The sequence below is a fragment of the Rhinopithecus roxellana genome, chromosome 10 (assembly GCF_007565055.1).
Source record: "Rhinopithecus roxellana isolate Shanxi Qingling chromosome 10, ASM756505v1, whole genome shotgun sequence".
In the NCBI taxonomy this organism is placed as follows: domain Eukaryota; kingdom Metazoa; phylum Chordata; class Mammalia; order Primates; family Cercopithecidae; genus Rhinopithecus; species Rhinopithecus roxellana.
The window spans coordinates 11340364-11412452 of record NC_044558.1 but is presented as its reverse complement, the minus strand read 5'-3'; the positions used below and the strand labels follow the sequence as shown (position 1 = coordinate 11412452).

At 42.3% G+C, this 72089-nt stretch overlaps 1 protein-coding gene and 1 pseudogene across 2 annotated transcripts; one reads left to right on the top strand and one right to left on the bottom strand.

The window, feature by feature from the left end:
• Positions 1-28357: 28357 nt before the first annotated feature.
• Positions 28358-38399, bottom strand: AICDA (activation induced cytidine deaminase). Of its 2 annotated transcripts, none has more exons than XM_010376717.1 (5): positions 38269-38399; positions 32109-32256; positions 30459-30729; positions 30041-30156; positions 28358-29552 (listed from the first exon to the last, which is right to left on the bottom strand). In XM_010376717.1, exons 1-5 carry the CDS (start codon positions 38274-38276, stop codon positions 29499-29501), a joined length of 597 nt encoding a protein of 198 aa, XP_010375019.1. In that variant the 5' UTR covers positions 38277-38399; the 3' UTR covers positions 28358-29498. The 2 variants fall into 2 exon arrangements, with proteins under 2 accessions (XP_010375019.1, XP_010375020.1); XM_010376718.1 differs by having other exon boundaries at positions 30041-30126.
• A 20617-nt stretch (positions 38400-59016) lies between these two features.
• Positions 59017-62277, top strand: LOC104672872 (annotated as a pseudogene).
• The last annotated feature ends 9812 nt before the right edge of the window (positions 62278-72089 follow it).

Below are 72089 nucleotides of genomic sequence, written 5' to 3'. Positions count from 1 at the left end.
GAACCCAGGAGTTCGAGACCAGCCTAGGCAACAAAGCAAGACCCCACCTCTAAGAAAAACAAAAAGTATATTTGAAAAAAAAATAATAAAACTATGTAAGAAGTAAAAGTTATGAAGCAATATAGGAAGGACCTAAAAATTGAAATAGATAACATATTAAGTAATTCCATGCGTCCAATCATAATAATACTAGCAGGATAAATTTGGGTTGACTTGACTGATCCCTGAGGTAGATATAAATTTTCTCAATCTTTTTAACTTTTTTCTTGCCGAAACACACCTATTCTGATGCCCTTGCTCCCCATGGTTTTGTTATCTGACTCTTCTGATGTTCACTCTTCTCCTTCTTCTGCTTTTTTTTTTTTTTTTTTTTTTTTGAGACAGGGTCTCACTCTGTTGCCCAGGCTGGAGTGCAGTGGCATGATCTCAACTCACTGCAACCTCTGCCTGCTGGGTTCAAGCAGTTCTTGTGCTTCAGCCTACCTAGTAGCTAGGATTACAGGAGTGTGCCATGGCTAATTTTTGGTTTTTTGGTAGAGATGGTGTTTCACCATGTTGGTCAGGCTGGCCTGGAACTCCTGGCCTCAAGTGATTCTCCCGCCTTGGCCTCCCAAAGTGCTGGGATTACAGGCGTGAGCCACCTCATCTGGCCTCCTGTCCATTATTCTTATCAAGCTGATTTCTCCAGTATTCCATCATCCCATAGCTCTATTTTTTACTAATCCACTAGACTCACTTTCTTCACCTTTATATTGCCAGCACCTATGTTAATGGCTAATGTAAGACCTACCTGTCTATGGCAATCACTTAACAAATGATGAAAAGAGATTTAGAATTATTAAAAGCAATGTGAGAAGGTACAAGGAGCACTGTGTGTATGTCAGAGAGCCTAAAAATTTTCATACCTCTGTCACTTCAACACTGTAACCCAGACATTAACTTGTCTGAGCTCTAAAATTAAGAAGATAGGCCGGGTGTGGTGGCTCACGCTTGTAATCCCAGCTCTTTGGGAGGCTGAGGCGGGTGGATCACAAGGTCAGGAGATCGAGACTATCCTGGCTAACACGGTGAAACGCCGTCTCTACTAAAAATACAAAACATTAGCCGGGCGTGGTAGCGGGCACCTGTAGTCCCAGCTACTCGGGAGGCTGAGGCAGGAGAATGGCGTGAACCCGGGGGATGGAGCTTGCAGTGAGCCGAGATTGTGCCACTGCACTCCAGCCTAGGAGACAAAGCAAGACTCCGTCTCAAAAAAAAAAAAAAAAAAATTAAGATGATATGTGGCTTAAGAAGAAAGAAACTTGAATGCCAGAAACTTTTATTTCTCTCTGTCATATTGATTATCTGTTGCAGTGGAACAAATTGTACCAACACTTAGTGGCTTATGCAAGACACATTTAATTATCTCACAGTTTCTGTGGATCAGGAGTTTGGGAGTGGGTTACCTTGGTGCTCAGGTCTCACATTTGGTTGCAGTCAGGCTGTCTGCAGGGGTTTGCTCTTCTGAAGGCTGGGCTCATGTTAGAGGATCTGCTTCCAAGACGGCACACTCACGTGGCTGTGGGCAGGACTCAGTTTGTTGTGTGTCATCATAACGTGGCAGCTAATTGAACTATGGATATCAAGTATTTGCTTAAATATTCATGCAACCTCCTTAGAAGAAGATAGCCATTAAAAAAAAAAGAAAGAAAGAAAGAAAAGAAACAGTAACAATAACACCTAAGGTTGGTTTCCTGTGGGAAGGGCCACTCACTGGTTGTCTAGAGAGTGGAAACAACTTAACCCTGACTATTCTTCCTCAATTTCTTTACATTTTCTTTTCCTCTACTTGTCTTTAAATGATGGTGTTCTCTAGAGTGTATCTGTGGCTTTTTCTCATAATACACGCTTGCAATAGGAATTCTCATATATACCTCTATATTCCAACCACCTTTATGTTGACATCGTCTAAATCTGCATATTTAATTAGGCCTCTCTCCTAAGAAAATTATATTGAATTCCCTACACACACAACGTCTGCAATCATGAAGGCAGAAGCAATTCAAACTGAATTTTTAAAAAGTAGATATTCTTTCTTTTTTTTTTTTTTCGAGGCAGAATCTTGTTCTGTCTCCCAGGCTGGAATGCAGCAGTGTGATCTCGGCTCACTGCAACCTCCACCTCCAGGGTTCAGGTGATTCTCATGCCTTAGCCTCCTACTAGCTGAGGACTACCGGCATGCACCACGACACCTGGATAGTTTTTGCATTTTTAGTAGAGACAGGGTTTTCCATATTGGCCAAGCTGGTCTTGAATTCCTGGCCTCAAATGATCTACCCGCCTCGGCCTCCCAAACTGCTGTGATTACAGGTGAGAGCCACCGAGCCCAGCCTAAAAGTAGATATTCTGGATTTTGTAAAATGACTCCAGTATTTACCCAGTCACTCAAACCAAAGAACAGATGCCTCTTCTTTTCACATCCTGCCTTTCCTCCACTGTAGGACAGGCATGAGATGATATCAGGATAAGATAGTAGATATACAGAGAAGGGAATGGAATCAAGAGAGTTATTAGGATGTAAAAGTAGGGAAGATAATGAATTGAACATGGGGACTGCAGGAGAAGAACGGGATTACAAGTGGCTCACTCCTGTAATTCCAGCACTTTGGGCAGCTGAGGCAAGTGGATCACTTGAGGTCAGGAGTTTGAGACTAGCCTGGCCAACATGGTGAAACTCCATCTCTATTAAAAATACAAAAAAAAAAAATAGCCGGGTGTGGTGGTACATGCCTGTAATCCCAGCTACTCAGGAGGCTGAGGCAAGAGAATCGCTTGAGCCCAGGAGGCTGAGGTTGCAGTGAGCCGAGATCGTGCCACTGCACTCCAATCTGGGTGACAAAGCTAGACTCCATCTCAAAAAAAAAAAAAAAGAAAAAGAAACTTTAATAAGTAATAAGTTGTGGACCAGGCTCAATGGCTCACTCCTGTAATCCCAGCATTATGTGAGAACGAGGGGGGAGGATTGCCTGAATCTAGGAGTTCCAGACCAGCCTTGGAAGGATCACTTGAGCCTGGGAGTTTGAGACCACTAGCCTGGACAACATAGTGAGACTCTGTCTCTACAAAAAAAAATTTTTTTAATTAGCCAAGTGTGGTGGCATATGCCTGTAGTCTCAGCTACTTGATTGAGATCCTGAGGTGAGAGGAACACCTGAGTCCCCGAGTTTGAAGCTGCAGTGATCTGTTATCATGCCACTGTACTCCAGCCTGGGTGACAGAGCAAACTCTGTCTCTAAATAAATAAGTAAATAAATAATAAATAAATACACTTACTCATCTCCATCTCCAGCCACTTGGGGCTGGGAGAGTGAGTTGACAAGATAAATAGAGCAGATTTTTTTGTTTGTTTGTTTGAGACAGAGCCTTGCTCTGTTGTCCAGGCTGGAGTGCAGTGGTGCAATCTCAGCTCACTGCAACCTCCACCTGCTGGGTTCAAGCGATTCTTCTGCTTCAGCCTCCCGAGTAGCTGGGATTATAGGCATGCACCCAGCTAATTTTTGCATTTTTAGTGAAGACGGAGTTTCACCATGTTGACCAGGCTAGTCTCAAACCCCTGACCTCAAGTGACCCACCTGCGTTGGCCTCCCAATATACTCTAGAGTTATGAGTCCATTTGGGATGTTGCTTATAAGTTTATAGTGGTCTTAATTTTGTTTTAAGAGACAGATCTCACTCTGTTGCCCAGGGTGGAGTGCAGTGGTACAATTATAGCTCACTACAGCCTTATCCTCCTGGGCTCAAGGGATCCTCTTGCCTCAGCTCCCAAGTAGATGGGGCCACAGGCATGCACCTGGCTCATTTGTTGTTGTTGTTGTTGTTGTTGTTGTTGTTGTTGTTGTTGTTGTTGTCCAGGCTGGTCTCAAACTCCTGTCCTCAAGCAATCCTCCTGCCTTGGCTTCCCAAAGTGTTAGAATTACAGGAGTGAGCCCATAGCAGTTACAATGTTATAGTCTCTGATCTATTGTGTGACTGTCTCTAGCGCTCAGCTGCTCAGGTGCAGGCATGGAGAATGCTGATGGTTAGGGCTAACCCTAAGCAGGTGTAGAATTTTGGCAGGTGGAATCAATGAAAAGATTGACAGGAAAGCAGCTTCGGGTAGGAAGGAGTCTCTGAGCTGGATAAGAAGGAAAATGGAGAAAGGAGAGGGCTGGTATGTTGGGAAAAGCCAGAAAGGTAATGAACCCAGCCATCTTGATAAGGTCATCAAATAAGTGGAGTGTGTGTGCTTAAACGAACAAGCTAAAGAATTTAGAGGCCAGGCGCGGTGGCTCAAGCCTGTAATCCCAGCACTTTGGGAGGCTGAGGCGGGTGGGAGGTCAGGAGTTTGAGACCATCCTGGCTAACATGGTGAAACCTCGTCTCTACTAAAAATACAAAAAATTAGCCAGGTATAGTGGCACGTGCCTGTAATCCCGGCTACTTGGGAGGCTGTGGCAGGAGAATCACTTGAACCCAGGAAGTGGAAGTTGCAGTAAGCCAAGATCACACCACTGCACTCCAGCCTGGGCAACAAAGCGAGACTCCATCTTAAAAAAAATAAAATTACAAAAAGTATGTTATTGTCAGACACAGGATGGATTAACTATTTTGAAAGCAAAGTAGTTACAATCAATAACAAATGCAAGTGTGTGACCAAGGGAGTCCCAGCTGAGGCAGAGGAGAAACACGGAAATGAGGAGGCCAAGTAACTAAAAGGTAAGCTCCATCACTGCTCTTCTGTTACAGAATTTTTTTTGGTGTTGGCTACATGTTTCTTCTATCAGGTGAACTTTAGAATAGTTTTGTGGAGTTCCTAAGATCTATTAGAATTTTCAGACTGTCACTAATGGAACTTTAAAAACCAGATAAAAAAGATCATCTTCCCTCTATTCTCCAGGTACGTGTTACTCACATGTATCCTCTTCTATTGTTTTGTTTTTTTGAGACAGAGTCTCGCTGTCATCCAGGCTGGAGTGCAGTGGTGCAATCACAGTTCACTGTGGCCTCGACCTCCTGGGCTCAAGTGATCCTCCCACCTCAGCCTCCTGAGTAGCTAGGACCACAGAAGTGCACCACCACACCCAGCTAATTAAAAATATATATATATTTTTTTAGGGACAGGGTCTCCCCCATGTTATCCAGAATGATCTTGAACTCCTGGGCTCAAGCAATCCGCCTGCCTCAGCCTCCCAACGTGCTGGGATTACAGGGATGAGCCACTGTGCTCGGCACATGTGTTCTTTTCTTCTCTGCCAAGTTTCTCAACAATAAGAGTGTATACTCTTTAGTCTATGTCCTTATCTTCTGCTCCTCACTCCTTTGGAAATCCTTTGCTAAAGACACTCATGGGTTCTGTTCTATCGTTATCTTCCTTTACCTATTTGTAGCATCCATGTGTTTGACGACACTATTCTTCTTTATTTTATTTTATTTTATTCTATTTTTTGAGATGGAATTGCACTCTTGTCGCCCAGGTTGGAGTGCAATGGCATGATCTCAGCTCACTGCAACCTCCTCCCAGGTTCAAAAGATTCTCCTGCCTCAGCCTCCCAAGTAGCTGGGATTACAGGCATGCACTACTGTGCCCTGCTAATTTTGTATTTTTAGTAGAGACAGGGTTTCACTCTGTCGGCCAGGCTGGTCTTGAATTCCTAACCTCAGGTGATTCGCTCGCCTTGACCTCCCAAGGTGCTGGGATTACAGACATGAACCACCGCGCCTGGCCGACATTATTCTTAAAACTCCTTGACATGCATAACATATATTGTCCTCTATCTTGTCTTCTTATTTTTCTTCTCTAGGTTTCTTTTACTCTGTCCAGCCCTAAATAGAGATGTTTTACAAGGTTATCATCTGTTAATCATTCATTCATTCAATAGATTGAGTAAAAACAGTCTTTTCTAGGAACTGAGAATATGGAAGGGGAAAAAACAAACATTATCTTTGCTTTCTTGGTGCTTAAATATTAGTTTACTCATAAATACACTTCCCAGGAGACTTCATTTATTGTCACAGCTTCAACCTATAATCAGGAGTAACAGTCATAATCTATTTAACAACTGATATCATCCAAGCACCAACTAAATCAGAACAGGGCATCAACCAAATAGACAACCAGTCTGATCACACTCTGTTGTACTGGCTGAATTTCAGCCCACTCTATAAAACATCAATATTACGATAATATAATGACAATTGTGATTGCAGATCGGAGCCACAGGGCTGCTCAAATTCTAGCACTGTGGCATCCTGCTTGTGTGACCTTGGGCAGTTACTTCACCTGTCTGTGCGCCAGTTTTCCTCTACAAAACGAGCATAATAAAGTGACTCATCATCAGGGTCGTTATGAAAATCAAATGAGATAATATATGTGAAGCGTTTAGAACTGTTTGGCATATTATAAGTATTCAATAAATGATAGCTATTATTATTTATTATTCCAAAGCTATGTCTCTAATCCTGACTACCTTTTTCTTCCTGAGCAGCAAAGTTATAGATTGTTTATTCCTCCAAATATACCATCAGTGCTTATTCCTACAAGGAACTCTCAGTATAATTAGTGGAGGTAGACTTCTAAACAAACAGGAACAATAAATTTTACATACACTTGATTATATGTACTGATTCAGATGGTAGAAATAATAAAAACAGAAAACACATATAGGGTACTTATCATGTACCAGGTACTAAGTGTTCATATGTGTGAACTCGTATGATCTTAACAGCTGCCCCACCAAGCAAGTACTGTTATTACCCTCACTTTATAAATCAGAAAACCAAGGCACAGAAGGTTTGAGTGATTTACCAAGGGAACATAGCCACTAAGTTTTAAGCCACTCTATCTCCAGAGTTTACATTTCTTGTCACACCACTGTACCGTCTCACCAAAGAGGAAGCAGTCTTTTGTGACGAAAGAAGCATTTCTTACAACTTTCTTTACATATCACATCTATTTTTTTTTCAGATTTTACAATTCAAAATATCCCCTGGAGGAAACAAGCTGTGGACTCCTATTCTGCCAGTTAATGTAAAGCAATGCATCCTTTCTATACTTGGAATCGACACCCTAATGGTGACTTGTTTTCTGATTTACTATTTTTAAACATCTGATCCTCCATCATGAAAGATATATTTCTTACTTTAAATGATAAAACGAATTTTCTGGAACAAAATAATCTCTCTGAGCTTTAACAGTCCTCCTTCCTTGCCTAATTACTACAGAACAAACAAATATATATAATAGGAGCCAGAGACAGATGAACTGGAGTCATTTCCTGAATACCTACCTCGTCCCCAGGACTCAGGGCAAGCGAACTCACAGATGTGCACATCTGTGTACAGACTTGGATGCTGGACTTTGATCTGCCTGTAGAAAGTCTATACTTCCTACAGCCTATAATAAGAAGGGTGCTACTTCTGTGTCTAGTGTCAAGGATAATCACTTCGCTTTACTGAGACCCCATACTGGCTGAGAACTGGCATCTTCTGAAACTGGCCAAGGCAGTGTTTCTCAAATTTAGGTTCTTAAATTCTCAGAGTACACTACAACCTTTCATACACTGGTTCATCTGGAATAACTGTTTCATAGCTGATAGTTGCCAATGTTCAGGGAAGCCTGAATGAAAACACTGGCACAGTGTCAAAGAAAGATTCATGGTAGCTTGCATAAAATTAAAACTATGGGACAACTGAGCCATCCTGGGATGGAAGATGGAATTTTAAGCTCAAGTTTCTATTGCTGTATAAGTGACTGCCATATTTATTTTGTGGTACATATTTATGAAATCTCATCTTTGTGTGAATCAATATGACACATCTTACTAGAAATAGTCACTGAAACCTTCTTAGGAAAAAATAAGTGTGGGGGTTTGTAATACAAGTAGATGATCACCACAGGTTCCTTCTAATTTTATTATTTGATCATTGATTTTTTTCCCCTAAGACTAGTTCAAATTCATAGATATGTGTTAATATCTTTGCAAACTTCTGTAATTCACAGATTTCAATGTACTCTATCTCTTTTGGCTTAATTTCGTATCCAGATCTCATCTATGGTAAAGGATACATGAAGCCCCTGCAGGATTTAAATTAGAAGGAAAAAGAAACCAAATTTCATGGACCATGACAACTTTAAAACCCTAGGGGCAGATTTGATTTTATTAGCACTCAAAGGTGGTTACTTCTGCTGTGCAGATTTCATGCTCCAAAGATTACAACAGCTTGCTATGCATCAAGCTAGCCAGTCTTTGTGCCTATCTCCCTGATGACATGTGACTTCAGGCAAGTTCCCAAGGTGGCCCCCTCGCTACAGTCAACACCTCCTGATCCTGGTAATCACACCTTCCCCAGGCTTCTCAAGCAAAGGGATGGGACAGCTCCTGAGCTGTTGCTAGCCCCAGGACACTTTACTTTTTCTTTTTGGCTCCTTTAAGCTTCGCTTTTGCAAACATTGTTTTATTAAACACCTCTCAAGTTTCCTAGGTAAAGTGTGCCATCTGTTCCTGCCAGGATTCTGACTGTTTTTATGAAATCAATAGGAGAGACATTCTTACTTTCCCCAGATTTTGTAGGCATTGGTAATATTTGGTGATTGTCTTTATGGCCCAGGATGTGGATGCATGAGTTATTTCAGCTTACAGAACTAGTAATAAAGCCGACATGAATGCCCAAACGGACTGAAATGTAGGAACATCTCTTGTACACTCAACTACAGAATGCAAGTACCCAGAACCTGTCTTTGGGACACATGCCCTTCCCACTGCATCAAGTATTAGAAACGGCCAAGAACTCAGAGGAAGGCCAGTACTTCAAGTATCTACTCTTTTTTTCATCTTTACTGGGGCTGGATGCCAGTTTGTGGACTCGAAGAGCCACGAAGGGCATATCTGAATGGAGAGGGATTGTTGGAGAGGAAATCCAAGGAGTTCATTACTTCCTTCACTTTAGGTAGCTTTAAAAAAGAGAAAAAATTAGCCAGATGCAGTGACTCACACCTGTAATCCCAGCACTTTGGGAGACTGAGGCGGGCAGGTCACCTGAGGTCAGGAGTTCGAGACCAGCCTAGCCAACATGGTGAAACCCCACCTCTACTAAAAATACAAAAATTAGCCGGGCATAGTGGCACGCGCCTGTAAGCCCAGCTACTCGGGAGGCTGAGGCAGGAGAACCGCTTGAACCTGGGAAGCAGAGGTTGCAGTGAGCTGAGATCACGCCACTGCACTCCAGCCTCGATGACAGAGCAAGACTCCATCTCGGAAAAAAAAAAAAGAGAGAGAGAGAGAAAATAATAGGTTGTTAATTTGTCCATTCTTATATCTAGACATATATGCATAAAATAGCTATTTTGTAATATTAAACTTTTAAAATAATTTTGATCATCATACAATCTATCTTTCTGCTTAAGTTTCTTTCTACCTAACAGCCTTTAACCAGACAATAGTTACTAACCTTTTAACCAGGTAAAATGTATTAATAAATACTTTTGCATTGGTCATTTTGTAGAAAAAAAAAAGAAAAAAGAAAAGAAAGAACAGAGACAGTCTTCTACTCTGCTTATTTAAGTTTTTTCTACCTAACAGCCTTTAACCAAACAATAGCTATTAACCTTTTAACCAGGTAAAAGGTATTAATAAATACTTTTGCACTGGTCATTTTGTAGAAGAAAAAAGAAGAAAGAAAGAAGGAAAGAAAGAAAAGGGGCAGTCTTCTAACTTTTGTGACTATAATAGGTCTTTCACCAATGCTCATGGCAAGTCAATGCACCAAGATACCAAGTTGCAACAAAGAAAGAGGTTTAATCGTAGGGCTGCCTAACAAGGAAACAGGAGGAAACCTCAAGCCTGTCTCCCCAGGTAGTTTGGGGCTAAGGATTTTAAAGGTTTTGGAGTGAGCCACAGTGCGGAGATCATTGATAGGTCAGAGTTCAGGGTGAAGTCATGGGACACAGGAAGAAACTGCATTCTCAAGCTGATTTGGCTTCTCTGGGTGTAGCAGGGTGGTCTTCAAACTGGTTAACTTAGCTGTTTCGCTGGAATTTGGGGTCTGAAAAACATCTTAAGTAATTCTTGAACGAAAGCCTTATGATTCTAATGTCAGGGACCCTATCTATAGGAACAATGGGAATGCAAATGGTCAGTGTCTAATGCTACTGACTATCGATTACAAGAAAGGGGGCCAAAAAGCAGCCTGATTAATGATTAATTATCATTATATTTCTGTCCAGAATTCCCCTTAACTCTGTGAGGACAGCTTCATTTGGACTGAAATAGGTAGGAAAGACATAAGAAGAAGCAAACTGGCTGGGCGTGGTGGCTCAAGCCTGTAATCCCAGCACTTTGGGAGGCCAAGGCAGGCAGATCACTTGAGGCCAGGAGTTTGGGAACAGCCTGGCCAACATGATGAAACCCCATCTCTACTAAAAATACAAAAATTAGTCGGGCCTGGTGGCAGTTGCTTGTAGTCTCGGCTACTTGGGAGGCTGAAGCACGAGAATCGGTTGAACCCTGGAGACGGAGGTTGCAGTGAGCCGAGATTGCACCACTGCTCTCCAGCCTGGACAACAGAGTAAGACTGTCTCGAAAAAAAAAAAAAGAAAGAAAAAAGAAGCAAACCAGTCAACATATTTGGCTTGGATTGCCTCTTGGTGCTTGATGCTTTCACTTTATGCTACAATTTATCAAGTACACTGAGTATCCTATACAATTTGTTGGATGACCAGGCGTGGTGGCTCACGCCCGTAATCCCAGCACTTTGGGAGGCCAAGGTGGGTAGATCACCTGAGGTCAGGAGTTCGAGACCAGCCTGACCAACATGATGAAACTTTGTCTCTACTAAAAATACAAAAAATAGCCTGGGGTGGTGGCAAGCGCCTGTAATCACAGCTACTCTGGAGGCTGAGGTAGGAGAATTGCTTGAACCCGGAGGGCAGAGGTTGCAGTGAGCCAAGACTGCACCACTGCACTCTATCCTGGGCAACAAGAGCAAAACTCCATCTCAAAAAAAAAAAAAAAAAAATAGTGGATAGTTTGCAACTCTTGCTGTGCATGTGACAGAAGTATAAGCCGGTTGCTTAGGATAAAGCCAGAGCTTCCACCCCATGGCATACTCTTGGTAGATAAGTGAATTACTCTACGGGATCTCTCAAGGCAAGATTGGTGGACCAATCATATTCTCTGACAGATTAATTATATATATTTTCTTCCAGGTTCTGATTGGCCATTAAGTAGAGGATTTGAACAGTGATTTTTGTAATGAAGATATAAAATGAAAGCTTGGGTCCGGGCACAGAGGTTCATGCTTGTAATCTCAGCATTTTGGGAGGCCAAGGTGAAAGGATTGCTTGAGGCACAGAGTTCAAGACCAGCCTGGGCAACATAGCAAAACCCTGTCTCTAAAAGATAATAATAATAATAATAGCTATGCTGGGTGCAGTGGCTCATGCCTGTAATCCCAGCACTTTGGGAGGCCGAGGCAGGCAGATCACTTGAGATCAAGAGTTCAAGACCAACCCAGCCAATATGGTGAAACCCCGTCTCTACTAAAAATACAAAAATTAGCCAGGCATGGTGGCAGGCACCTGTAATTCTAGCTACTGGGAAGGCTGAGGCATGAGAATCACCTGAGCCCAGGAGGCAGATGTTTCAGTGAGCAGAGATCGTGCCACTGCACTTCAGCCTGGGCAACAGAGCAAGACTCCGTCTCAAATAATAATAATAAAGAGCCATAGGAGAGATTATACAACCAAGTGATATAGTTTGGATATAAGCCCTCCACCCAAATCTCATGTTGAATTGTAATCCCCACTATTGGAGGTGGGGTCTGGTAGGAGGTGATTGGATCATGGGGGTGGATTTCTCGTGATGGTTTAACACAATCCCCTTGATGTTGTCCTCACAATAGGGAGTGACTTCTCATGAGATCTGGCCATTTAAAACTGTGGCACCTCACTCTCTTTCTCTTGCTCCTGCTCCCACGGTGTGAGACACCTGTTCCCCCTTCACCTTTCACCATGATTGTAAACTTCCTGAGGCCTCCCCAGAAGCAGAGGCCTGTGTCATGCTTCCTGTACAGTCTGCAGAACCATAAGCCAATTAAACCTTTTTTTTAATTATGCAGGCTCAGATATTTCTTTTCTTCTTTTCTTTTCTTTCTTTCCTTCTTTCCCTCCTTCCTTCCTCTTTCTTTCTTTCTTTCTTTCTTTTCTTTTCTTTCCTTCCTTCCTTTCCTTCCTTCCTTCCTTCCTTCTTTCTTTCTTTCTTTCCTTTCTTTCCTTCTTTCCTTCTTTCTTTCTTCCTTCCTTTCTTTTTCTTTTTTTTTTTTTTAAGACAGGATCTCACTCTGTCACCCAGGCTGGAGTACAGGGGTGCCATCATGGCTCATTGCAACCTCGACCTGCTGGGCTCAGGTGATCCTCCCACCTTAGTCTCTCCAGTAGCTGGAACTACAGGTATGTACCACCACACCCAGCTAACTTTTTGTTTTTTTTATTGAGACATGGTCTCACTACATTGCCCAGGCTGGTCTTGAACTCCTGGGCTCCAGCAATCTGCCTGCCTCGGCCTCCCAAAGTGCTGGGATTACAGGTGTGAGCCACCATGTTTGGCAGGTATTTCTTTATAGCAATGTAAGACCAGCCTAACTTATCAGGTAAACGGTAGGGGTAAAATAATCTAGAGTCTTAAAGAAATAAGAAACATTATACCTTATTGAATATCCAAATCCCTAAGTGTTTAAATGTTTGTACAATTTCTTAGTCATATCCCCAGTTACATTTTGATGGAATCATATGCTTCCTATTAATATCCTCATCCCACAGAGTAATCATTTTTCCAACTTCAGTGAACTTTTACACAGTATATCACTTCAAGGCAGTTTTTTTTTCCTTTATATAAAGAAACAGAAGTTACTTCCTACATGAAAAAATAGGTAACAATAGAGCCATGCTGAAATATAGATTCTGGACGGTCAGCTGGGCTTACTCACTAGCTAAGTAATGTTTTCCTTTACACCAGTCTTCAAATAAAGTTCAAGCAGTCCTCTAGGGAAATAATAAAACCAGAAAATGTGGCCAAGCGTGGTGGCTCGCGCCTGTAATCCCAGCACTTGGGGAGGCCGAGGCAGGAGGATTGCTTGAGCCCAGGAGTCTGAGATCTGTCTGGGCAACATGGTGAAACCCGGTCTGTGCAAAAAATACAAAAAATGAGATGGGTGTGGTGGCACACATCTCTAGTCCCACTTACTCAGGAGGCTGAGCTGGGAGAATCACCTGAGCCTAGGAGATCAAGGTTGCAGTGAGCTATAATTGTACTACTGCGCTCCAGCCTGTGCAACAGAGGGAGACCCTATCTCAAATAAAACAAACAAACACCAAAACCCCAGAAAATGTTAAACCTTAGAATGATTAAGAATCTGCTATAGGGATGGGGATGGTGGTTCATATCTGTAGTCCCTATTACTGAGGAGGCTAAGGCAGGAAGATTACTCAAGACCAGGAGTTTAAGACCAGTCTGGGCAACATAATGATATCCCCATCTCTAAAAAACAACAACAAAAAAAAATTAGCCAAGCACAGTGGCTCCCACCTTGAGTCCCAACTACTCAGGAGGCTGAGGCAGTAGGATTGCTTAAGCCCAGGAATTCGAGGTGGCAGTGAGGTATGATCACACCTGTGCACTCCAGCCTGGGAAATGGGCAATGGAGCAAGACCATGTCGCTTAAAAAAAAAAAATGGTAGGGCGCGGTGGCTCACACCTGTAATCCCAGCACTTTGGGAAACTGAGACAGGCGATAACGGGGTCAGGAGATCGAGACCATCCTGGCTAACACGGTGAAACCCCGTCTCTACTAAAAATACAAAAAATTAGCCAGGCGTGGTGGCAGGTGCCTGTAGTCCCAGCTACTTGGGAGGCTGAGGCAGGAGAATGCTTGAATCCGGGAGGTGGAGCCTGCGGTGAGCCAAGATAGCACCACTGCTCTCCAGCCTGGGCAACAGAGCCAGATTCTGTCTCAAAAAAAAAAAAGAAAGAAAGAAAAAGAAAGAAAGAAAAGAAAAGAAAAAGTCTGCTATATGTACTTGAGAAAACAAGGACTGTAATCAGGGGTTAAAGGGAATACCCAGTGTAGTGTATAGCCTAGGTGATGGGTGAAGGTATCTTGCACCAACCAGACATGCTCATGTCCTTGGGAAAGAGGCAACTTTAAGATAAATTCACTCGTGATGGATCAAGGTGATTGTAAAACCATTTTAAGACCTATAGGTCTTCGATGGTCCTTCTCTTGGGAGTGTTTTGTATTGTTTTCTGGGATGATTAGTCTGGTGAGTTCACAAGAGAAGTCAGAGGAGAGGTTTAAGAAAAGTTTATTGGCTGGGCGTGGTGGCTCAAGCCAGTAATCCCAGCACTTTGGGAGGCCAAGACGGGCAGATCACAAGGTCAGGAGATCGAGACCATCCTGGCTAACACGGTGAAACCCTGTTTCTACTAAAAAAATACAAAAAAACTAGCCGGGTGAGGTGGCTGGTGCCTGTAGTCCCAGCTACTCTGGAGGCTGAGGCAGGAGAATAGCGTGAACCCGGGAGGCCGAGCTTGCAGTGAGCTGAGATCTGGCCAGTGCACTCCAGCTTGGGTGACAGAGCGAGACTCTGTCTCAAAAAAAAAAAAAAAAAAAAAGAAAAGAAAGTGTATTTCGCCATGTTGGTCAGGCTGGTTTCGAACTCCTGACCTCAGGTGATCCATCTCTAAGAATTGGCTGGCCCTAGGAGAGACAGTCTCCTTTTAGCCAGAAAGATTTTTTAACATGTTAAAACATCACAATTTTTTTTTGAGACAGAGTGTCGCTCTGTTGCCCAGGCTGGAGTGCAGTGGCACGATCCTGGCTCACTGCAACCTCCACCTCCTGGGTTCAAGCAATTCTCCTGCCTCCACCTCCTGAGTAGCTGGAATTACAGGCGCCTGCCATCACACCTGGCTAATTTTTGTGTTTTTAGTAGAGACAGGGTTTCACCATGTTGGCCAGGCTGGTCTTGAACTCCTGACCTCAGGGGGTCTTCCCACCTCAGCCTCCCAGTGCTGGGATTATAGGCATGAGCCACCTCGCCTGGCTGATATACATAAAATTTTATATGTGTATAAACACACATACACACACACACACACACACACTACAGAAGGCTCTCCTATGCATCATATCAATTGCCCATATTCATATGCAACAGTATTCTTTGTTTTTATTTATTTATTTATTTTGAGATGGAATCTCACTCTATCACCCAGGCTGGAGTGCAGTGGCACGATCTTAGCTCACTGCAACCTCCGCCTCTGTTCAAGAGATTCTCCTGCTTCAGGCTCCTGAGCAGCTGGGACTGCAGGCTTACGTCACCACTCCCAGCTACTTTTTCTATTTTTAGTGGAGACAGGGTTTCACTATGTTGGCCAGGCTGGTCTTGAACTCCTGAGGTCAAGTGTTCCAGCCACCTCGGCCTCCCAAAGTGCGGGGATTACAGGCATGAGACACCATGCCCACCCTGCAAAATAAATTTTTATATATGGCCAGACCCTGTGGCTGACACTTGTAATTCTAGCACCTTGGGAGACTGAGGCAGGAGGATCACTTAACGCCAGGAGTTTGAGACCAACCTGGGCAACATAGTGAGACCTCATCTCTAAAAAAAAAAATTAAAAACAAAAAATTAATATATGAATTGAATTACAGTTGGCTAATTAGTATGTTGTGTTTTGTTGACATTTAATCCAACATTTATTCATTTTGATTTTGCAGGAATTTGACACTGGGGAGATGGGTATTTTGGAGGCATTTGTTGGGTTTTAGGTCTCAAATAGTTTTTAGACCTTTGTAAAACTCGTAGTCCCTAGTGTATCTTGGACTCCGGGCCATAACCTCATCTAAAAATTGCCTGATGTCCTGAATCTACCTTCACATTGTTTAGGAATGATGGCTTAGGTAACCCCAAACTTTTGATGAGTATCTTAGCATCTGTCAACTTGGTAAGACCAGACTAATTTACTGTTGACAAATGGGCTGTGTAATTCCCTGGCCTGCTCTGATACCAGGTACCAATTCACCTCACCCACTATGGACTGGGTAAAACTGTCCTGCCCTCCGTGGAGCAAGTAGGTATTTACCGTGGATGGCCTGGTCCCAAGCAATGTTGAGAGAATTAAGAATTTATTGATGGGCTTGATTGGTAGCCCAGTCTAAGATGCTCAATCAGTCCATCAGAACAACACACATCAAGGGCCTATTATGTTTCAGACAGTCTTCTAAGACGATAATGGACAAAATAAACAATACAAATCCTATCATTCTCTCTCACACAGAACTTTCACAAAAGAACAATATCTGATTGTTGTTCATCATCCCCAATTTTTTACTGCTCCTTCAGTCTTCCATCCAATATGTTTACCGCTCTACTAAATGCCTTATTTACTTCTATACTGCTAAATTCAATCAGTATTTTTTATCTTATCTCTCTGTAAGCACTCCCTCTTTCTGAAAACTCGCTAATTTTTTGTCTCTGTATAAACCACTCCGTTGGTTTCCCTTTTCTCTTTGGGTATCTCTTCCAAGACTAACTGTGGATCATTCTTTCCCCTCCCACAATTCACGTATCTGTGCTTCTCCATACTCTATCATTTTCATTTCTACAGACTTTCCATGTTGGGGGCCTCATATGCATGCATGGATTCATTGAATTAATATGAGGTTGGTAACCACCAAATTTATTGTTTCCAACTCATACCTCTGTATACAATTATTTACCTGTCAGTATGTCCCAAATTAAACTCATTGTTTTTATCACCCTATTTTCTTTTCTCCTCTATTTTCTTTCTTGGTGCCTGGGATTAAACTCTTCCTCACCTGTGCCAACTGATCAGCCAAAGGTAGATGCTACCTCCCACCCACCGGGTTCACTAGCTCCTTTTATCATGAAGGCTTTATCCAGGCCTAACTGCAGTAGCATTTAGGAAATCTTTTAGTCTCCAGTTCACCCTTTCTAACTCATCCTCTACATTGCTGCCAGAACATTTCTAAATAACAGGTTTGTTCTGTCACATTAGAATCTTCACATAAACAATAAAATAAATAAATTGCAAGTTTGATGAAGTTACTCCCACTTTTTTGTTAGAGACAAGGTCTCGCTATGTTGCCCAGGCTGGAGTGTAGTGGCTGTTCACAGGCACAATTATAGCACACTACAGCCTTAAACTCAAGTGATCCTCTTGCCTCAGCCTCTCGAGTAGCTGGGACTAGAGTAACACAAAACCATCCTCAACTTAAGCTATTAGGTTGGTGCAAAAGTAATTGTGGTTTTGCAGCACAATATAATACTTCCCTTTTAAAAAATTATTTTAGATTAGCCAGGCATGGGGGCATGGAGTTGTAGTCCCAGCTACTCAGGAGATTAAGTCAAGAGGATTACTTGAGCCCAGGAGTTTAAGGCCGTAGAGTGCTATAAGCTCCAGGAAGCCGCCTTTGAACCTGTAAGCTGATTTAAGATGATATCCTCCATGTGCTTTCTGTGCATGATGGTGTCAGATTTTGTGTTTGAAATTGGGTATCATTGGTCTCTCCTTCCTCTAGGAGCATTTTTGAAGGGAAAGGCTGTTTTTCCACTAACTTCGTAGCACCAGCACCTACAATGGGGTTCAACAAACAACAGGCACTCGAAAGGTATGTGATACAGAAAAAAATGATCTCCCTCTGCTTGAGGAAGATGTGGCCAACCTAGCCAGTCACACTCACCAGAAAGTGAGATTAAATTCTGTAGCCTTTGTGCTGTAGAGTTCCGTTCCTACCCAAAACAACAGCTTCATCAGGAACTGCAGGGCTGAGCTAAGCCTGAGTAGAGGAAAACCAACATGCACATTTCAGGAATAAACATGAAAATTCAAAGTCTAGAACAAGAGCTGGGCGTGGTGGCTTGTGCCTGTAATCCCAGCACTTTGGCAGGCCAAGGTTGGCAGATCATTTGAGTTCAGGAGTTCAAGACCAGCCTAGGCAACATGGTGAAATCTTGTGTCTACAAAAAAAAAAGCGCAAAAATTAGCTTGGCATGGTGGCTCGCGCCTGTAGTCTCGGCTACTTGAGGTGGGAAGCCTTGAGCCCAGGAGGTGGAGATTGCAGTAAGCTGAGATCATGCCATGACAATCCAGCCTGGGTAGGCCAGGACCTGTCTCAAAAACAAAAGTCTAGAACAACAGAGACTAGAATTGAGGTATTTCCATGAGACTAGAGTTTAGAATACTGACCTAGCAGAGCTCATCAGAGCATAGATACGACAGAAATAAGGCGAAAGTGTCCTGGGATGATGGTGAGAAACATAAGCTGGGCTTTAAGTGCTGTTAGGTACATGTTTGTGAGTCATACTGGTTTATAGGATCAGGGACAGGAGAGACAGCCAGTTAGGCAAGGAATTACAGCCACTGGGTAAGACCCAGGTTCAGATGCAATATGTTCTTCAAGTATTACTGTTAACAAGGAGCAAAACTCCAGTCAGTGTAGAAAATGGTGGTTTGCTTTTAATTCAGTTTCCTTTTGCAACTTTCATACCTAGTCATTCACTTTCTTCAAGTTAATTCTTCATAAACTGTTTTATAGCTGTCATGCTAATTCTCACTAGTACCACCTTATTATCAACATTCTTCATGGTGAAAAGATGAGTAGGGACAATGATATTGACCCTCTTTGGGGAATTTGAGGGGAAAAAATGCCCGTTAGCCATAGGATTAAGAACATAAAATAGAAAGTGAAGAAAGGGGTGGGTATGATGGGCTGCATGCAAGTTAAATTCTTATAGAACAGAAACTGAGTAAGCCAGGAATTCAGCTGACAAGGGAGGCGAGCAGGAGGGAACCCTTAGAGAGAAAAGGAGATATTCAGAGAGACAGAGGCCGTGTAGTCCCTGAAAACCAGACAGAAGAAGTAGCCAATCACTACAGCCATCTCAGTTATTCAGTCCAACACGAATGTAGGTGTTGCTCTAAGGTATTTTGTAGATATGTCTGAAGCCCATCATCCATTGCTTTTAGATATGGAGGATGATTCTAGATCACTGGGTGGGCCTGATTGAATTAGTTGAAAGAAGTTAAGAACAGAACTGAGGCTTTCCCTGAAGAAGAGATTCCACCTATGGAATAGAGCATTGTTCACGTCCTAGAGTTCCAGCCTACCCTTCTTGACAGCCTGCCCTGCAGATCTGGGACTTCCCTTGCCATCCCCCATAACCACCTATGCCATTATAGCTCCACCTACAGTCATCTTTCTCCAGTTTAACCCTGACTGTTAAACTCTCTCCTATCGGTTGCTCAACCCTCAAAAACTGTTTTGTAAGTCACTATTGGAACAATGACTTGAGTGCTTGAGGCCACCCTATCCAGGTGGATCCCATTGCTGTGGAATGTTACAGCACAGGGGTCCTTCAGACATAGCTTTAGGATCACTGTCTCAGGCTATTACATGTGGAAGGACGGTTTTTAGACACTCAGAAAACCATGCCATCTCCTCTGCTAATTTCAATTTTACTGAAATTTTCTTAACTCCTTAAAGCTGTGAAATATTCTGTAGAGTAATAAGAAAATGCTGGAGAATATAGAATAATGAAGTTTATATTGCTTCCTAAGTTTAAAATAGTATTTCTTTTATTTAATTTTAATTATTAAAGATATTCAGTGCTTCTTTCTCTCGTCTATTCTGTCTTCCTGGAGATAACCACAGCTAATAGGTTGGAGTTTCTCTTTAGCCCTTTGGCTAAGCATATATATATATATATATGTATGTATATATATATGTTTGAAAGGAAGGCTATATGTGTCTGTATGTGTTATCTATCTACATACACACATACACATGTTAAAACATAAATGAGATCAAGGTATGCAAATTATTTTTGCAGGTTTTTTTTTTTTTTTTTTTTGAGACAGTGTCACTGTGTCACCCAGGGTGAGTACAGTGGCATAATCACAGCTCATTGCAGCCTCAATTTCTCAGGCTCAGGTAATCCTCCTACATCAGCCTGAGTAGCTAGGACTACAAGCACATGTCAGCACACCTAGCTAATTTTTTTTTTTTTTAAGACAGAGTCTCACTCTGTTGCCCAGGCTGGAGGTCTGTGGTAAGATCTTGGCTCACTGCAACCTCTGCCTCTTGGGTTCAAGCAATTCTCATGCCTCAGCCTCCTGAGTAGCTGGGATTATAGGCACCCACCACCACGCCTGGCTAATTTTTGTATTTTTAGCAGAGAAAGAGTTTCACCATGTTGGCCAGACTGTTCTTAAACTCCAGACCTCAAGTGATCCTCCCGCCTCAGCCTCCCAAAAGGCTGGAATTACAGGCATGAGTCAGTGCACCTGGCTGAATCTGATCTTTTAGATGTTGGCATTTTAAGATGAAAAGTTTGGCTGATCCAAAGGTAACAAGTTATCTCAATTGACTGTTCACAGTTACAGATTAAACTCTTTGTTCTATTCTTTCCCTACCTTCCCACTACTGCATTTGACTAGTCTTTAAAAAGAAGTCCTTAAAATGGGCCAGGCACGGTAGCTCATGCCTGCAATCCCAGCACTTTGGGAGGCCGAAGCAGGCAGATCACTTAAGGTCAGGAATTCGAGACCAGCCTGGCCAACATGGTGAAACCCTGTCTCTACTAATAATACAAAAATTAGTCGGGTGTGCAGGCAGGTGCCTGTAATCCCAGCTACTTGGGAGGCTGAGGCAGGAGAATCGCTTGAACCCGGGAGGCGGAGGTTGCAGTGAACCTAGATTGTGCCATTGCCCTCCAGCCTGGGTGATGAGCAAAACTCTATCTAAAAAAATAAAATAAAATGAACAAAAATAATGAAAGATCTGAGAAAATTTGATTAAATCTGTTAACATCATTGATATATTTAGGATATTTAAGAAAACTTGTTTTGCCATTGTGTAGCTTTAATTTATTAGATTTACTTGCAAATCTGCCCTGTAAAGCATTTAAACTGGTTAAAAGCAGTTATGTTAATATGCATGATGTAATTTGAAACGTTAAAAGTAGTGTAAGCTGGGTGCTGTTGTGCATGCCTGTAGTTCCTGCTACTGGGGAGGCTGTGGCAGGAAGATCGTTTGAGCCTAGTGGTTAAAGTCCAGCCTGGGCAACATAGCAAGACTCCGGAAGGGGAGGGAAAGGGAGGGAAGGGGAAGGGAGGGAAGGGGAGGGGAGGGAAGGGGATGGAAAAGGGAAGGGAAGGGAAGGGAAGGGAAGGGAGAAGAAAGGAGGGAGGGAAGGAAGGAAGGAAGGAAGAAAGGAAGGAAGGAAGGAAGGAAGGAAGGAAGGAAGGAAGGAAGGAAGGAAGGAAGGAAGGAAGGAAGGAAGGAAGGAAATGAAGGAAGGAAGGAACGAACGAACGAAGGAAGGAAGGAAGGAAGGAAATAGTGTAATCAAATTTGCCAATAGGATTTTTTAGCCAGATGTGGCAGCTCAGGTCTGTAATCCCAGTGTTCTGGGAGACTGAGGCAAGAGGATCCTTTGAGGCCAGGAGTTTGAGACCAGCTTGGTCAACATAGCAAGAGTCCATCTCTACAAATAATATTTTATTTATGTTATTTTTTTAATTAATTTTTTTTCTTTATGGAGATGAGGTCTCACTGTGTTGCCCAGGTTGGTCTCAAACTTCTGGGCTCAAGTGATCCTCCTGCCTCGGCCTCTCAAAGTGCTGGGATTATAGGCATGCACCACGGCACCTGGCCCTCTCCAAATTATTTATATATTTATTTATGTATTTTGAGACGGGCTCACTCTGTTGCTGGGGCAGGAGTGCAGTGGTGCGACCTTGGCTCACTGCAACCTCTGCCTCCCAGACTCAAGGGCTCCTCCCACCTCAGCCTCCCCAGTATTTCGGCACTACAGATGCATGCCACCACACTTGGCTAATTTTTTGTATTTTTAGTAGAGATGGGGTTTTACCATGTTGCCCAGGCTGGTCTCAAACTCCTGAGCTCAAGCCATCCTCCCACTTCAGCCTCCCAAAGTACTGGGATTACAGGCATGAGCCACTACACCCAGCCTCTACAAATAATATTTTTTTAAAAGTAGTCAGGCATGGTGGTATATGCTCTTAGTCCCAGCTACTTGAAAGACTGAGGTAGGAGGATTGCTTGACCCTAGGAGTTTGGGACTGCACAGTGAGCTATGATCATTCCACTGCATTCTAGCCTCAGTAACAGAATGCCAGATCTGTCCCGCAAACCCTGGCCAAGCGATGGATGAAAGGAGTACTCAGACACAGGTATACAGTGTAGGAGCCGCTAGGGGACTGCCAGCAGGGTGAGCAGTGTTGAGCAGCTGGAGCTGCTTGCATTTATTTAGTACAAACATAATGTGAAAGCCTGGTGCAAACACAATCTGCAGGTAATTAACTTTATTGTTTCCCCTTACTGGGAGCAGTCATGCTTGGATGACCAAAGGTGGTTTCTGGGCAACATAGGTAAGCAAGACTATTTAGATAAATTCCCCTATACTTCCTCGTACCTATTTCTCGCCCTCTGCCTCAGGATAAGTGAACAGCTGCCTCCAGTTTATTATCCCCAGAAGCTTTGCAGAGCCTTCTGACCTTTCAAAAGGCCTGCTTCTTTCCTTATAGCTTCTTTCACCACTCTGACCTATCCCATGCAACAGAGCAAGATTCAGACTCAAAAAAATAATACTTTTGTTTTTAAAAGTATAATCTCTATCTTGGGTTGCTCCAATATTAAAGAAGAAGTGAAAGTGGTTGTCATTTAATGCAAAAAATTAGATTTGTAAGTCATATAACACAATTTTAAAGTTTGAAATAGGACCGGGCATGGTGGCTCACACCTGTAATCCCAGCACTTTGGGAGGCCAAGGCGGGTGGATCACTTGAGGTCAGGAGTTCAAGACCAGCCTAGCCAACATGGCGAAACCTTGTGTCTACCAAAAATACAAAAATTAGCCAGGCATGGTGGTGCATGCCTGTAATCCCAGCTACTCAGGAGGCTAAGGCAAGAGAATTGCTTGACCAGCCTGGGAGTCAGAGGTTGCAGTGAGCCAAGATCATGCTACTGCACTCTAGCCTGAGCAACAGAGCAAGCCTCCATCTCAAAAAAGAAAAAAAAAAGTTTGAAATAAAGGCTTAACATTCCAAAATACTATGAATAATGCTTTCTGTGATGAAAAGTTCCCCAGCTTTCTTTTTTCTTTTTTCTTTTTTTTTTTTTTTTTGAGCTGGAGTTTTGCTCTTGTTGCCCAGGCTGGAGTATAGTGGCACGATCTCGGCTCACTACAACCTCCACCTCCTGGGTTCAAGCGATTCTCCTGCCTCAACCTCCCAAGTAGCTGGGACTACAGGCGCCCACCACCAAGCCCAGCTAATCTTTGTATTTTTAGTAGGGACAGGGTTTCACCGTATTGGCCAGGCCAGTCTCGAACTCCTGACCTCAGGTGATCCACCCACCTCAGCCTGTCAAAGTGCTGGGATTACAGGTGTGAGCCACTGTGCTTGGCTGCCAACTTTCATTTTAAAACTTCATATAATATTTTATCCATGTATATGGATTGCCAAAGCTTATTGAAGGCAGAGACTTTTTTTAATTAAAAGCTTTCTTCATATAGCTTCATGATGTCACAATGTTATGCACATAGTACAGTTAATCAACAAACATTTGGAAGAATAAGTAAATAAATAAACTCTATTTCTCATGAAATCTTAAAAATAATTATTGTCGGCTGAGCACGGTGGCTCATGCCTATAATCCCAGCACTTTGGGAGGCCAAGGTGGGTGAATCACTTGAGGTCAGGAGTTCGAAACCAGTCTGGCCAACATGGCTAAACCCCGTCTCTATGAAAAATACAAAAAATTAGCAGGGTGTTGTGGTATACGCCTGTAGTTCCAGCTACTCAGGAGGCTGAGGCAGGAGAATCACTTGAACCCAGGAAGCAGAGGTTGCAGTGAGCTAAGATCATGCCACTGCACTCCAGCCTAGGCGACAGAGTAAGACTCTATCTCAAAAAAAAAAAAAGAAAAGAAAAGAAAGAAAAGAAAAGTCATACTGATTTTTAAAAAATGTATATAATTCTACTATCTAACTCCAGGCTATTTTCATCACCCTTAAAAGAAAAATCTCATACCCATTAAGTAGACACTCCTCATTTCCCCTCCCTCCAGTCCATGACAACCACAAATCTTTCTGTCTCTACGGATTTTCCTATTCTGGACATTTTATATGAACTGAATCATACAATGAGTGACTTTTTGTGTCTAAATTCTTTCACACAGCACAATGTTTGCAAGGTTTATCCATGTTGTAGCATGTATCAGCACTTCATTCATTTTTATGGCTGAATAAAATTACATTGTATAGATATACCACCTTTTGTTTATCTATTCATTAGTTGATGGTATGTCTACTTTTTGGCCATTATGAATATGTTTTTTTGAACATTCCTGTACAAGTTTTAGTTTAAACACATGTCTCTAATTCTCTTAGATATATACCCAGGAGTTGAATTGCTGGGTCATATGGTAATTCTATGTTTAACTTTAGAGGAACTGCCAAACTGTTTTCCACAACTGCTGCACCATTTTATATTTTCACCAGCCAATATATGAGGGTTCCAATTTCTAAAACTACTCCTTATTGGGTTTGTTTGTTTGTTTGTTTATCGCCACCCTCGTGGGTATAAAATAGTATTTCTTTGTGGTTTTAATTTGCATGTCCCTAGTGACTAATGATATTGAGTATCTTTTCATGTGCTTATGGACTATTTGTAAATATTTGAAGAAATGTCTACTTAAGTCTTTTAAGTGGCAATTTGGCCATTTTTAATGAGGTTGTTTGTCTTTTTTTGTTGAATTATAAGAGTTTTCTTCTCTCTCTCTTTTCTTTTTTTTTGAGGCAGAATATTGCTCTGTCACCCAGGATAGAGTGCAGTGGTGTGAACATGGCTCACTGTAGCCTCGGCTTGTTGGGCTCAAGAGATCATCTGCCTCTGCTCTGCCTTCCATGTATCTGAGACCACAGGCTCACAGCACCTGTCCACCTAATTTTTTAAAATTTTTTGTAGAGATTGGGTCTCACCATGTTTCCCAGGCTAGTCTTGAACTCCTGGGCTCAAGCAATCCTCCCTCCTCAGCCTCCCAAAGTGCTGGGATTACAGACGTTAGCCACCATGTCCAACCTAAGAGTTCTTTAGATGTTCTGGATACTAGACTCTTGAGTAGAAAAAATATACAAACTGTTTTTCCCTCCGTTCTCATACCACAGCAACAATCAACACAGAAGACTTCTGTAATCAATGCAAGCAATCTATTCTGCAGCAGACACAAGCCGGTTATCCTCCAGTTCAATTCAGACACTATCTACCTGGACAGTTTCAGATCCCACAGTTGAGGGTTCAGTCCCACAAGATTATCCCCACCCTCCCACCAGTCACAAGTCCAGACCTCTGGAACTTCTGACCGGTTACTTCAAGTTGGGATTCCCATGACCTTCGTTGGGTTTGATTAATTCATTAGGACTGCCCACAGAACTCAGGGAAATACTTATGTTTACTGGTTTATTACAAAGGATAATGACACAAATAAACAGCCAGATGAAGAGATACATAGGGCAAGGTCTAGAAGGGTCCTGAGCACAGAAGCTTCTGTACCCGCCGAGTTGTGGTACACCACTCTCCCACAACACAGATGAGTTTGGATTTTTTTGTTTTTGTTTTTGTATTTTTCTGTAGACCTGCACTGTAGACATGGATGAGTTTTTGTTTACCTTCTTGTGTTTAGCTCTCTGAAAGCTCCCTAAACCCTGTCCTCTTGGGCTTTATGGAGACTTTGTTGGATAGGCATAACTGAAGCATGGACAACCATGTAAAATTGTGATTAGAAAAAAGGGTATGATCAAGGCGGGCCACAGTGGCTCAAGTCTGTAATCCCAGCACCTTGGGAGGCCAAGGCAGGCAAATCACCCAAGGTCAGGAGTTCAAGACCAGCTTGACCAATATGGTGAAACCCCATCGCTACTAAAAATACAAAAATTAGCCAGGCATGGTGGCAGGCGCCTGTAGTCCCAACTACTTGGGAGGCTGAGGCAGTAGAATTGCTTGAGCCCAGAAGGCGGAGGTTGCAGTGAGCTGAGATTGCGCCACTGCGCACCAGCCTGGGTGACAGAGCTAGACTCTGTCTCAAAAAAGAAAAAGAATAAAAGGTATGATCTAATGCTAATAGACTGGGGAAACCCAGCAAGGCCTGTCTGTTCAGATTCTTCTTGGCCTCTCTGTGCAGCATTCCTTCACCCAAGATATGGGCAGGACCCTATCTGGAATGAGGGTCTCATGATCTACAATCCAACAAGATAGGTCAGTTTTTTGTTTGTTTGTTTTTTGTTTTTGAGACAGCCTCCTGAGTAGCTGGGACTACAGATGTTTGCTACCATGCCTGGCCATGTTTTGTAGAGATGGGGTCTCACTGTGTTGCCCAGGCTGGTCTTGAACTCCAAGGCTCAGGCCACCCGCCCACCTCGGCCTCCCATAATGCTGGGATTACAGGCATGAGCCATCATGCCCAGTCAGATTATTTCTTTATAGCCAGTGTTTATATGGAAAAGAGGGAGAATTAGTGTAGTATTTTTAGGTTTTATGACTGGTTTGGGGGAAAGGAGGTGCTGGTTTCTTTGACTGCCTTGTGGAAGAGAGATTCTAGTTTTTATGGATGGCCTCAGGGAAGAATGAGGGGCCAGAGACAGGACGGCAGGAAAAGGTCGGAGAGAGAGTTTTGCTTCTGAGGTCTAAACCATCCAACCTTATAACATGACTGTAACAAGGGTGAGGGGGGTTATAAGCCAGGAACTATGGACAAAAACCAACATATATCATCATATCACAGCCCTTATTAGATATATGATTTGCAAGTGTTTTCTAGTACTTCTGTGGGTTGTCTTTTCACTTTCTTACTAAGTATCCTTTGATTCACAAAGATTTTTAATTTTGATGAAGTCCAACTTATTTATTTTTGTCTTTGGTTACTTGTGCTTTTGGTGTCATAGTTAAGGAACTGTTGCCTAATCTAAAGTCATACAAATTTTTACCTATATTTCTCTCTAAGGGTTTATAATTTAGGCTCTAATATTTAGGTATTTGATAAGTCTTTAGTTAATTTTTATATATGGTGTGTAGTAGAGACTCAAATTCATTCCTTTGCATGTAATATCCAATTAGCTCAGCACCATTTGTTGAGATCATTTTTTCTCTAATGAATGGTACTTACACCCTTGTGAGAAATTAGTTGACTACAGATGTATGGGATAACTTCTGGACTCTCAAGTTTATCCCATCATACTGATTTTTTATTTTAACTTAATATAAATCACTTTTGTATTATTGCACTTGGTATTTTATCTTCAAAACTTCCAAAGTTATTTATCATTTATTTAATTGATTGAAAGTGAGCCAGAAGCAAATTTGCTGTCATAAAAGTTTACTAAAAATCAAGAGAAGCGGCTTCATAGCACCATTACTTCAATGTTACAATTACATACATTGTTATTAGAATCATTTCTAAAGTTATAAATTTATAAAGCTTTGGGAATCCATTTCAATATATCAGAAAAGGAAATCACGTTAATAAAAATATCATTAGACACAAAATAATATAAAATATAAATGAATACATGAAGTAACAATTTTTAATATTTAACTCTTTTACAAACTTATGTACAATAAGATTAAAATAAGACAGCTGTGTATACAAGTTTTCCTACGGATCTTCACTGCAAGGGTTGCTAGGTAATAACTGCACAGGGATATAGTTATTCTGAATGTTTTTCTCACTCTCAAAGCCAGTTGTTAGGGACAAATAGACACCAAATAGAGACAAATAGGGATCCCTTATTGGCTCCTTACATTTTGTTGGATAAAGCACAATTTCCTTGCAATGCTTTCCCATCCTTCTCTCCCAAATATTATTCTCTTTCTCTCTCTCTCTCTCTCTTTTTTTTTTTTTTTTTTGCCTTTCTTTCTTTTTTTTTAATACAGAGTCTTGCTCTTGACACCCAGGCTGGAGTGCAATGGCACGATCTCGGCTCACTGTGACCTCCACCTCCTGGGTTCAAGCGATTCTCCTGCCTCAGCCTCCCAAGTAGCTGGGATTACAGGCACCTGCTACCATGCCTGGCTAATTTTTGTAGTTTTAGTAGAGACGGGGTTTTGCCATGTTGGCCAAGCTGGTCTCAAATTCCTGACCACAGGTGATCCACGTGGCTCGGCCTCCCAAAGTGCTGGGATTACAGGCATGAGCCACCACGCCCGGCCCTCTCTCTCTATTTTTGTTGTTGTTGTTGTTGTTGTTGTTTCTTTTTTGAAGAGACAAGGTCTTGCTATGTTGCCCGGGCTGGCCTTGAACACCTGTCTTCAAGTCATCCTCCCTCCTCAATCTCCCAAGCAGCTAGAACTATAAGCGTGTGCTTTATCATTCGCGGCTTTATAGTTCTGTTTTGTCACAACTCTCTTATATAGTTAATATACCTTTGGGAGAAGCATCACACACATACAAAAAGTAGCAAACCTTGACCTGATTGGCATTTCTGAGATTAAGAGACCCAGGAGAGCCAATAGATTTTCCTCTTCCCAACATTCAAGGAACTTCCTTCCAATTGTTTGCTAATAATGATATATGAAGTTTGTGGGTGTTTCTAAATTAGGGACTTCCTTAAAAGAGTTTGTGTTTCCAGAAGATTTGCTACATCAACCATCAACCCATTATTAGGGTGTCTTGTTCACAGTTCTCCTGCCCATTTTAAGATCCTTTATTAAAATAGCTTGAAGGTGACCATGCATGGTCCATACCTCCATCCCCACCCATAACAATCTTCTTTTATACAAACATAAAAACATGCTTCTGCTGATTAAAACATACAGCACATGATTGGATATTAATGCTTTGGAGAGATGGTTTGGGATCACAATCACCCAGATACTCTCATTAGGAGGTTCTATAGATCATGGTCTGATGGAGGAGTTTGTGTTACTTGAAAGTAAACATCAAGGGAAAAGAATAGAAAAATCTATCACTAACACCATTGTTAACTCAAATGAATCAAATAATAAAGGATGTTGATATAAAAACTTTTGATCCTCTCACCATGCTTTCTAGGATCTACCTTCTGCTCTCATCCCGCCTAAAAGTCATAGAAAAGCGTTGACACTTTAGGATGCTCCCAGGTCCTGCAGTTCTGTTATTCCCAGTAGGGGACAATGTTGCATTCAAAACTGCACCAATTGCAGCATGTCCCTGGTCAGGTCTGTGTTCCTTCTCTATTTTCAAGACATAGATCTTTTTAAAGAGTCGTATATAAATATTTTTTCTCTAAACTCTAAGAAAATGAGAGTTGAAGAAGAAAAACAGAGAAGACTTGAAGGATTGTTTTTTATCCACTGTCTTCAGCAGAGATATTTCATCGTGTGTGACATTCCTGGAAGTTGCTATCAAAGTCCCAAGGTACGAAATGCATCTCGTAAGTCATCAACCTCATACAGCGGCTGTAGAGAAAGAGAGAGGCAAATTGAGTGAATGGCTTCAAAACTGGGTTGGAGGTTTGGTGGGGCCGGAGAGGCTTCTAAACTGAGTGGATGGCTTTCTAACATTTTGGAAGAAAGTCAGTTGGGAAAGAGTTTTTGGGGGTTTTTGTTTTGTTTTGTTTTGTTTTGTTGTTTTTTTTTTTTTTTTTTAAAAAAAAAAAAAAAGGAGAAAAGAATTCTGACCAGGAAGGAAACACAACCCTCGGGAGAGACGGAAATTTAAAAATGTGAAACAACAAAAGAAAGAAAAGGGAAGGAAAAGGAACCTTTAGCAGAGGGCTCTGAATGGTGAAAGAGCAGAAGAAAAAGCTGATGTGGAGAAGCAATCAAGTTTTCATCAGATGAAAACTGAGAGTGACTAAACAATAAGAAAATATAAGAAATATACGAAGCTCCAAAAAAAACTACAGAGAAAGAAAGGAAATTTAAAAAGCAAGGAAGCCCCTTACCAAAAGGATGCGCCGAAGCTGTCTGGAGAGACGAACTGAATTTTCATGCAACCCTTCCCAGGCTTTGAAAGTTCTTTCACGATTTTCTACAAAAGTATTCCAGCAGTAAAAATAATCTTTAAAAAAAACAAAAGAAAGAAAGAAAAAAAAAAGGCGGGGATATGGTAGTAGAAGATAGTTCGGGTTCCAAATCCAGGGGAAAGAAAGCAACCTGGCCCCATTTTCTCATTTCCTCAGGGCCTTGGCTCTGAGCCATTTACTCTTTTCTCTACTTGTAACCTTTAATTTCGGCTCCAAAGGTGAACCGGAATCCCCGCCCACTTCTTCCCCTCGTGCTTCCCCACTGACTCATTCGTTCTGCATCGCAATCCCGAATGCAGGCTGCTGCACTGCGCCTGCGCGGAAGGCCCTTTCGCACCTTTGAAGGTCATGATGGCTATTTGCACCCCGGCGCGGTGCAACCGCCTCAGCCCCTCAGGCTCAGCCTTGCGGTCCTCGCAGAAGTAGAGGCGCGCGGTGAAGATCCTCAGACTGAGGTTGGGGTTCCCTCGCAGAAAGTCGGCCACATGTCGGGCACAGTCGTAGCAGGGGCTCCAGGAGGTGAACCAGGTGACGCGGTAGCACCTGCCAGGGTCTAGGTCCCAGTCCGAGATGTAGCGGAGGAAGAGCAATTCCACGTGGCAGCCGGACTGGGGAGACAGAGAAGACCCCGCTAAAATTCACTGACTTTTATTGCAGCTCTGGTAGCCTTAGTCATTGTCTCCTGCAATGATCTTTGGGGATGCTAGGAGCTACTGTCCTTGTGTTACAGAGAGGCTAGGCAACTTGCTCAGAAAAGCACACCAGTAGGTAGAGCTGAACCCTTGGCTGCACTAGTCCTGCAGAGTGAAGGAAGGCTATGGGTTTTTGCGGAATGAGGAAGATGAAGTGCTCTGAGTTTGGAGGAAGCAGTGTCACACTACCTCACGGAAGATTTAATTTGTGTTTATGAAGTTGCTTTTTACACCTTTTGAGAAGGAAAATGGCGGAAGTGCCTGTTGATGTAACATTGTGGAAATATACCTGGACCACTAGGTGGAGGTAGGACAGTTTATGAGGACCAGGTGAGAGGATCTGAAAAGCGGAAATAGATTTTGGTAAAGCAGACAGATGGGTGTTGTAAGAGAAGTACTAGGCACTGCCACGAAAAGTAAATTAAAGTGCTTGGTAAAATCAAAGCCTTCTGAAATAGAATGTGTCATGTCACCAGATAGGAAGCAGACTGGCATGTACCCAATACAAACGTAGGCAAAGAAAATTGCATGGTAATATAACCATCAACTAATGAGCCAGATGATGACCTTCCACCCCAGGGATGCTTCCCCGAGATTCCGCCAAGTCCAGACGTCACAGCATGTTAGGAGAAAGGAGATACCCACGGGCAGAAGTTTATGTAAACCCATCTGGATTTTGGTGAAAGAGTCTCTTGGAAATGTAATTCTCTCGGGTAGCTGAAAGATCAGTTTAATTAATCAATCGGCCGAGGCTTCTCTTGAGTTTTCTGGGGATCACCATGTTGAATGTGTTCACTGGTCTATGATCCATGTGAACAGGAGGGAAAAGAGATCATTTGGAAAATAGAATTGAGCCACTGTTAATTTTTTCCCAAATTCTTCTTCCTTAATCTTCAAAAATGCTTAAGACACAATTTGTTTTTCACATTTAAAATTTCTGCTTGAACAAGCTGATAATAGTCTCCCAAATAAAAATGATTTTAGCTTAATTAATCTCAAAGGCAATTCAGATGCTGAGGAAAGTGGGTAAAAAGTTTGGGAGCAGTTGTTCTTGGCATTGAAGGAAAGTGTGGCATTAGGGTGCCCAGCATTACTGGGGAAGAATTAAATCACATATTTTGGGCCACGTCTCATATGAGTGCATGGACATGGAAAAAGAAAGAAAAAAAGGATTTGAGGAATGTAATAGAGACACGAGTGCCAAAAAAGGATGGAAGTAATAGCATCAGCAGGTGGCTCTAAAAGCACTTACAGTTGACCATTAAACTGCTTGCAAAGCTGACTTTAATTGATACCTTATTGCGAAGATGACCAAAGTCCAGTGAAAAGGAAGTAGCACTGTCCCGCCTCTTCACTACATAGCACAGGTAGGTCTCATGCCGACCCTTAGCCCAGCGGACATTTTTGAAGTGGTAAAGAAACTTCCTCCGGTTCATCAAGAGGCTGTGGGTGAGAGGAGGGAGAGAAAATGCAAGAGTACAGTTTATTATCTGATCACTCTGCATTTTCCTTCAGCTTTTTAAAGGAGTCGTTACTTGGGCTAAACCAAAGAAGATACTCTGGCTTCCTCTGCTGGATGCCTGAGCCCTACTGAGCCCTATTGAGCCTGGAATCCATCATAAACTCCTTTTCCTGCTTATATTTAAGGCCAATTGAGAGATACTCATCAAGGACCCCAAACCCTTACCCACAAAACAGTCACCTCCTGCCACTGTCTCCTAGATGCTGATGACTTGGAATTACAATTAAATTTGTTCTTCAACAAGAAAACAAAACAAAAAATAAAAAACTTGTTCCTCAGTCCCATAATTATATTTTCAGATTTCCCCTCCAGTCTTTACCTAAGTGTCCAACTTGTACCTTAAACTGAAAATGATCAAAACAATATTCCTCAACTGCCCCCTGTCCTAAACTGCCTCTCCTTCTGACTTTGCCACCTCAGGTAAGCAGGTTAGCAGCCTGCAACCATCCTTGACTCATTTCTTCTTCCTCGGTCCTTATATTTAATTAATCATCTAAATGTGCTGATTCAAACCCCCCAATATATCTTGAATTTGTACCTTCTCTGTCTGCTGTTCTCTGCTTCGGTCCAAGCCCCCATTTTCTTCCTCTTTATCTGTTGTGCTGGCCTTTTAACTGGTCTCTCTACCTCCAGTCCCTCCAAAATAACATTCTCACACTGTCACCACCATGATCTCACAAAAACCCAGGTGCACCATGCCATTCCCATGCTGAAGAGCCCCTGATGGTTCTCTTCTGCCCGCAGAATAAACTCCAAACTCTTTAATGTGGTGTTTAGGCCACTTTTTACAGTTGGACCCCAATCTAAATTTCTTTTTTTTATTTTTTTGAGATAAGGTCTCACTTTGTCGCCCAGGCTGAAGTGCACTGGCATGATCTTGGCTTATTGTAGCCTCGACCTCCCAGGCTCAGGCAAGTCTCCCAGGCTCAGCAGATCCTCCCACCTCAGCCTCCTGTGTAGCTGGGATTACAGGCACCCACCACTGTGCCCAGGTAACGTTTGTATTTTTAGTAGAGATGGTGTTTCACCATCTTGGCCAGACTGGCCTTGAACTCCTGACTTCAGGTGATCTGCTCACCTTGGCCTCCCAAAGTGCTGGGATTACAGGCGTGAGCCACTCCACCGGCCTATTTTTTAATGTATAAAAGTAATACCTGGCTGGGCGCAGTGGCTCACACCTGTTTTTTAATGTATAAGAGCAATACTTGGCTGGGCATGGTGGCTCACACCTGTAATCCCAGCACTTTGGGAGGCCGAGGCAGGTGGATCACCTGAAGTCAGGAGTTCGAGACCAGCCTGGCCAACATGGTGAAACCCCATTTCTACTAAAAATACAAGCATTAGCCAAGTGTGGTGGCAGGCGCCTGTAATCCCAGCTACCCAGGAGGCTGAGGCGACAGAATTGCTTGAACCCAGGAGGCGGAGCTTGCAATTAGCTACGGTCACGCCATTCCACTCCAGTGTGGGCAACAAGACCAAAACTCCACCTCAAAAAAAAAAAAGAAAGACTAATATTTGATCATTGTCAAACTTGAATACTTGAATACTATGGAAAAATAGAAGAACTCTAAATTTTAAAATATTAAAGATTTTTAAAATCTCGAATATCATAGTGTCTAATGATAATTAGACATAGTGTCTAATGACAATGACTGTGAAGATTCTTGTGTTTATTCCTCTAGTCTTTCTACAGGCACATATTTACATAATTTGGATTATACTGATTGCATGTGTGATTTTGTACTCTGCTGCTTTTTTTTTTTTTTTTTTTTTTTTTTGAGACGGAGTCTTGCTCTGTCGCCCAGGCTGGAATGCAGTGGCTGGATCTCAGCTCACTGCAAGCTCCGCCTCCCGGGTTTACGCCATTCTCCTGCCTCAGCCTCCCGAGTAGCTGGGACTACAGGCGCCCGCCACCTCGCCCGGCTAGTTTTTTGTATTTTTAGTAGAGACGGGGTTTCACCGGGTTAGCCAGGATGGTCTCGAACTCCTGACCTCGTGATCCGCCCGTCTCGGCCTCCCAAAGTTCTGGGATTACAGGCTTGAGCCACCGCGCCCGGCTCTGCTGCTTTTTTAACTAGGCAAAATAATCTAAATATCTTGCTATGCTGTTCCCACATAATGACTGATTTCTCCTCCTCTTTGTTTTCTGGCTCCTAGCACAGTGTCTTGCATATCATAAGCACTAACTTGAATAGCATTTGTGGAAATAACTCTGGTAACCCAAGTTTCTTTAAAGAAATCAAGAGTCCCCATTGCAGCTGCAAACAGCAACACAAGCTGTACAGCATGGTTGATATGAAAGCACAGTGGTGTCTGGATTTTGTCCCTAGTCTTTTCCAGAAATGCATTTATCCAATTTGTGGAGCTAGTGCTGTCACCTAATGGTATGGGGGCAGAAGTGCAGAGAATTTGCGAAGTAAAGGGCTCAGAAATTTGAATAACGTTTGCTGGCAAGAGAATTGAAACTTTTCTTACTCATTGTTTTTTCTTACATTGAGGTATAATTTACATACAGTAAACTTCAACCATTTAAGACGCATAATTCTACGAATATTTTTGGGTGTAAACACCCCAAGCTGCTACCACAGTCAGGATACAGAACCCGAATCACCACCTTCACCCCACCAGGGCTTCTTCCTCCCCCTTTGCAGTCCTTCCCCTCCCCACAGGGCAACCACTGATTTGCTTTCTTTTTTTCCTCTTTTTATGGAGAGTGGAGTTTCACTGTGTTGCCCAGGCTGGTCTTAAACTCCTGAGTTCTAGCAGTCCTCCCACTTGGCCTCTCAAAGTGCTGGGATTATAAGCGTATGCCTGCCCTGATTTGCTTTCTGTAACTATAAGTTACTTTCATTTTCTAGAATTTCGTAGAGCATACATTATCTCCTCCTTCATGTCTGACTTCTTTCATTTAGCATCATGACTTTGGGATTCATCCCAAAGTACCTTCTTCCTTTGTATTGCAGGGTGGTATTCTATTGCATGGATATAGCACATGTTGTTCATTTGTTCACTTAGTGGTGGATATTTGGATAGTCTCTACTTCGGGGTTTTGTGAATAAAGGTACTATGAATATTCATGTACCAGTCTTTGTGTGGGTATACATTGAGAATTGATACTTTAGTACTGTAGTGCCGGTGATAGACCCTGACGTTAAAAGTTAAATACCAAAATATCAGCCTAACTAAGGAGACCACCTAGGACAACAGCTCTTTGTAGTTGTTTCCATTTATTTTTCATTTCTCCTATTATTTTTTTGAGGCAAGGTCTAGTCCTGTCACCCAGGCTGGAGTGCAGTGGCGCAAGCATTGCTCAGTGCAGGCTTGACCTCCTGGGCTCCAGATTCTCCTGCCTCGGCCCCCTAGTAGCTGGGACCACACGCACATGCCACCATGTCCAGCTAACTTTTGTATTTTTTTATAGAAACAGGGTTTTGCCATGTTGCTCAGGCTGCCTGGGCTCAAGCGATCCACTCACCTCCGCCTCCCAAAGTGCTGGGATTACAGGGGTGAGCAACCACACCCAGCCATCTGTTTCAATTTAAATGTCTCCCCCCACATACATGAAGCGTATTGGAAAGCACTTTAAACCTTAGGCAGCAAACTGGCTTTATTACCAGTATACACATTATATAAGGTAAAAATTAGCCATATTATTTTAAAATTAAAAATGCATATTTTGATCTAAATGGATACTAGGCCAGATACAGTGTCTCATGACTGTATCCCAACACTTTGGGAGGACAAGGCAGGAGGATTGCTTGAGCCCAGGAGTTCAAGACTGCAGATAAGCTATGATTGCACCACTGCACTCCAGCCTGGGTAACAGGGTGAGATTGTCTTTAAAAAAATAAAAAACATAAGAAACATAAAATGAATACTAAAAAAGATACAATAATAATTAGCTTTATTTTAAAAGGATAATAATTATTATGGTAGTTACCATAGTACCAACCACCTTTACTATTACTGTATTAGCATATAATAACCCTTTGTATATATAAGCTCAACACATAATAGGTGCTTAATAAGTACAGAAGAAAAGAAAAGCAATTCTCTCTTTGAGACCCAGAGTTAATTAAGCATCATCTCTTACCAATAAATCCCTTTTATATTTAACTTACCCTCCTGAGCTGTATAGATGAGAAAGGCAAAGGAAACGACATCTTTTTACATGCACCTTGGTTGATGGGGTGTGTGTGTGTAGAGGGAGATAGAGAGAGAGCCTTATCATAAGGAAGAAAAAGTGTCCTGGAAGTATAGATAAGAAGGATGTGGCACAGATAATGGACTTCGGGTGGATTTTTGGGTCCTACTGTACATGAAAATGCAATAGGCCTGCACTGTTTCTGTCACATGTTACCAGTCAGAGCGAAATGAATTGCATGATCCTAACCTGCTAGTTTACTTTGTCGATCCATTACTTCCCTTCTCTGGTTAGGGGCCTGTTTCCAGCTCCCTGTTCTGGTCATTTCTCTCCTGGGTAGGAAGGACTTTGCCGAAGGAGTGTTTCAAGCCTGCAGGCTGACAGCTGCTCTGGACAGCTGTGCTCCCTGAAGCAGAACCCTAGCTGCATCCCCAGCCATGCAAACCAGAAACAAGCGGGTTAAAAATAATCCTGACCAAGTCATTTTGCCATCACTAATGAGCGCCACAGATACTCTCCTCTTTAATGATGATATTCATCGCTCTTTCGTCCTGTTGAATTTCATCTTTTCTCCTTTTCTGTCTTTCTCTGAATATCAACTGCTGATTTTACGTTTGCTTTGCATTTTACTTTGAACAAGTATTTCCAATGGACCCTTCACAGGGACCTATACCTCAGACTTGTTTTCAAAATCTCAGTGTAAACTGAGGAGACATTTGATATTGTTTGCCCTCAAGAAAATTTTCTGAAGGATATTAAATCCTCCATTAAAAATCTTTATGCTGTATATTGAATGTGATGGCTCATGTCTGTAATTCCAGCATTTTAGGAGGCCCAGGCAGGAGGACTGCTTGAGGCCAGGACTTAGAGACCAGCCTGGGCTGGTCTAAGACCCTGTCTCTACAAAAAAATATATTTTTAAAAAATCTTTATTCTGTAATGCAAGTTCTTTATAAAGGAATTAAATTGAGGTAAAGTATAAGAATTAGGCATTATTCTCATACATTCATAGTAATCATAAATGTAGGAATAGAGTAAGTTCTATGATATTAACTGATCAAAAACTGCAAATAAAAACATTGTGAGGACCTTAACCAAATTCACACGTGAGAGGTAAGTTAAGCTATGTCTGAGCAAATGGAAAGATTAGTTAATGGTAAAAGTGCCATTAACTGCCTAACAATTAGTCCTTTAACATTAAATAACTTGCTTGAATGAATTTTTCTCCTTGTAATGGACATAATCAAAGTGACTTTCAAGCAATTAATTTAGAATGTTTGGCATTTCTAAAATTACAAATTGTCTTACTATAGCTAAATTATTTCAGTAACATCTCCCCAGGAAAGTGTGTCTTCAAGTTGTTTTATTGTTGAATATGTACAAAATTATTACAAAAATTAACACTATCATTTTTAGTACAGTACTGCTATTACCTTTTCATGATTTGAGTCTCTAAAGATTTGCTATGTTAATATTATTACCATAAATTAGTTTCAACCATGGTACAAATCTCAGGACGAATCAGTACATTGTACACACTACTTCTTCTGCCACATGAAAAAGAGAGAAATCGAGAGAAGTCTGAAACAGAAAGAATTGGGCTGACAGCATATAAGATCTGAATAGAAGAAAGGGAGACAGATCAAAAAAACATATATGCATATTGATCACGCTGATCTTATCAGTCAGACAGTTATATGAGAGAAAGGGATAGCTACCAGTCTCATTACTCAGATTTGCTCTGAGAGGAAGGCCAGTGCAATCACCCACAAGGAGACTACCTCTTTACCTGTCCATAGCGGTGTCCAGAGTGTGTTTCTTGGTTCCCTGAAAGTCTCAGGCCAGAAAAATCTTGCTTCAATTAATGATGGTTCTCTGCCTCAGTCTGACAGTGCATTGGCCCCTCACATTCAAATTTGAGCTTGCCCTTTTGGGCTCCTCCCCTGACAGAGTCACCCCCACTAGGTACCCCAACGGCCTTGCTCCTGATTTGGATCCAGTGAAGATGGGTGGGTGGGGCTGTCATAGGCAGAGTCACACAGGTTAAACGATTGAGGGCAGCTCTGCTTAATGTTTAGGTTCCTTTAGGGCTGCTGCTCTGAAAGTCCAATCCATGCTCCATAGCTAGCAAAGATCAGGAGGCAGTAGCAGTAGACACTTAAATTATAATCATGATAACACAAAATAAAAGCACAATGATAATAGTAATATTTATGTAAATACCTTAAAGAGCATTTAAATAGCTTCTTGTGGTGTTGTGTTAAAGAGCACTTAAAAAGCCTCTATTCCCCCATAGTCCCACAATATCTCTGAATTCAGTAGAGACAGCCACTAACAGTTCCTGCTTTGCAGTTAAGCAAATGAACTCAGTTATACAGAATTTAGAACACAAAAATTTTCCCTCCCAAACCGTGGATTTTTTTCTTTCTGATTGCATTACAAGAATTGCTTGAAGACTAGATATTTACACCAAAGAATGATTTTTGCATGAGCCATCCTTTTTAGAAAAAAAAAAAAAAAAAATCCTTAATTTGGAGTCGGAAGCAGCAGCAGTCCCCCAAAATACAAAAATGCTTATTTCACCAGACAGAATCAGTGTCTAATTGACTACATTGAATTTGGAAAACAGGCTAAGATCTTCAAATAAAAGACTTTAATTTTGTGCTCTCATAGAACTTGGTCTATTAAAGATTTTATTTCTCTCTCCTACTGTAGCCCATATGCATTCTATTTATTCACTGAGTGGATACTTAATGGCTACTGTGTGATGGAAACTATGCCAAGTGCTAGGGATGCAATGGTAAGCAATGCAGGGTCTCTGCTTGCTTCCTGACTCAAGGTTTTGATACCATCTATACCTTGATGATTTTCAAATCAATAGCGCTAGGTTGGACCATGTATTTGTCTGTTCCCACACTGCTGATAAAGACATGCCTGAGACTGGGTAATGTATGAAGGAAAGAGGTTTAATTGACTCACAGTTCCACATGGCTGGGGAGGCCTCACAATCATGGCAGAAGAGCAAGGGACATCTTACATGGTGGTAGGCAAGAGAGAGCTCATGCAGGGGAACTCCCTTTATAAAACCATCAGATCTTGTGAGCCGTATTCACAATCACGAGAACAGCATGGAAAAGACCCATCCCCGTGATTCGTCTGCCTCCCATTGGGTCCCTCCCATGACAAGTGGGAAGTGTGGGAACTACAATTCAAGATGAGATTTGGGTGGTGACACAGCCAAATCTATCAGACCGCTTCCTTCAACTCAAGACAAGGGTGTCCAGCTTTCCTCTCAGAATCTCCATTTGGATGGCTGAGCACCTCCAGCCTGTCTAAAACAGAGCCCCTCTTCTCTGCCTTACCTGCACTTCTTGCCATCTTTCCCATCTCAATAAACAGCAGTATTCTTCCAATGGCTTGGCAAAACCTGGGCAGAGTGTCTCTCAACTCCCCTCTTTCTTTTAAATTCCATGCACACTCCATTAGCAAATCCTGTTATCTCTGCTTCCAGCATATATTCACAAACTGATCACTTCTCACCACCTCCAGGTCCAAGCAAACTGGATTATTACATTTTGCCTCCCAACTGGCCTTTCTGCCTTCCCCTTGTTCGACTATAGTCTGATCTCCACACAGCAACTAGAGTATTCATTCTGGAACATTTAAGGTCCTGTCACTCCCCTGTCATAACCCTCCATGGATTCCCATTCTCTCAATATAGGCCAGCAGCCTGAGATGGCCCACAAGCCCCGCTACCATCTGCTCTGCTTCACCCCTCTGGCTGCATCTGCCTCCACTCTCTCCCTTGCTCACACAAAGAGCACACACTCCTTTCTCTGCCCTTGAGGGTCCCTCTGCTGAAAAGTTATTTTTTTGTGTATGGTTGTGGCTTACACCGTCATATATTTCACGTCCTTATTCAAATACTCTCTGGTATTTGAGATTTGTCCTAGTTACCATATCTAAAATATCAACAAAATCTCACCATTCTGACACTCCCTTGCCCCCATCCCCTAAATTATTTTTCCCTTTAGTACTTATCACTTAAAATACACTCCTCAGTAAACTAAAGACAAGTAAAATAATCTGTTTAAATTATTTTTTAATTAGCCATGAGATTCGAAATAATAATTAATGATAATCATTTCTAATAATTATATAATTATAATCATTACTATTTTGAGGCAGAGTCTCTCTGTGTCACCCAGGCTGGAATACAGTGGCATGAACACGGCTTACTGCAGGCCTTGACCTCCTGGGCTCAAGTGATACTTCTGCCTCAGCGTCCCAGGAGCTGAGACTACAGGCATGTGCCACCACACTCAGCTCATTTTTGTATTTTTCTTTAGAGATGGGGCCTTTCCATGTTGACCAGGCTGGTCCTGAACTCCTGGGCTCAAGTGATCTGCCCTCCTCAGTCTTCCGAAGTGCTGGGATTACAGGTGTGAGCCACTGCACCTGGCTTTGTCTGAATTACTATTGCTGAAAAAATTCCTCAGGGCACCAGCAAGATAGTAGACGGTAAGTTGCCTTTGGCACTCTCAGTTCTATAGGACAGTTGATCAAGGAGCAGAATGGAGACTCCAAATTCATCTGCAGTGTCCACTGGAAGGTGCAGGCGTTTGAAATCTGATCCCTTTAAGTTGTATCCTCAGATGTGAGTTGGGCTTTTATCATATTTTCACCCATTTGTCAAGAGAATAACACACAGGTACACACAATTGGGTTGTTTTATTGTTTTAAATAAAAATGGCATAGATTTAAGGTGCATAACATGGTGTTTTGATATTCATAATGAAAGGATTACTACAGTCAAGCTAATTAACTTATCCCTCTCCTCACATAGTAACCTTGTATGTGCAAGTGTGTGTGATTACCGCACCTGAAATCTACTGTCTTAGAAAATTTCCAGTATACAATTTTTTCTTTTTGAGACAGAGTCTCACTCTGTTACCCAAGCTGGTGTGCAGTGGCACAATCTTGGTTCACTGCAGCCTTGACCTCCTGGGCTCAAACAGTCCTCCCACCTCAGCCTCCCGAGTAGCTGAGACCACAGGTGCACACCACCACACTGGGCTACTTTTTTTAAAAATTTTTTTTGTACAGAGAGGGTCTCACTATGTTACTCATTTGGGTCTTCAACTCCTGGGCTCAAACAATCCTCCCATCTCAGCCAAAGTGCTGTGATTACAGGTGTGAAACACTGGCCTGGTCCAATACAGTATTTTTTAACTACAGTCATCATGCTGTGCAATAGACCTCTAGACTTATTAATTCTGTATAACTGCAACTTTGTACCATTTGAGCAACATCTTCCCATTTTCCCTACCTCCCCATGCCTAGTAACCACCATTTTACTTTCTTTCTTTTTTTTTTTTTTTTGAGACGGAGTCTCTGTTGGCCAGGCTAGAGTGCAATTGTGAGATCTCGGCTCACTGCAACCTCCACCTCCAAGTTCAAACGATTCTCCTGCCTCAGCCTCCCGATTAGCTGGAATTTCAAACATGCACCACCACACCCAGCTAATTTTTGTATTTTTAGTAGAGACAGGGGTTTCACCATGTTGCCCAGGCTGGTCTCAAACTCCTGACCTCAAGTGATCCACCCACCTCGGCCTCCTAAAGCGCTGAGATTACAGGCGTGAGCCACTGTGGCTGGCTCACCATTTTACTTTCTGCTTCTATGTATTCAGCTTTTTAGGATTACACATATAAGTGAGATTATGCAGTATTTTTCTTTCTGTGTCTGACTTATTTCACCAAGCATAATGTCCTTCAGATTTATCAATGTTGTTGCAAATGGCAAGATCTCCTTTTTTAAGGTGGAATAATAATATATATATATATATATATATATATATATATATATATATATCACAATATATATATATATATATATCACATTTTCTTGATCCATTCATCTGTCAACAGACCCTTATGTTGTCTCCGTATCTTGGCTATTGTGAATAGTGCAAGAGTGGACATGGGAGATATCTCTTCAAGGCACTGATTTCATTTTCTTTGGGTATTTACCCAGAAGCAGGATTACTCAATATGGTAGTTCTGTATTACAATTTTTGAGGATCGCATAGTAGTTCTATTTTTAGGTTTTTTTTGAGAAACATCCATACTGTTCCCTATTAACGGCTGTGCCAACTTACATTCCCACCAACAGTGTACAAAGGCTCCTTTTGCTCCACGTTCTCACCAACACATGTTTTCTTTTGTCTTTCTGGTAACAGCCATCCTAACATGTGTGAGGTTATGAGATAGGAAAAAATAAAAATGTAAAATGCGAAACCAAAAGTATATAATAGGGGCCGGGCACGGTGGCTCACGCCTGTAATCCCAGCACTTTGGGAGGCCGAGGCAGGCGGATCACCTGAGGTCAGGAGTTCGACATCAGCTTGGACAACATAGTGAAACCCCGTCTCTACTAAAAAAAAAAAAAAAAAATAGCCAGGTATGATGGCAGGCAACTGTAATCCCAGCTACTCGGGAGGCTGAGGCAGGAGAATTGCTTGAACCCGGGAGGTGGAGGTTGCAGTGAGCAGAGATTGTGCCACTGCACTCCAGCCTGGGCGACAGAGTGAGACTGCGTCTTAAAAAAAAAAAAAAAAAAGATGTGTGATAGGAAAAACTGACATTTTTTTCTTCCACATTCACACACCACTCAACACAGCCCTTCTGACACCAGATGTGTGCCGGTCTTTTCCCAAACACCAAGCAGTTTTCCAGGGGACACCAATTGGGTGTTCTATAATTTAATTCAGTTCTGGCACTATCTACCTAGAGATAGCATCAGACCTCACACAGATGGTGGGTCTGTGCCACAAGATGGCCCCCACTTCCGATGCCAATCTCAAATTTCAGGTTGTGACCTGTACTTCTGATCAACCGGCTTAGGGGTTCCTACAACCCACGCCTTGGGTTCCATTAATTTGATAAGCTGGCTTAACAAACTTAGGGAAACACTTACTTAACTTTTGCCAGTTTATTATGTTAATGAAGCATATGATAAAGCATACAGGCCAGGTGTGGTGGCTCATGCCTGTAATCCCAGCACTCCAGAAGGCTAAGGTAAGTGGATCACTTCAGACCAGGAGTTCGAGACCAGCCTGGCCAGCATGATGAAACTTCCATCTCTACTAAAAAAACACAAAAATTAGTTGGGCATGGTGGCTCACACCTATAGTCCCAGCTACTCAGGAGGCTGAGGCATGAGAATCGCTTGAACTCAGGAGGCAGAGGTTGCAGTCAGCTGAGATCGCACCACTGTACTCCAGCCTGGGTGACAGAGTGAGATTCTGTCTCAAAAAAACAAAAGATACATATGAACAGCCAGATGAAAGTACAGAGGGTAAGAACGGGAGGGGTCTGAGCTTCCTTCCCCTGGACTTGGGGTGTGCCACCCTCCTGCTACACAGATATATTTACCAACTCAGAAGCTCTTTGAACTCCATAGTTCAGGGATTTTTATGGAGACTTGATCATGTAGGCACGATTAATTATTAACTCTATTCCCAGCCCCTCTCTTCTCTCAGGAGAATGGGGAGTGGGGCTGAAAATTCTAAGCTTCTAGTCATTACCTGGTCTTTCTGGGGACTGGCACCTCTCCTAGAGCCTATCAGGAGTCATATCATTAGAACAAAATATACTCCTGTCATCCAGAAATTCCAAGCTGTTCAAAAGCTCTGTGTCAGATGCTCTTATCACTCAGGAAATTCTCAGAGCTTTAGGAACTCTGGGCCACGAACCAGGGGCAGAGACCAAATATATATTATTCTTATTCTTTCACAGAGATGATATCTCATTGTGATTTTGATTTATATTTCCCTCATGATTACATTTTCACACACTTGGACAATTGTATGTCTTCTTTTGAGAAATGTCTATTCAGGTCCTTTGTCCATTTTTAATTGGGTTATTTAGGTGAGAATAAATATGATTTAAAAGCTGTTTGTGGACCAGGCGCGATGGCTCACGCCTGTAATCTCAGCACTTTGGGAGGCTGAGGTGGGCGGATCACTTGAGGTCAGGAGTTCAAGACCAGCCTGGCCAACATGGTGAAACGTCGTCTCTACTAAACATACAAAAATTAGCTGGGCATGGTGGCGCGTACCTGTAATCCCAGCTACATGAGAGGCTGAGGCAGAATTGCTTGAACCCAGGGGGCAGAGGTTGCAGTAAGCCGAGATCACACCATTATACTCCAGCCTGGACGACAAGAGTGAAACTCCATCTCAAAACAATTTTAAAAAGCTGTTGGATCCCCAGAAACACTGTAAGCCTTGAGAGAGATGTGACTGTATTCTGAGTCACATATGGTTGCAACATCTGCTTCTCAAGTTATAGACTAACCCACTTCCTTATTTTTCTTGTACTGTATAGTAACTAGAGAAAATTAAATGACGTCAAGGACAAAAACCTCCTGCCTTGTTAATTAATGACCCTTATTGTAGATTAACTTCTCCTTTGTTGTCTTGCTTTGCTTAGATCAGATGACAGAAAACATATGACTATTATACCCCCTGCAAAAGATGCTATATGTACCCTTCCCAAAAAGAAACACTGCCTATAATCAATCAAATTGTTATAGCTGTGCACCAACCTTGTATGAAAAATGTTGTAATTATGCATAAACTCCTGTGTCTCTACCTGTATAAATGATACTTTAACTTTCTTAGTTCGGAACACTGACTCCATTTCCTTGGAGCTGGTGTTCTTTTTTTTTTTTTTTTTTTTTTTTTTTTTTTTTTTTTTTTTTTTTTTTTTTTTTTTTTTTTTTTTTGAGACGGAGTCTTGCTCTGCCGCCCAGGTTGGAGTGCAGTGGCCGGCTCTCAGCTCACTGCAAGCTCCGCCTCCCGGGTTCACGCCATTCTCCTGTCTCAGCCTCCCGAGTAGCTGGGACTACAGGCGCCCGCCTCGTCGCCCGGCTAGTTTTTTTTTGTATTTTTTAGTAGAGACGGGGTTTCACCGTATTAGCCAGGATGGTCTCGATCTCCTGACCTCGTGATCCGCCCGTCTCGGCCTCCCAAAGTGCTGGGATTACAGGCTTGAGCCACCGCGCCCGGCGGAGCTGGTGTTCTTAATGGACTATCTTCCAACTTTGTCCTTGAATAAACTTTATTTAAATTAGATTCTGACCCTTTTGATTATTTTAGGTTGACATTTTTGTTTTGGTACTAAGTTGTATGAATTCCTTATATATTTTGGATATTAAATCCCTGTTCACCTTTTTTTTTTTTTTCTTTTTGAAACAGTGTCTCGCACTGTCACCCGTCCAGTGATGCAATCATAGCTCACTGCAGCCTTGACCTCCCAGGCTCAAGCAATCCTCCTGCCTCAGCCTCCTGATTTGCTGGGACTACAGACACAAGCCACCATGCCCAGATGATTTTTATACTTTTTTTGTAGAGATAGAAGCCTCACTTTGTTGCCCAGGCTGGCCTTAAACTCCTTGGTTCAAGTGATCCTCCTGCCTCAGCTTCCCAAAGTGCTGGAATTATATGCATTAGCCACTGCACCTGGCTGGACATTAACCCCTTCATCAAATATATCATTAGCAACCATTTTCTTCTAACCTATAGGTCGCCTTTTCATTTTGATGACTGATTTCTTTGCTGTGCAGAAGCTTTTCGGTTTGATTTAGTCCTGCTTTTCACTTTTGCTTTTGTTGCCTATTCTTTCGGTGTCATAGCCAAAAACATCATTGCCAAGGCCAATGTCAAAAAGCTGCCCATTCCCACCCCCATTTTCTTCCAATAGTTTTACGGTTTTAGGCCTTATTTAAGTCCTTAATTCATTTTAGTTGATTTTGCTGTATGGTGTAAGATAAGGGACCAATTTCATTCTTTTGCATGTGGATATCAGTTTTCTAGCACAATTTATTGAAGAGACTATCCTTTCCCCACTGTGTATTCTTGGTGCCCCTGTTGAAAATCAGTTGACCTGCTGGGTGTGGTGGCTCATGCCTGTATTTCCAACAGTTTGGGAGGCCAGGGTGGGTGGATCACGAGGTCAGGAGTTCAAGACCAGCTTGGCCAACATGGTGAAACCCCATCTGTACTAAAAGCACAAAAATTAGTCAGCCATGGTGGCTCACACCTGTAATCCCAGCTACTTGTGAGGCTGAGGCAGGAGAATTGCTTGAACCTGGGAGGTGCAGGTTACAGTGAGCTGAGATCATGCCACTGCACTCCGGGACAGGCAACAGAGACTCTGTCTCAAACACGCACACACGCACATGCACACACACAAAGAAAATTAGTTGACTTTGCATGCTGGAGTTTATTAGGGATTTTCTATTCTCTTACATTAGTCTACATGTCTGTTTTTATGCCAGTACCATACAGTTTTGACTACCATAGTTTTGTGATATAATTTGAAATCAGAAAGTATGCTGCCTGTAACTTTGTTCTTCTTTCTCAAGATTGATTTGTGTATTCAGGGTCTTTTGTTCCATACAAATTTTAGAATTGTTTATTTCTTTGAAAAATGGAATTTTGATAAGAATTGTGTTTAATCATTTATTCTCTATGTCCCTTTATTTAGTATAAACTTTTTTTTTTTTTTTTTTTTTGAAGGAGTGGAGTGCAGGCTGGAGTGCAGTGGCATGATCATGGCTCACTACAGCCTCGATTTCCTGGGCTCAGGTGATCCTCCCACCTCAGCCTCCTAAGTAGCTGGGACTACAGGTATGTGCCACCATGCCCAGCTAATTTTTGTATTTTTTGTAGAGATGGGGTTTTCCCATGCTGCTCAGGCTGGTCTCGAACTCCTGGGTTCATGTGATCCGTCTGCCTCGGCCTCCCAAAGTGTTGGAACTATAGGCGTGAGCCACTGTGCCATGCCAGTATAGACATTTTAACAATATTAACTCTTCTAATCCATGAACACAGGATATCTTTCCACTTATTTGTCGTCGTCTTCAATTTCTTTCATCAATGTTTTATAAGTTTCAGTGTGTATATCTGTCATGTCCTTGGTTAAATTTATTCCTAACTATTGTATTATTTTTGATGCTGTCATAAAGGAAATTATTTTCTTGATTTCCTTTTTGGGAAGATCTTTGTTATCATAAATAAATGCAACTAATTTTTGTATGTTGGTTTTTTAATCCTGCAACTTTACTGAATTTATTAGTTCTAATCTTTTTTTGTGTGTGGACTCTTTAGTTTTCTACATACCGAATTATGTCATTTACAAAGAAAAATAATTTTACTTCATCCTCTCAAATTGGATGCCTCTTATTTTTCTTGTGTGATTGTTCTTGCTAGCACTTCCAGCATTATGTTGAAAAGAAGTGGCAACAGTGGGCATCCTTGCTTTGTCCCAGATCTTAGAGGAAAAGTTTTCAGCTTTTCCATTAATTTTGATGTTAGCTGTGTGCTTTTCATCAATGGCGTTATTGTGCTGAGGAATTTCCTTCTATACCTATTTTGATGAATTTTTTTCTACCATGAATGAGTGTTGAAGTTTGTCAAATGCTTCTACATCTTTTGACATGATCATGTGGTTTTTAATAGCACATTGATTGATTTGTATGTGTTAAACCACTCCAAAGGATAAATCCCACTTGGTCATGGTGTAGAATCTTTTTGATGTGTTGTTGAATTTGGTTTGCTACTATTTTATTGAGGATTTTTGTATCTATCACATATTTCTTCCTTCCTTCCTTCCTTCCTTCCTTCCTTTCTTCCTTTCTCCTTCTTTCCTTCCTTCCTTCCTCCTTCCCTTCCTTCCTTCCTCCCTCCCTCTCTTCCTTCCTTCCTTCCTTCCTTCCTTCTTTCTTTCTTTCTTTCTTTCTTTCTTTCTTTCTTTCTTTCTTTCTTTCTTTCTCTCTTTCTCTCTTTCTCTCTTTCTCTCTTTCTCTTTCTTTCTCTCCTCTCTTCTCTCTCTTCTTTCCTTCTATTTCCCTTACTTCCTTTCCCTCTCCTTCCCTTCCTTCTCCTTCCTTCCATTCCTTCCTTCCTTCCCTTCTTCCCTTTCTTTCCCTTTTCTTTCCTTTCTTTCCTTTTCTTTCCTTTCTTTCCTTTCTTTCCTTTCTTTCCTTTCTTTCCTTTCTTCCTTTCTTTCCTTTCTTCCTTTCTTTCCTTTCTTTCCCTTCTTCCTTCTTCCTTCTTTTCCTTCTTTTTCTTTCTTTCTTTCTTTCTTTCTTTCTTTTTCTTTCTTTCTTCTTTAACTGAGTCTTGCTCTGTCACCCAGGCTGGAGTGCAGTGGTGCCATCTCAGCTCACTGCAACCTCTACCTCCTGGGTTCAAGTACATTCTCCTGCCTCAGTCTCCCAAGTAGCTGGGATTACATGTGTCTACCACACTTGGTTAATCTTTTTTTTTTTTTTTGAGACGGAGCCTCGGGCTGTCGCCCAAGCTGGAGTGCAATGGTGGGATCTCAGCTCACTGCAAACTCCGCCTCCTGGGTTCAAGCGATTCTCCTGCCTCAGCCTCCTGAGTAGCTGGGATTACAGGCGCCTGCCAGTATGCCAGGTTAATTTTTGTATTTTTAGTAGAGATGGGGTTTCACCATGTTAGTCAGACTGGTCTCCAACTTCTGACCTCAAGTGATCCGCCCACCTCAGCCTCCCAAAGTGCCGGGATTACAGGCACGAGCCACCACGCCTGGCCAATTTTTTTGTGTTTTCAGTAGAGATGGAGTTTCACCATGTTGGCCAGCCTGGTATCAAACTCCTGACCTCAGGTGATCTGCCCACCTCGACCTCTCAAAGTGCTGGGATGACAAGGCGTGAGCCACCGTACCCAGCCTATCACATATTTCTTAATGGCAGCTCTTTTAAACACACACACACACACACACAAACACACTCACATCCTTACTGAAACTGAAATTATTTTTTAAAGCCCAATAGCTTCCCTGACAAGGGCCCTCTTTCTTCCTGCTCAGCCTCTGACTGGGGAGTGATCCCATTCTCTATACAAAAAGTCATCTAAAAAGTTCAGCCGACAGCTAGAAAGCAGAAAAGCTGGGACTGAGATTTGAATGCATCAGCCTTATTCCAAAGCCCATGCAATACTCTCAAGCTGGTAAAATCAATCCTACAGACCTTAATCTATTTGACCATATCAATTTAGAAATCTTCATCAGAGCTACGGAGAAAGATCCCCCTGCCACCTCCACATAACTGTATCATTTAGAATTGGTAGATGTCAGGCAAACTCAATAAATGGCTTATGCAAGAAAGACTTTGTCTTCCACCCAAAAATGTAGACAGTTGACCTAGCAAGTATTAAATCTAAATCTAGTTGAAACATGGACCTGTACTTCTTTGGAGCTCCTTGTTTTATCAAAAGAGGCTCTGTTGGCAGAATTATCTGTGGATATTTGTTTACTCTATTTTATAAAGTGTATTTGATATGGTGCTGGCAAAACCTAATAAACACAACACAAAATACAGTCTACATTCCTGTATAATGTCTCTTTCTGTTTTGAAAATCTTTTCAGTATATAGACTATAAAAAAAGATTCTCTCTAACGTATATCAATCCGTTTTAGATATTCAGCATTTGAAAATGAAGTTCCTGAAGAGAAACAAATATTCTGTTTGTTTTGATGTTCTACCCCTTTGGGGTCAAGTTAAAAAAGTGATTTTATGGCTGGGCGCGGTGGCTCACGCCTGTAATCCCAGCACTTTGGGAGGCTGAGGCGGGTGGATCACGAGATCAGGAGATCAAGACTATCCTGGCTAACACGGTGAAACCCCGTCTCTACTGAAAATACAAAAAAATTAGCCGGGCGCGGTGGCGGGCGCCTGTAGTCCCAGCTACTCGGGAGGCTGAGGCAAGAGAATCGCTTGAACCCGGGAGGCGGAGCTTGCAGTGAGCCGAGATCGCGCCTCTGCACTCCAGCCTGGGCGACAAAGCGAGACTGTCTCAAAAAAAAAAAAGAAAAAGTGATTTTATGATAAATTTATAAAGATTACCTTTGAAAGCTGAAATTCATTCATCTGATTAATATTTATTAAAGGCCTATTATGAGAGACCATAAGGGGAACATCGAAGGTGAATACTGGTGTGCATTACAGTTCTTCAAGCAGTTTGTAATGTTGTTAAAAGCTTTAAAAATAGACATAATACTTAAAGGCAGTCGCAGTGGCTCACACCTATAATTCCAGCACTTTGGGAGACTGAGGTAGGCGGATTACCTGAGGTCAGGAGTTTGAGACCAGCCTGGCCAACATGGTGAAACCTTATCTCTACTGAAAACACAAAAATTAGCCGGGCGCAGTGGTGCATGCCTGTAGTCACAACTACTCAGGAGGATGAGGCAGCAGAATTCTTTGAACCCGGGAGGCAGAAGTTGCAGAAAGCCGAGATTGTGCCACAGCACTCCACCCTGGGTGACAGAGTGAGATTCCACCTCAAAAAAAAAAAAAAAAAAAAAAAAAAGGAAAAGACAAAATACTTAAATGACTGACAATATTATATTAAAATAAATAGCTATAAAAGACAAATCTAAAAATTACTGAATCATGGCATCTCAAAGTTGAAGGAACTTGAGTGTTTCTTTAGCCGTATGCTTTTCAAAATGAGACATGCACATCTGGAGATATGCTTATTTTTTGAGGGTGATCAAGGGTAAGTTGAAGCCACAGGATGGACATGCCATGCTTTCCTGGAACATAAAGGTTTTCCCAAAATTAGAGGAAAACATTATTTTTATTTAATAAATTATTTAGAGAAGAATGTAATATGTACATTAATTTCCTTATACTTACGTCTTTTCCCCACTTTTTTTTTTTTTTTTTTTTTTTTTTTGAGACAGAATCTCACTCTGCCACCTTGGCTGGAGTGTAGTGGTACAATCTTGGCTTACTACAACCTCCATCTCCCAGGCTCTCCCACCTCAGCCTTTTCAGTAGCTGGGACCACAGGCACCCACCACCACTCCTGGCTAATTTTTGTATTTTTTTTAGAGATGGGGTTACGCCATGTTGTCCAGGCTGGTCTCGAACTCGTGGACTCAAGACATCCACCTGACTGGGCCTCCCAAAGTGCTTGGGTTACAAATGTGAGCTACCACACCGGGCCTTTCTTTTCCCCATTATTATCTTCTACTCTCATGAGAAAAGGAAAAGGCCTCAAGATATGGAAGACTTCAACAATTTTTATTTTCCCCTGTCTGCATAGTAAACCCACATGTAGCAGGCCTACCAGTGTGATTGCTAATATAGCATCATGAAACTTTCAAAGATAAAACATAGATTCCAAGTAAGTTGATTGATTTGCAATTATACCCTCACATGCTCAGCATTTCTTAGTTTGCTCTTCTTTATATAGACAGTTTAATGGGGAAAAGCTGAGAAAAAATGATTCTCTAATTCTCTGTAAAAAGCATGAATTCTTCCTAAAATTTTCCAAATTGTGGTCTCCTACATTTTTTTTGTTGTTGTTGTTGAGACAAGTTCTTGCTTTGTTGCTTTGTTGCCCAGGCTGGAGCACAGTGGCACAATCTCAGCTCACTGCAGCCTCAACTTCCTGGGCTCAAATGATCCTCCCACCTCAGCCTCCTGAGTAGTTAGGACTACAAGCATGTGCCACCACTCTTGGCTAATTTTTTAATTTTTTATAGTGACAGGATTTCACTATGTTGCCCAGGCTAGTCTTGCACTCCTGGGCTCAGGCGATCCTCTCACCTCAGCCTCCCAGAGTGCTGGGATTACAGGCATGAGCCACTGCACCTGGCCTCTCTTACTCTCTTGTACAAACCCAGTATGGTTGGCCCTCTGTATCCATGAGTTCCACAGCCTTGGATTGAAAATAATTGAAAAACAAACAAAATAACAATTAAAAATAATACAAATTTTAAAAACAATATGGTATAGCAACTATTTACATAGCATTTACATTGTATTAGGTATTATAAATAGTCTAGAGATGACTGAAAGTATACAGGAGTATGTGTATAGGTTATATGTAAATACTATGCCATTTTATATAAAGGACTTGAGCATCCTTGGATTTTGGTATCTGAGGAGGGTCCTGGAACCAATCAATCCCTCGTGGTTCCCAAGGGACAGCTGTACCAGGATATGCATCATCCACTTTGTGGCATGAGTTCAGAGGAAGAAGAAAACCATGGTAGATAGAAGCTACAATAATCAAAATAATTGAAATAATCACAAGTTTAATGATATACAGGCAGTGCTTGATTGAGACACTGATGAATAGATAGGATTTGAACGTTTATTTATCATTCGAATAATAAAATGAATAGAAAATATTTGACTATTCATTTATCTTCATTGATGATGGGGCAGAGAATTCTGGGAAGAGAGTATAGTGTAGTGAAACCAGCATGGTCTTCGAAGACAGAGAGACTTGGGCCCAAGATCTGTCCCCTTTTATTTTTTCTTTGAGACAGGGTCTAACCCTGTCACCTAGGCTGGAGTGCACTGGTGCAATCATAGATCACTGCAGCCTCCAACTGCTCAGCTCAAGCGATCCTCCTACCTCAACCTCCTGAGTAGCTGCGACTACCGACATGTGCCACCACACCCAGCTAATTTTTGTATTTTTTGTAGAGACAAGGTTTCCCCATGTTTGCCCAAGCTAGTCTCAAACTCCTGGGCTTAATCGATCTGCCTGCCTTGGCCTCCCAAAGTGCTGGGATTACAGGAGTGAACCACCGTGTCCAGCAGATCTGGCGCTTTCACTTAGGAAATGTATGGCATTGGGAAAGAATTCCTTCCTCACAAAGTCATCCTGATGGTTTTCTTAGCTACTCTGTGTGAATTTGAAAGCATGGCATCTGGGATATGTAAAACATGCTTGATAAAATTGCTCATCTCTCCAGGTGACAGGAACAGCATGAGCTTGTTGTCCTCACAACCTTGCTGTTCCTGTCATCTTCTCTCCAAGTGACAGGAACAGCAGGGTTGTGAGGACCTGCTTCTGATATTTTAGCAACAGTTTGACCTCAGTCTGGTTTGAGTGAAGGCTCATAGTAAAGCTATGATGACATAAAATTAAGATGTTATTCGTATTTTATATAATATTCTTAAGGAAAACTCTAATAAAATCTAGAGTTAACTAACTTACATGTAGCTATAAAATTATTTATGTTAAGGAAGCCTGATTTGTCCAGCATAAGAAAATACTTTATTTCTTAGAAAGCAATATTCCCTGTTCCCCTTGCTGCTTCTAAAGGAATAAAAATTATATCTCTTATAATTACAGAAGCATTTTCTCTTTTGGGGGATTTGGAGTTAGTGAGACTGAAAAACAATTTTGTGGGGTTTCATTCAGCTATTAGTTATTTTCCTTACTAACTACTCTCTCCCCTCACCAACTTCTATTGAAAAACCACAGCACAACCTGGCTAGTTCATTTTTAACAAAAATAACATGACTTGGAAATTGTGCTGCTGGTGCACATCTGGACTTCACCACTTAATCCTCACCATGAGAAGCACAAGGTGAGGTTTCATTATGGCCACTCTGTGAAGCCAAATTGGGGACTTCCCCTGGGAGTCTCCAGGGTGTACATTCCTGTGTCTGAGGCCGGCATGCTCCGGCAGTGACTCCCCAGGCCACTATTTTTGGACACCAGCTAGATTGTTCAATATGATACTTTGTTGTTTTTTAAAAGAGCTCAAAAAGGAGTCTGTGTGGGTGAAAGTGTGATTTTTGGAGTGCTTCTACTTCTGCATTCCCCGATTTTTGTTTTTCTCAGTTTACTGCCAGCCATATTACAGAACTTCTCTGGGGTATGAAGAAGTTGAGTGACAGGCCTTTATGCATATACAGGAATTACTCATTCAACTTCTGCTGTGCAGCTGCCCAGGACTCTTCAAGGATGAGAGAACAGTAAACAAGAATGTAGCAAAAATCTAGGACTGGACAAAGGGCTAAAACAAAAGAATTATTTTTAATGGGAAAAAGAACTAAGGAACCTTCTCTGATCATGCACATATAAGATGTAGAGTAGCAGGAAAAGTTAGGTTTTGTAATCTAGCACATAGAGATTTGAATTCTGTCTCCACCATTTCCTAACCATCCTCCTCCTCCACATTTCTTTGAATGTGTTACCTAATGTCACATGTTTCAGTTCCTCCATGTATAAAATGCGATCAAATAATAGTGATAATAGCTAATGTTTATTGTGTACTTACTTTATGGAAGCACATTGCGTATAGTATCTCATTTAAATCCAAGAGGTAGGAAATATTATTATTCCTATGTTCAGGCATAAATATCTGAGGCGGCTCAGAGATGAAACAACTATTTTGCAGGATAGCCAAAGATAACATAGGCCAGGCATGGAGGCTCATGACTGTAATCCCAACACTTTAGGAGGCTGAGGCTGGTGGATCACTTGAGGTCAGGAGTTTGAGACCAGCCTGGGCTACATAGTGAGACCCTGTCTTGAAAATAATAATAACATAAACAAGTGTCTCAGCATGTTGCACAGAAGTTACTCTATAAATAACAACTATTTTTATAAAATATTATCTTACAATAACTGGTATATTTAATAACTGGTATATTAGAAGATGAGATATTTCTTTTTTTTTTTTTTTTTTTTTTTTTTTTTAGAGACGGAGTCTCGCTCTGTCGCCCAGGCTGGAGTGCAGTGGCCGGATCTCAGCTCACTGCAAGCTCTGCCTCCCGGGTTTATGCTATTCTCCTGCCTCAGCCTCCCGAGTAGCTGGGACTACAGGCGCCCGCCACCTCGCCCGGCTAGTTTTTGTATTTTTTAGTAGAGACGGGGTTTCACCATGTTAGCCAGGATGGTCTCGATCTCCTGACCTCGTGATCCGCCCGTCTCGGCCTCCCAAAGTGCTGGGATTACAGGCTTGAGCCACCGCGCCCGGCCGAAGATGAGATATTTCAATGCCATACCTCTACAACCATTTGATCTTTGACAAACCTGACAAAAACAAGCAATGGGGAAAGAATTCCCTATTTAATAAATGGTGCTGGGAAAACTGGCTAGCCATATGCAGAAAACAGAAAACTGGACCCCTTCCTTACATCTTATACAAAAATTAACTCAAGATGGATTAAAGACTTACATGTAAAACCCAAAACCATAAAAACCCTAGAAGAAAACCTAGGCAATACCATTCAGGACATAGGCATGGGCAAAGACTTCATGACTAAAACACCAAAAGCAATCACAACAAAAGCCAAAATTGACAGATGGGATCCAGTTAAACTAAAGAGCTTCTGCACAGCAAAAGAAGCTGTCATCAGAGTGAACAGGTAACCTACAGAATGGGAGAAAAAATTTTCAGTCTACCCATCTGACAAAGATCTAATATCTCAGCATCTACAAGGAACTTAAGCAAACTTACAAGAAAATAATAACCCCATCAAAAAGTGGGCAAAGGATATGAACAGACACTTCTCAAAAGAAGACATTCATGTGGCCAACAAACACATGAAAAAAGGCTCATCATCACTGGTCATTAGAGAAATGCAAATTAAAATCACAATGAGATACCATCTCACGCCAGTTAGAGTGGTGATTATTAAGTCAGGAAACAACAGATACTGGCGAGGATGTGGAGAAATAGGAATGCTTTTATACTGCTGGTGGGAGTGTAAATTAGTTCAACCATTGTGGAAGACGGTGTGGCGATTCCTCAAGGATCTAAAACCAGAAATACCATTTGACCTAGCAATCTCATTACTGGGTATATACCCAAAGGATTATAAATCATTCTACTATAAAGACACATGCACATGTATGTTTATTGCAGCACTATTGACAATAGCAAAGACTTGGAACCAACCCAAATGCTCATCAGTGATAGAGTGGATAAAGAAAATATGGCACATATACACCAGGGAATACTATGCAGCCATAAAAAAAAAGAGTTGTTGTCCTTTGCAGGAACATGGATGAAGCTGGAAGCCATCATTCTCACCAAACTAACACAGGAACAGAAAACCAGACACTGCATGTTCTCACTCATAAGTGGGAGTTGCACAATGAGAACACATGGACACAGGGAGGGGAACGTCACACACCGGGGCCTGTTGGGGGATGGGGGGCAAGGGGACAGAGAGCATTAGGACAAATACCTAACGCATGCAGGGCTTAAAACCTAGATGACGGGTTGATAGGTGCAGCAAACCACCATGGCACATGTATACGTATGCAACAAACCTGTAAGTTCTGCACATGTATCCCAGAACTTAAAGTAAAATTTAAAAAAAAAAGAATAACAAAAATTTCATCCTTCTACTTCAAAGCTTCTCTAAAAAAAAAAAAAAAAATAGAAGACGAGATATTTCAAAAATATAAGTTGTGACCATCCACAAGTTATCTGCACCCATGGTTCAAAGTTTTCTGATTAGTTATGAAATATGAGTAGATTTATGGTTCTCACATTTTGGTGTGAGTGAGTGCATAAAATTGCAGATTCCACAAATTTTGACTTCGTGAATCCCAGGGCTCTGCGTTTTTGAAAAACATGCCAATAATTCATTCCAAAGCTGGTGGTCAGTTTGGAGGCAAACTTTGATAAATATTGGCCTAGAAGATCTCCAAAGTCTCATCCAGCTCTAAAATGACAAAATATATTTTTTTAAGCTGTCATGGGGTTATGGGGGAAGGAGGGCAGTTTTCAACAAATTGAAATGCCAGGGAAAATTAGAGGTGTTCCAAATTACATGGAACTCTTCACAGGGTTTTTTTCTCTTTGTAGATAGATACATTCCAAAGACCAAATTCCATATTAGTTGTTTGCTCAGAGATGCAATGTAAGGTCTGATATGATTCCAAAGATTAGTAGAGTAAATATTGACCCAATTAGCTCTAAAATGGATGAGGGACAGTTCCTAAGGAAATTATAGCATATTAGAAACACCATGCCATCTGTAGAATTGCCATTCTAATCTCTAAAGATACTTCTTTCCAGAGAGTCTCGAAGTCCTGCAACCATGTTGGCAAATGCTTCCTCCTTGGCTCTCTTTTTCTTTTTTTTTTCTTTTATTTATTTATTTATTTATTTATTTATTTATTTTTTTTTTTGAGACAGAGTCTTGCTCTGTTGCCCAGGCTGGAATGCAGTGGTGCAATCTCGGCTCACTGCAAACTCAGCCTCCTGGGTTCAGGCCATTCTCCTGCCTCAGCCTCCTGAGTAGCTGGGGCTACAGGTGCCCGCCACCGCACCCGGCTAATTTTTTGTATTTTTAGTAGAGACGGGGTTTCACCGTGGTAGCCAGGATGGTCTTGATCTCCCGACCTCATGATCCACCTGCCTCGGCCTCCCAAAGTGCTGGGATAGGAGTGAGCCACCGCACCGGGCTGGGTTTTTTTCTTTTAGGGTCTGCACTGGTGATTGCCTTTCTTTTATGATAATCTATTCAGTCACTACTAATCAAATCACAACCCCTCTTGTTTTCATTGAAATCAGTGTCCTTAATGAGATTTGAGAAGCAAACGACATCAGCAGCTCCAAATTCTTTAGTTCACACTGCAGCCAGTTTCCCCCTCCCCACAACCCCTCACCCCTTTTACCCACCCATCACTGATCCACACACTCCCCACCCGCATCCACACATTGGCTAAAAGTACCAATCAATGAGGGCCTTTTCACTTTGTTACCAGAGGAGGAAAGGAAACGTCAACCATCTCAGCACAGTTAGAAAACAACACCAATAACTCACTCAGTACATGCTAGCACTGTGGGTAATTTATTCAGCCTGCCCCTACCTCCATGCATTCAGGTTACTTTAGACCTCCCCCACAGGTTCCCTAAAGGAGGCATGGCTACAGCAAAAATTAAATAAAATCAAAATTCTCCATTGAGACAATTTTCCTGGATGTGCTCTGTAATTAGTTATTTGTGCTCCATGCAAATAATCCTAAAATCTTAAGACAGACTAGAAAGGTCACATTGTGCATGATTTCATTTATATGGAAGTATTCAATTTATATGAAAATATATCCAGGATAGGAAAATCCCTAGAGGCAGAAAGCAGACTGGTAGTTGCCCAGGAGCTAGAGAGGAGGCTAGGGAGTGGCTGCTTAAGGAATGTGGGGTTTTCTTTTGGGGATAGGAAAAAGTTTTGAAAATAGAGGTTCGGCCGGGCGCGGTGGCTCAAGCCTGCAATCCCAGCACTTTGGGAGGCCGAGGCGGGCGGATCACGAGGTCAGGAGATCGAAACCATCCTGGCTAACATGATGAAACCCCGTCTCTACTAAAAAATACAAAAGACTAGCCGGGCGAGGTGGCAGGCGCCTGTAGTCCCAGTTACTCGGGAGGCTGAGGCAGGAGAATGGCGTGAACCCGGGAGGCGGAGCTTGCAGTGAGCTGAGATCCGGCCACTGCACTCCAGCCCGTGCCACAGAGTGAGACTCCATCTCAAAAAAAAAAAAAAGAAAATAGAGGTGGTAGTTACACAAGTCTGTATATGCTGAACGCCACTGAATTGTATACTTTAAAATGCTTAATACTATCTTATGTCAATTTCACCTCAATTTTTAAAAATCTTGATTAAGAGGAAAACTCCTCCGCTCGGCCGGCCCGCTAAAAGCGCTCTCCACTGCTGTCCTCTTCAACTCAACATGGTGGCCTACTGGGCGATTGGCATCCTCAGCTGCGTCTCTGCCTTCAGGATCCTCTGCTCCCGAAGTTATATATGCTGCAGTTTTACAGAGTCTTCTGCTTTGCAGACCAGAGCTCATATGAACCATGGAGTCAAAGGGGATGTGGCAATTATTCGAATTAACTCTCCCAATTCAAAGGTAAATACACTGAATGAAGAGCTGCATTCAGAGTTCACAGAAGTTATGAATGAAATCTGGGTTACTAATCAAATCAGAAGTGCCACCCTTATCTCATCAAAGCCAGGCTGCTTTATTGCAGGTGCTGATATCAACATGTTAGCCACTTGCAAGACCCCTCAAGAAGTAACACAGATATCACAAGCGGCATAGAGAACATATGAGAAACTTGAAAATGCCACAAAGCCTGTTGTGGCTGCCATCAGTGGATCCTGCCTGGGAGGAGGACTTGAGCTTGCGATTTCATGCCAATACAGAATAGCAGCAAAAGATAGAAAAACATAATAGGTGTCCCTGAAGTCTTGCTGGGGATCTTACCGGGAGCAGGAGGCACACAAAGGTTGCCCAAAATGGTGGGTGTGCCTGCTGCTTTTGACATGATGCTGCCTAGTAGAAATATCCTTGCAGACAGGGCAAAGAAAATGGGACTGGTTGACCAATTGGTGGAACCCCTGGGAACAGGACTAAAACCTCCAGAGTAACGGGCAATCGAATACCAAGAAGAAGTTGCAATTACTTTCGCCAAAGGTCTAGCTGATAAGATCTCTCCAAAGAGAGACAAGGGATTGGTGGAAAAATTGGCAGGGTACGCCATGACTATTCCATTTGTCAGGCAACAGGCTTACAAAAAAGTAGAAGAAAAAGTGTGAAAGGAGACTAAAGGCCTTTATCCTGTGCCTCTGAAAATAATTGATGTGGTAAAGATGGGAATTGAGCAAGGGAGTGATGCTGGTTATCTCTCTGAATCTCAGAAATTTGGAGAGCTTGCAATGACCAGTGAATCAAAGGCCTTGATGGGACTCTACCATGGTCAGGTCTTGTGCAAGAAGAATAAATCTGGAGCTCCACAGAAGGATGTTAAGCATCTGGTTATTCTTGGTGAAGGGCTGAAGGGAGCAGACATTGCCCAAGTCTCTGTGGATAAGAGGCTAAAGACTATACTTAAAGATACCACACTCACTAGGCTAGGCCAAGGACAGCAACAAGTGTTCAAAGGATTGAATGATGAAGTGAAGAAGAAAGCTCTAACATCATTTGAAACCTCCAGAGGAATCATTTGAAAGGGATTCCATCTTCAGCAACTTGACTGGGCAGCTTGATTAGCAACGTTTTAAAGGTCGACATGGTGATTGAAGCTGTGTTTGCGGACCTTAGTCTTAAGCACAGAGTGCCAAAGGAAGTAGAAGCGGTGGTTCCAGATCACTGTGTCTTTGCCAGTAACACATCTGCTTTCCCAATCACTGAAATCGCTGCTGTCAGCAAAAGACCTGAGAAGGTGATTGGCATGCACTACTTCTCTCCCGTGGACAAGATGCAGCTGCTGGAGATGATTACAACCGAGAAAACTTCCAAAGACGCCAATGCTTCAGCTGTAGCAGTCAGTCTCAAGCAGGGGAAGGTCATCATTGTGGTTAAGGATGGACCTGGCTTCTATACCACCAGGTGTCTTTCACCCATGATGTCTGAAGTCATCCGAATCCTCCAGGAAGGAGTTGACCTCAAGAAGCTGGATTCCCTGACCACAAGCTTTGGCTTTCCTGTGGGTGCCCCCACACTGGTGGATGAAGTTGGGGTGGATGTAGTGAAACACGTGGCAGAAGACCTGCGCAAAGCCTTTGGGGAGCGGTTTGGAGGTGGAAACCCAGAACTGCTGACACAGATGGTGTTCAAGGGCTTCCTAGGTCGCAAGTCTGGGAAGGGCGTTTACATCTATCAGGAGGATGTGAAGAGTAAGAATTTGTAGTAGAATAATTTATAATCCTTTGGGTATATACCCAGTAGTGGGATGGCTGGGTCATATGGTACATCTAGTTCTAGATCCTTGAGGAATCGCCATACTGTTTTCCATAATGGTTGAACTAGTTTACAATCCCACCAACAGTGTAAAAGTGTTCCTATTTCTCCACATCCTCTCCAACAACTGTTGTTTCCTGATTTTTTAATGATTGCCATTCTAGCTGGTGTGAGATGGTATCTCATTGTGGTTTTGATTTGCATTCTACTACAAAGACACATGCACACGTATGTTTATTGCGGCACTATTCACAATAGCAAAGACTTGGAATCAACCCAAATGTCCATCTGTGACAGACTGGATTAAGAAAATGTGGCACATATACACCATGGAATACTATGCAGCCATAAAAAAGGATGAGTTTGCGTCCTTTGTAGGGACATGGATGCAGCTGGAAACCATCATTCTTAGCAAACTATCACAAGAAGAGAAAACCAAACACCGCATGTTCTCACTCATAGGTGGGAACTGAACAATGAGATCACTTGGACTCGGGAAGGGGAACATCACACACCGGGGCCTATCATGGGGAGGGGGGAGGCGGGAGGGGGGAGGGATTGCACTGGGGAGTTATACATGATATAAATGATGAATTGATAGGTGCTGACGAGTTGATGGGTGCAGCACACCAACATGGCACAAATATACATATGTAACAAACCTGCACGTTATGCACATGTACCCTAGAACTTAAAGTATAATAAAAAATAAAAAATAAAAAATAAAAATAAAAAAATAAATAAATAAAAAAAAAAGAGTAAGAATTTGAATTCTGACGTGGATAGTATCTTAGTGAGTCTAAAGATGCCTCCTAAGTCTTAATCTCCTCAGGCGAAGACATCCAGTTCCGCCTGGCGACAAGATTTGTGGATGAGGTGGTCACGTGCCTGCGAGAGGGGATCTTGGCCACACCTGCAGAGGGAGACATCTCAGCCATCTTTGGGCTCGGCTTCCCGCCTTGTCTTGGAGGGCCTTTCTGCTTTGTGGATCTGTGTGGCGCCCAGAAGATAGTGGACCGGCTCAAGAAGTATGAGGCTGCCTATGGAAAACAGTTCACTCCATGCTAGCTGCTGGCTGACCACGCTAACAGCCCTAACGAGAAGTTCTCAGTGAGCAGGTCTCATGCCTCGCTCGGTCAGTGCACTAATCCCAGCCGCAGGCAGTGCTGGTTTTCCAACAGAGTGGCGTCTAGATTTATCAGAGTAACGAGAAGGAAGACAAACTCTGGCACTGGGTTTGCTCCCTGATTAAAGTGCCTTCAGCCAAAGACCATCTCTCCCTCCTGGTGAAGTCTGACTGTGAATTAGAGTTTGCACTTCCTATTGGAAGGTGGAACCCACTGTGCTCATTGTATAAGTCCTGAGGCCTAGAGTGGCAGCCAAGAGCCATCTGGAGCCATCTCTGCCTGTTCCTCCCAGGAGGCCAGGTTGGCCAGGGGTGGTGAGGGCAATTCTGCACCCAGCCAAACACGTAACAGTAAACTCTGTATCAGCGTCTCTGCCTGGCTTTTTCTTTTTCTTCTGTCTTTGCCCTTCTGATTGAAATGCCTCCTTCGAAAAGCAAGCTGGAAGAAAGCCCTGTGCTTTGGGAGTAAGAATGCTTGTGCAGAATTCTAGGCAGCACCTTAGGGAGGGACTGTGATGAGAGAAAGTGGGACCTGGTGGGCTTAAAACCACACACACCTGCCTGTGTAGATGTTTTGCCTGGGCTTCTGCTCACCGTGGTGTACCAGGATATTAAAGCTCTTTCCCCAGAAAAAAAAAAAAAAAAAAAAAAACCTGATTAAACTCAGAGACTTCTAGGGACTGAATAGCCAGAAAAAAGAAACAAGCAATGACTGGGCTGTTCTCTCTTCAAGTATGTTATTAGTTTGTACAATCAGAGGAGAAAATCCATAAATAAGGGTTGCAAAGATGACAAGGGCTCTGGGACCGAGAAGAAAGAACAGATACGGGAATGGGAGGAAAGAGCCCAGGATATCAATGGAAAGTTCACTTGGGCCAAAACTAGGCAGCAGATGTGTAGAGGGGAACTAAAGGCGGTGAGCAGATGTATATTTTCCCTGAACAGGAGGACACGTGATAAATTTATAGTATAATTTAAACCATTACTTAATTTTTTATTATCAAAAATGATAAAAACTTGAAAAGAAAACAAGAAAATGAATGTCATTGTAGGAAGCAAAAGGTGTTATTAAAAGCAGAAAGAAACAACTTGAGCAATAAAGAAGTGACTCTAGGCCAGGCCTGGTGGCTCACGCCTGTAATCCCAGCACTTTGGGAGGCAGAGGCAGGCAGATCACGGGGTCAGGATTTAAGACCAGCCTGACCAACTGATGAAACCCCGTCTCTACTAAAAATACGAAAATTAGCCGGGTGTGGTGGTGCGCGCCCGTACTCCTAGCTACTCAGGAGGCTGAGGCAGGAGAATCGCTTGAACGCAGGAGGCAGAGGTTGCAGTGAGTGTGATTGTGCCATTGCGCTCCAGCCTGGGTGACAGAGCATCTCAAAAAAAAAGTGACTCTAATAAATGCGGAGGCCATGTCTTAGTTAACTCTGCATCCCAGCACTGACCTGGGCACTTGGTGTTCTAAAGTTGTTTGTTGACTGAAGGATAATGACTCACACTTACATAGGGCCTATGTGCCGCGTGCTACTCTAAACCACTTAATTCATTTAATCTCACAGTAGCCTTAAGGGTTTTCTTTGTTTGTTTGTTTTGGTTTTTTTTTTTTTTTTTTTTGAGGCGGAGTCTCGCTCTGTCGCCCAGGCTGGAGTGCAGTGGGCAATCTCAGCTCACTGCACCCTCCATCTCCCGGGCTCACGCCATTCTCCTGCCTCAGCCTCCTGAGTAGCTGGGACTACAGGCGTCCGCCACCATGCCCGGCTAATTTGCTGTATTTTTAGTAGAGACGGGTTTTCACCATGTTAGACAGGATGAACTCGATCTCCTGACCTTGTGATCCGCCTGCCTCAGTCTCCCAAAGTGCTGGGATTACAGGCGTGAGCTACCGTGCCCGGCCACCTTAAGGGTTTTGTATCACTGATCTCTTTTACAGATGAGAAAAGTGAGGCATAGAATGATTTGAATCATAATGGTGGTGTGGAGGCTAAAGTAACTCCATCTTGGCTGCTAAAACACCATGTTAACTTCTGATTAACTCCCAGTTCCAGTAATACCTCTAATATTTCTACTTTATCTACTGTTAAGAACACATATTTACCATAAGTCTAGCCCCTAGATTAAAAAAACCTTGATGTTATCATAAACAGGCACTTACTATGAATCCTGCCCTTAAGCAAATTATAGGCTATGATGCAGGTAGCATTCTTGCCTTTCCCTGAGGAGTCAGCTTCAATTGTCTTACACATCCCTTCTGAAGCACGTATACCCTTTCCCTATGATATATAAGCCCTGGGTCTGGGTTGGGATAACAGCAAGGGGATCCACCATCTTGCAGACACCTAGGACATGGCTTCTGCTTTTAAGTTCTTATTAAATGCTTTTTTGCTGAGAAACTGGGCATGTCTGCCTCTTTATCTGGCCTTTCGGCTCCCTCAGCCTTTGGGGGTAGGTTTGCATAGGCCTGCTCACCATAGAACAGGTGGAGTCAGAAATTGCACCCATATAGTCTAGCTCCACAGTGTGTGCTCTGACACATAGGCTATCCTTCCTAAAGGAGTCAGTCAAAGAAATCAGGATAAAGAGAAAGACTGATGAGCCAGTAAACACACTGATTCTCTACCCTTCTGAGAAGAGGAAAAATCAGAACCTCTTTGGCCTTTTCCAGGTTCTTGTTTCTGGTCAGATTCATAGCTAACAGCCACTGGCTGAGTCTCCATAGAATACCTGGTAGTGTGTGTGATGTGTGAAAACAAAAGAGACACCTGTATTCTGCCTCAACTTTGTTTGTTTTTTTTGTTTTGTTTGTTTGTTTGTGAGACAAGGGTCTCACACCTTTTGTTGCCCAGGGTGGCCTTGAACTCCAGGGCTCAAGGAGTCTTCCTGCTTCAGCCTGTGGAGTAGCTGGGATTATAGGCAGGAGCCACCACACTAAGTTTCTCTGCCTCAACTCTGAGTAAGAGAGCACTTCACATCCAGTGGACATAAAAGCATTCTGCACCTTGAGGTAAGCAAGAAAACAAATAAGCAGGGCCATAACCTCTAGTTCTAGTTTCCAAAATAAATAAAACCTTCAAGTCTCCTCCATAAATTACTGACTCATGCAAACAACTGCATCTCTGACTTTGCCAATGGCAATCTCTGAAGGTGGGTAATAATCTTTGAGGATATGAGAACCATATGCAAAAAAGAAAAAAAAAATCTGACAGGTTGTGGTGGCTTATGCCTATAATCCCAGCACTTTGGGAGGCTGAGGCAGGAGGATCACTTGAGGCCAGGAGTTTGAGACCAGCCTGGCCAAAATAGCAAAACCCCAAAATACAAAAACAATTAGGTGGGCATGGTGGTGCATGCCTATAATCCCAGTTACTCAGGAGGCTGAAGCATGAGAATCCCTTGAACCTGGCAGGCGGAGGTTGCAGTGAGCCAAGATGACACCACTGCACCCCAGCCTGGGCAACAGAGTAAGACTCTGTCTCAAAGAATTAAAAATTTTTTTAAAAAAATCCCACCATGAACAGATAAACAGTAAGTCTAGTGACTTTGGGAATCTAATTTGTTTCTCTTTCAGTAGATTGTATCTTTTATTCCCGTTTTTCTAAGGTGTAGCCTCCCAAACAAACCTTTGGCAAGCAAGTAAACTACTCCTTTGTCTTGGAGTCTTCCTTTTGCGACTGAATGAACTTTTAGAACTTTTAGACCTTTTAGAAGTTTTAGAGTTTTAGAGTTCAGGCATGGTTCTGCTGCATCAAAACCGTGTGAACTTGGTTAGGTCTTATTAAACCTTTTTCTCTGTCTGAAAAATATGAATAATAATACTTCTGCTTCCCACCACACAAGGAATATGATGTTTGTTTTAAAAAAAGCACAGAACACTTTATTTAAAAGTTGTTGTTGTTATTGTTGTTGTTGTTGTTGTTGTTGTTGTTGTTGTTGTTTTTGAGACGGAGTCTCGCTCTGTCGCCCAGGCTGGAGTGCAGTGGCCGGATCTCAGCTCACTGCAAGCTCCGCCTCCCGGGTTTACGCCATTCTCCTGCCTCAGCCTCCGGAGTAGCTGGGACTACAGGCGCCCACCACCTCGCCCGGCTAGTTTTTGTATTTTTAGTAGAGACGGGGTTTCACCGTGTTAGCGAGGAGGGTCTCGATCTCCTGACCTCGTGATCCGCCCGTCTCGGCCTCCCAAAGTGCTGGGATTACAGGCTTGAGCCACCGCGCCCGGCTTGTTGTTGTTGTTTTAGTCTATTTTCTGTTATTGAATCTGTCACCCACTGAGTAATTTATAAAGAAAAGAAATTTATTCTCACAGTTCTGGAGGCTGAGAAGTCTAAAAACATGGTGCCATCATCTGATGAGAGTCATCCCATGGTGGAAGGACAGAAAGTGCAAGCAAACTGGTGAGGCAGAGAGAAGAAATTGGGCAAAACTCACTTTTATTATAAACCCAGTCTCGTGATAACTAACCTACCCCTGCAATCACAGCAGCAGTAATCCATTCATGATGGATTTGCCATCACCCAATCACCTCTTTTCTTTTCTTTTCCTTTTTTTTGAGATGGAGTCTCGCTGTGTCACACAGGCTGTAGTGCAGTGGTGTGATCTTGGCTCACTGCAACCTCTGCCTCCCAAGTTCAAGCAATTCTCATGGCTCAGCCTCCTGAGTAGCTGGGATTACAGGCACCTGCCACCACACCTAGTTAATTTTTGTATTTTCAGTAGAAATGGGGTTTCATCATATTGGCTGGAGTTGGCTGGTCTTGAACTACTTACCTCAAGTCATCTTCCTGCCTCAGCCTCCCAAAGTGCTGGGATTACAGATGTGAACCACTGCTCCTGGCCCTAATCACTTCTTCTTCTTCTTCTTCTTTTTTTTTTTTTTTAAAGATGGAGTTTTGCTCTTGTTGCCTAGGCTAGAGTGCAATGGCACAATCTTGGCTCACTGCAGCCTCCACCTCCTGGGTTCAAGCAATTCTCCTGCCTCAGCCTCCCAAGTAGCTGGAATTATAGGTGCCCACCCCTACACCTGGCTAATTTTTTGTATTTTTAGTAGAGACAGGGTTTCGCCATGTTGACCAGATTGGTCTCGAACTCCTGACATCAGGTTAACCACCAGCCTCAGCCTCCCAAAGTGCTGGGATTACAGCATGCCCAACCCTTAATCACCTCTTAAAGACCCCACATCAATTAAAACTCAACATGAGTTTGGGAGGGGACAAACATTCAAACCATAACAATGGTGTCCCAGAGTTCCAAATACCAAATTTGAATTAATTCCACTTTTAAAAAAGTTTTACTTTTAAAAAACTGTTTTACAGACAGGATCTCACTCTGTCACCCGGGCTGTTGTACAGTGGTACCATCATAGCTCACTGTAACCTCGGCCTTGTGGGCTCAAGCAATCCTCCTGCCTCAGCATCCACAGTAGCTAGGACTACAGAGGCAGCTACCATGCCTGGTTAGTATTTTAATTTTTTGTAGAGACAGTCTTGCTATGTTTCTCAGGCTAGTCTTGAACTCCTGCCTTGGTCTCCCCCAAAGCGTTGGGATTACAGATGTGAGCTACCTAATCTGGCCAAACAATAATTTGTAATTAAATTTAAATTAGGACCAGGAACAATGGCTCATACTTGTGATCTCAACACTTTGGGAGGCCGAAGTGGGAGAATCACTTGAGACTGGGAGTTCAAGACCAGTCTGGGCAACATAGCCAGATCCCCATCTGTACGAGAAAAAAAAAAGGTAAATTTAAACACACTTTAAACAGTAGAGAAACTAGTATTTGTGGTATTGCACATTTTTTGCAAGTTTCTTACTCATTGACTATCCAAAGGTTCATGTCATTTTGTTACAAGGGAAAGAAGAGAAAAGCCAACCTACTTAAGAACAGTTTAAGAGAAGCCAATCAGCTTAAGGAGAAAAAAAGGCCGGGCGCGGTGGCTCACACCTGTAATCCCAGCACTTTGGGAGGCCGAGGCAGGCGGATCACGAGGTCAGGAAATCGAGACCATCCTGGCTAACACGGTGAAACCCCATCTCTACTAAAAATACAAAAAATTACCCGGGCGTGGCGGCAGGCGCCTGTAGTCCCAGCTACTCGGGAGGCTGAGGCAGGAGAATGGCGTGAACCCGGGAGGCGGAGCTTGCAGTGAGCTGAGATCGCGCCACTGCACTCCAGCCCTGGGGAACAGAGCAAGACTCAGTCTCAAAAAAAAAAAAAAAAAAAAAAAAGTAGAAAAAAAACCCTATAGTCTTATTATATATTTAACAGTCTTACTAAACCTTTGAACACATGATCTTGTTGATTCACAGAACCACCCCTAAGGCAGGTATATTGCCACCAGTTTACAGTTGAGAAGTTACTTGCTTAACATCACACCACTAGTGAGTACCAAGTCTGGACTGGCACTGAAACAAATACCTTGTATTTGAAATTAAAATGAACAGGATGATGTAAGTGTTGCTTTTATTGTACCTAGAACCATGTTAATTTGGGGATCTAGATGTCCCATATATCAATGAGGTAATAATTTTGTTTAGTTTCTACATGACAAGAGATAAATTATTCCTACCCTATCTCATTAGAATATATTGGCATTCTTGTGAGTACTTGTACTTTAATTATGAATTATTACATTATGTCAGATCTTTCTATCTCAGTCTTTGTCAGAGAGTGGCAACATAAATGACCACAGTTGTTTGACTTTCTCAAGTTATAAATTAACTTCCGGCAAACCAGTTTCTCTTAATAACCAATTAAGGAGCTGTCATTTATTATTTTATATGAGTATTTGAAGTCATTTTTGTTTTCAACATATATTGATTTTGATGTTAATGTTACACATTTTCATAAGCTTATCTGTATTTTTTTTTTTTTTTTTTTTTTGAGACAGAGTCTCACTCTGTTGCCCAGACTGGAGTGCAGTGGCCTGAGATCTTGGCTCATTACAACCTCTGCCTCCCAGGTTCAAGTGATTCTCCTGCCTTAGCCTCCCGAGTAGCTGGGACTACAGGCGCAGGCCACCACGTCCAGCTAATTTTTGTGTTTTTAGTAGAGATGGGGTTTCCCCATGTTGGCCAGGCTGGTCTCAAACTTCTGACCTCAGGTGATCTGCCTGCCTTGGCCTCTCAAACAAAGTGCTGGGATTATAGGTGTGAGCCACCGCGCCTGACCTGCTTATTTGTATTACTACCACTTCATTCTCCTTTCCCCTAAAATCTCATCCATTTTCAAGAATAGATGGATTTATAGAGGTAATTTTATACAAATGGAAGAAATGTTTTGTGTACAATTCTCATTACCATTCATTGTAACTCCTTGTGTTTGAACATTTGGGACAGAAGCACCTATTAGGAAATGGTATACAATGATGCAGTTGATACCTTAACACCCATTAATCTCTTCAGTATAATACAGATTTTCCAGAAAATGAATTTCCTTATACTTGCTCAAAACTTAACTATTCTGGTTTGGTTCGGGGTTTTTGTTTGTTTGTTTGTTTGGTGGAAGAGGGAAGACAAGGTGAATCTCCCACAAATTTATGAGATCATCTTGAATCCCTATGGATTGTTACATAAATTTAACCAAACACTCCATAAAGCTACCTAGTACAGATGTATAGCCAGGTAAGCACATAGGAGAAAGGAAAAGGGAGAGGAAAGGGAAAAATACCAGAGGTAGAGCAAAGCACTGCAAGACCCAAGGGTTAGGAATAAACTAGAACCTTACTCTAAGTGATTGGACAAGTTGAAAAATAACACAAAATCATTATCAGCTATTTAAAAAAAAAATGAGGGTTTGAGGTAGAGTGAAGGTCAATTTGTCAACAGGAAGCTGTGGGCTCTGCACTTCTATTTATATAAACATTTGCTTTTTCCATCTTGGGTTCTGCCCAGAATTTGTCGTCTGACTGCTGCTTCTGGGTCTGCTTGACTGGTTTTTAGAGAAAAAAAGAAAGAAAGAAAGAAAGAAAACAAAACTGTGGCCACCTGTTCCTCTCCTTACCACAGTCTTAACAAGTCACTTTCCCTGATGTTTGGTTGGTGAAAATGTTCAAAGATACAAGGGCTTCCGTCTTTCTCAGAGTATTGCTTTTTTAATCAAGGCCTCCCTGCGCTGACAAAGCTACAAGGACAACCCTGCCTCTCCTCCACTGTGCTCCTGATGTCTTCCTGTTTTACCCTAAGTTTCCAGATCCCCCAGGACCCCTTCCCCACTTCTCAAATTTGCTTTGAATTTGGAATTTTACAATTTCCATCTTTTAGCTTCCTGGCTTCCCCACCCTGGTGTCAGCCTGTTGTCACTCTCTCATCTGGCTATCCCCTGGTCTGGTGCTCTTCCATCTTTGTTCCCACTTCTTTTAGGATTCCTTTCCTTCTTCACTGTGTTATAGCTGCTTCAGTACAAAAGGAAGAGGGATCTTAGAGGTTGCTTGTGCCTTCTCACCAGGTGTAAAGTGGTTGGTTAAACATCTAACTTTGGCCACAAGTACCCTGAAGCGGAGAAGGGAGGAGCTTGTGTTTAGCAACATATGCTGCTGTATATGTCATCAAAGTAAGACTCAGAAGTTGGGAAACCAGCTGCGGTTTGCACTCTCTGCCATCAGTCAAAACAATACTGAGAAAAAGTGTGCATAGAACTGTATTTAGTGAGTAGAAGACACACTCGAATTTTCAGAATGCGTTCATTTGAGGAGAAAGGAGAATTTTCTTGAATCATAAGCACGGAATATGGAAAAAGCCTCAGAATAGAATCAACTCCATTAGAGAAGGGAAAATAAAAGTGAATCTTTATGAATAGGTAGATGACGCTGCTATCTGTTCAGGATACCAGGAGGGCATTCAATATCTAACGATATTTTTACCAAATTCCTTAATTCTAACATTAAAGATCCATTATTTTGGTTTAAGAAATGGCTTTTCATTGAAAGCCATTGCTTAGCAAGGTTTTCGTTTGGGCTCACCAGGAAAAAAATATATTAACACCTTAATGAGGAAAGACTTTCTTCTGAATCTTCTTTTATTCTTCGAGACGGAGTTTCACTGTTGTTGCCCAGGCTGAAGTGCAGTACCACGATTTTGGCTCACTGCAACCTCCAACTCCCTGGTTCAAGCGATTGTCTTGCCTCAGCTGCCCGAGTAGCTGGGATTACAGGCACCTGCCACCATGCCTGGGTAATTTTTTTGTATCTTTCTTAGAGACAGGGTTTTATCATGTTGGCCAGGCTGGTCTCGAACTCCTGACCTCCCTTGTAACAAAAGTTACCTTTGAACACATACTCTTGTTAATTCACAGAACCACCCCTAAGGCAGGTACTCCCTAATGCCTCGGCCTCCCAAAGTGCTGGGATTACAGGTGTGAGCTACCGCGCCCGATCCTGAATCTTTAAAAAAAAAAAAAAAAAAAAAAAAAGACAGCGAGTAAAAGGTTTCCTAATTCTTGGAAACAAGATTATCAGGGACCTGAGATGGGATGGGGTAAACAACAACAACAACTAAGGGAGGTGATGGAATTTCTGCCAGTGGGGAGGGGAGGGAGGGAAGTAGCTGGGACCGAAAACAACCACCTGAAATTTGATCTGGGACCTTTCTCAGGGGAAAGTCAGAGGGGGAAATAAGACGTTATAAGGATGTGGAAAGAAAGCATGGAAAGCAGGTTACAAATTTGTTTTACATAGTAAGAAGAGTTTAAAAGTGTAGAGAACATAAGAACAATGAGAAATGGCAACATACAGGAATTTGATCATGTAGAAGAGAAGTGAGTACAGCATGAAACTTCACCGAGCAAGATTGTCAGACTTGCAGGGGACAGAAAAGAAAAAGGGGGCCACATTTGGAGGAGTATAAATACATTTGGAGTGTTGGGGAACTGATGGTAAAGTTATGGAGTGAAGGAAAGAATAGAGGATAGCAGAAGAGAGACATGTGAGCAATATTGTGCGCT

Excerpts from the sequence above, each read along its gene's own strand:
- AICDA (XM_010376717.1), bottom strand. Across the intron at positions 30,730-32,108 it reads TTGGTCATCTTCGCAATAAG|TCCGGCTGCCACGTGGAATT; the intron begins GTATCAATTAAA and ends CTGTCTCCCCAG. Across the intron at positions 29,553-30,040 it reads AGCTTCGGCGCATCCTTTTG|CCGCTGTATGAGGTTGATGA; the intron begins GTAAGGGGCTTC and ends CTTTCTCTACAG.